General features: G+C 41.0%; 3 protein-coding genes and 4 pseudogenes across 3 annotated transcripts in view; all 7 read left to right on the top strand.

The window, feature by feature from the left end:
* Window positions 1-13,069: 13,069 nt before the first annotated feature.
* On the top strand, window positions 13,070-16,577 carry LOC139405446 (GTPase IMAP family member 7-like). The gene is made up of 2 exons (XM_071147773.1): window positions 13,070-13,091; window positions 15,682-16,577. Exons 1-2 carry the CDS (start codon window positions 13,070-13,072, stop codon window positions 16,575-16,577), a joined length of 918 nt encoding a protein of 305 aa, XP_071003874.1.
* A 12,186-nt stretch (window positions 16,578-28,763) lies between these two features.
* On the top strand, window positions 28,764-34,693 carry LOC139405445 (GTPase IMAP family member 7-like). The gene is made up of 3 exons (XM_071147772.1): window positions 28,764-29,006; window positions 33,588-33,603; window positions 33,738-34,693. Exons 1-3 carry the CDS (start codon window positions 28,764-28,766, stop codon window positions 34,691-34,693), a joined length of 1,215 nt encoding a protein of 404 aa, XP_071003873.1.
* Window positions 34,694-40,221: 5,528 nt separating this feature from the next.
* LOC139405444 (GTPase IMAP family member 4-like) lies at window positions 40,222-41,273 on the top strand (annotated as a pseudogene).
* Window positions 41,274-47,655: 6,382 nt separating this feature from the next.
* Window positions 47,656-48,707, top strand: LOC139405443 (GTPase IMAP family member 4-like; annotated as a pseudogene).
* Window positions 48,708-55,209: 6,502 nt separating this feature from the next.
* On the top strand, window positions 55,210-56,261 carry LOC139405442 (GTPase IMAP family member 4-like; annotated as a pseudogene).
* Window positions 56,262-62,735: 6,474 nt separating this feature from the next.
* On the top strand, window positions 62,736-64,150 carry LOC139405433 (GTPase IMAP family member 7-like; annotated as a pseudogene).
* Window positions 64,151-68,877: 4,727 nt separating this feature from the next.
* The window catches only part of LOC139405432 (GTPase IMAP family member 7-like), an 8,945-nt gene continuing 5,733 nt past the window's right edge, over window positions 68,878-72,089 (top strand). Inside the window, exon 1 of the mRNA XM_071147759.1 lies at window positions 68,878-69,042. The gene's annotated coding sequence lies outside the window, so the exon portion shown is untranslated. The remainder of the gene's footprint in view (window positions 69,043-72,089) is intronic.

Raw genomic sequence — 72,089 nt, 5'->3', positions numbered from 1 at the left:
ACATACAGAACTAGTTCATCATCGTTCCATTGGATAATAATGGACATGTCCACTCTTCCTTCCACCGACGACGAGCCTTACATACATAAAGTGAATGTGGAAGAGGTGAAAAAAGTGTTGTTGTCTATCAACAATGACAAGCCACCGAGGTCTGACAACATAGATGGAATATTACTGAGGATTATAGCGGACGATATTGCCACTCCTATTTGCCATATTTTCAATTTTAGCCTTCTAGAAGGTTTGTGGCCTCAGGCCTGGAGGGAAGCAAAAGTCCTTCCGCTACCTAAGAATAGTAAAGCTCCCTTAAATTGACAACATAATTTCACCAGGCTTATAGGGAAGGACATTCTACAAGCACAGCACTTACACACATGACTGATGATTGGCTGAGAGAAACTGATGATTAAAACATTCCGGTGGATGTTTTGTTAGACTTCGGTGCAGCTTTGACATTATCAATCATAGTCTGCTGCTGGAAAAACATATGGGTTATGGCTTTACACCCACTGTTAACTTTTGCTCCTGATTGGGGCAGCGGTCTAAGGCACTGCATGTCAGTGCATAGAGGTGTCACTGCAGTCCTTGGTTCGAATCCAGGCTGCATCACATCTGTCTGTGATTGGTAGTTTCGTAGGCGGCGCACAATTGGTGTCATCCGGGGTAAGCCATCAAGAATTTGTTCTTAACAGACTTAAATTAAATATATATATATATATATTGTGGATGAAGAGTTACCTGTCTAACAGACAATAGAGGGTGTCTCAATGTCTCAATCTTTCATTTAATTCCTTGAAATGTGGATCCGATACTTTACATCTTGCGATTATATTTTTGTTCAGTGTATATTTTTCACACAAACATACACATATGAACAAAAACTTACAGACACAAACAGTGTCATCTGATCTGCCCAAACCTGCATGCTCACACCTCCATCCCTAGTGCTTCCATTACTGTTTTCCACATGGCCTTAAAATGTACCAATTTGTTTTTCTTGGTCGCCAATGCTATTTCAATATTTAAATAATAAATCATTAGATTTTTCCATTTTTTTTTTTTTTTTTGTTATTGATGGCGGATTGATTTCCAAGTTTTTAGTTAAAAAAAATGTCAAGATGAGAACAGGATAGTCCAGCGAATTGGGCATCTAACTACACACCCATATGCCATGTCTTGAAATATGTAGACAGACTGATTAAAAGTAAGTTTACATTCTAGTACTTCTGAGAACTTTCTTGCTCTGCCCACAACTTTTGTACTTTATAGCATTCTCAGAACGCATTGATTATTGAATCATTGTTAGATTTACACTTAAGACATGACTCTGCCATTGTTCTGAAGAATTTGTGAATATAGTCTCTTGTATAATTCATTCTATACATTAGTTTATACTGGATGAAGTTGACATTTTCGTTGAACTAATAGCCTGAGTGCAACTAATACATCTACTTGTCACTCAGTGCATTTGTGGAATAGGGCTGACTACTGCCCCCTTTGGAGGAATTGCGTGCCCATAGTAAACTGAAAAGAAATCTGTAAAAAATTGCTAATATATGCATATAATAATTATTATTGGATAGAAAACACTCTAAAGCTTCTAAAACCGTTGGAATTATGTCTGTAAGTATAGCAGAACTCACAGGGCAGGCATTCTTCCAAACTAGTTTTGTGGTCATGAAAGTTGGGGCAACTTTGACGTCATCGCCCCCACCCTTCCCAACCAGCTATGGATCTGGGGACACTTTCTATGTCTTCCACTAGATGTCCTCATTCAGTAGAGCGTTTAATCGTTCAAATCCCGCGAGAATTGGCCCTATGGGAGTGAATTGAGTGAGTGCTGCGAGTGCCTGTGCTTATGGCGCGAATTGGTCCCATCCATTCCTTTGTTCCAGCACTCCGGGGGAGAGCTAAGAATGACCGGTTGAATAGAAAATTGTTTCATGTGTTTACAACATCCTAAAGCTTGATTCTGCACTTAGTTTGACCTGTTTAGTCAACATATAATATGTAATTTTGAAGTTTTGATGCGCAACTTTTCGGGACCAGAGGAAATTTTGGGTGCATTTCAGCTGATATTGTTAGCAGATGCTAATACAAAGACACAAGACTTGAAACCAAACGATGTTTTGGGTAAGTATGAACCCTTCCAGTACATTCTGAACGAAGACAGTCAAAGGTAAGGGAATATTTATGCTGAAATTGTGTGTTTCTGTTGACTCCAACATAGCGGAGAAATATTGCTTATGTCTGAGCGCCGTCTCAGAATATTGAATAGTGAGCGATTTCTGTAACGTTAAAAATAAATGTAACAAAGCGATTGCATTAAGAAGCAGTGTATCTTTCTAACTATATGTAGAACATGTATATTTAGTCAAAGTTTATGATGTCTATTTACGTTATCTTGCCGCACTACCTAGATTTCCTGCTGACATTTTTGAGTATTTTCTGAACATGAATTAATGTAAATGGACATTTATGGATATAAATGGCATATTATTGAGAAAAAAAAAAGTACTGTGTAACATGTCCTATTACTGTCATCTGATGAAGATTTTCAAAAGGTTAGTGAATGATTTTTTAATTTTTTAATCCTGCTTTTATAATTTTATATTTTCTGGGACAAAATGGCTGCCTCTTGTCTTGGTTTCGGTGGTGGTCTAATATAAATATGTGGTGTGTTTTCGCCGTAAAACATTTTAAAAATCTGACATGCTGGGTAGATGAACAAGGTGTTTATCTTTCACTTGAGGTATTGGACTTGTTAATGTGTGGAGGTTAAATATTTCTAAGAATATTTTTGCATTCCGTGCGCCACCGTTCCAGCTGAACGTGGGAGGGGTTGTTCCCAAAAGGGATCCCTAACCCGTCATCAGGTTAATGCATTTGAATCAGTCAGTTGCATTATGACAAGGTAGCGGTGGTGTACAGAAACCCTATTTGGTAAAAGACGAAGTCCATAATATGGCAAGAACTACTCAACTAAGAGAAACGACAATCCATCGTTACTTTAAGGCATGAAGGTCAATAAATCTTTGAAAGTTTCTTCAAGTGCATCAAGCGCTATGAAGAAACTGGCTCTTGTGAGGACTGCCACGGGAAATGAAGTCCCAGAGTTACCTCTGCTGCAGAGGATAAGTTCATTAGAATTAACTGCACCTCAGATTGCAGCCCAAATAAATGCTTCACAGAGTTCAAGTAACAGACACATCTCAGAATCAACTGTTCAGAGGAGTCTGCTGGAATCGTGCCTTCATGATTGAATTGCTGCAAAGAAACCACTATTAAAGGACAACAATAAGTAGAAGTGACTTGCTTGGGCCAAAAAACACGAGTAATGGACATTAGACCGGTGGAAATCTGTCCTTTGGTCTGATGAGTCCAACTTTTAGATTTTTGGTTGTGAGATGCAGAGTAGGTGAATGGATGATCTCTGCATGTGTGGTTCCCACCGTGAAGCATGGAGGAAGAGGTGTGATGGTGTTGGGGTGCTTGCTGGTGACATTGTCTGTGATTTATTTAGAATTCAAGGCACCCTTAAATAGGTTGGCTACCACAGCATTCTGCAGCGATACTCCATCCCATTTGGTTTGCACTTAGTGGGACAATCATTTGTTTTTCAACAGGACAATGACCCAACACACCTCCAGGTTGTGTAAGGGCTATTTGACCAATAAAGAGAGTGATGGAGTGCTACATCAGATGTCCTGGCCTCCACAATCACCCGACCTCAACCCAATTGAAATGGTTTGGGATGAGTTGGATTGCAGAGCGAAGGAAAAGCAGCCAACAAGTGCTCAGCATATGTGGGAGCTCCTTCAAGACTGTTGGAAAAGCAATCCTCATGAAGCTGGTTGAGAGAATGCCAAGAGTATGCAAGCTGTCAAGGCAAAAGGTGGCTACTTTTAAGAATCTAAAATCTAAAATATATTTTGATTTGTTTAACACTGTTTTGGTTACTACATGATTACATACAGTTGACGTCTGAAGTTTACAAACAGGTTGGAGTCATTAAAACTCATTTTTCAAACTCTCCACAAATTTCTTGTTAAAAAACTATAGTTTTGGCAAGTCAGTTAGGACATCTACCTTGTGCATGACACAAGTAATTTTTCCAACAACTGTTTACTGACAGATTATTTCACTTATAATTCACTGTATCACAATTCCAGTGGATCAGAAGTTTACATACACTAAGTCGACTGTGACTTTAAACAGCTTGGAAAATTCCAGAAAATTATGTCATGCCTTTAGAAGCTTCGGCTAGGCTAATTGACATCATTTGAGTCAGTTGGAGGTATACCTGTGGATGTATTTCAAGACCTACCTTCAAACTCAGTGTCTCATGGGAAAATCAAAATAACTCAGCCAAGACCTCGGAAAATGATTTGTAGACCTCCACAAGTCTGGTTCATCCTTGGGAGAAAATTCCAAGCGCCTGCAGGTTCCACGTTCATCGGTACAAACAATAGTACGCAAGTATAAACACCATGGGACCACGCAACCGTCAAACCGCTCAGGAAGGAGATGCGTTCTGTCTCTTAGAGATGAACGTACTTTGGTGCGAAAGGTGCAAATCAATCCCAGAACAACAGTAAAGGACCTTGTGAAGATGATGGAGGGAAAAGGTACAAAAGTATCTATATCCACAGTAAAACGAGTCCTATATCGACATAACCTGAAAGGCCGCTCAGCAAGAAAAACAGACTACGGTTTGCAACTGCACATGGGGACAAAGATTGTACTTTTTGGAGAAATGTCCTCTGGTCTGATGAAACAAAAATAGAACTGTTTGGCCATAAGGACCATCGTTATGTTTGAAGGAGAAAGGGGGAGGCTTACAAGTCGAAGAACACCATCACAATCCGTGAAGCACGGGGGTGGCAGCATCATGTTGTGGGTGTGCTTTGCTGCAGAAGGGACTGATGCACTTCACAAAATAGATGGCTTCATGAGGATGGAAAATTATGTGGATATATTGAAGCAACATCTCAAGACATCAGTCAGCAAGTTAAAGTTTGTCGCAATTGGGTCTTCCAAATGGACAATGACCCCAAGCATACTTTCAAAGTTGTGGCAAAATGGCTTAAGGACAACAAAGTCAAGGTATTGGAGTGGCCATCACAAAGCCCTGACCTCAATCCTATAGAAAATGTGTGGGCAGAACTGAAAAAGTGTGTGTGAGCAAGGAGGCCTACAAACCTGACTCAGTTACACCAGCTCTGTCAGGAGGAATGGGCCAAAATTCACCCAACTTATTGTGGGAAGCTTGTGGAAGGATACCCGAAACGTTTGACCCATGTTAAACAATTTAAAGGCAATGCTACCAAATAATAATTGAGTGTATGTAAACTTCTGACCCACTGGGAATGTGATGAAAGAAATACAACCTGAAATAAATCATTCTCTCAACTATTTTTCTGACATTTCACATTCTTAAAATAAGATGGTGATCCTAAGTGACCTAAGACAGGTAATTTTAACTAGGGTTAAATGTCAGGAATTATTAAAAACTGAGTTTAAATGTATTTGGCTATGATATATTTAAACCGACTTCAACTCTATGTGCCATTTCATAGTTTTGATATCTTCAGTATTGTTCTACAATGTTGAAAATAGTAAAAAATAAAGAAAAACCATTGAATGAGTAGATGTGTCAACTTTTGACTGGTTCTGTAGTTACATTTAAAAATGTTGTTTTTATATCTTTTTTTCTGAATTAAACATTGGTCATTTTTCTGTGGTCTACCTTTTGATTCTGGGAAAATAGCCAAAGCGGAGGAGGAGGTTGATAATCAGAATTCAGATTCTGCCTGTCCGGAATAAAAAATGTTTTGCCTCGTCGCATCACTCTTTGGTCGGCTGAGTCCCTCTAGAGGTGACCTTGAACACAACACTAGATGAGAACAGGGAGTTATGTTATTGTAATGTGTCTATTAGAGGTCAACCGATTAATCGGAATGGCCGTTTTAATTAGGGCCGATTTCAAGTTTTCATAACATGATGTCGGTATTTTTGTCCCAATTTTTTTTTTACACCTTTATTTAACTAGGCAAGTCAGTTAAAGAACAAATTCTTATTTACAATGACGGCCTAGGAACGGTGGGTTCTGCATTGTTCAGGGGCTGAACGACAGATTTTTACATTGTCAGCTCGGGGATTCAATCTTGCAACCTTACGGTTAACTAGTCCAACGCGCTAACCACCTGCTTTACATTGCACTCCACAAGGAGCCTCCCTGTTACGCGTATGCAGTAAGAAGCCAAGGTAAGTTGCTAGCTAGCATTAAGCGATGTTACTAGTTTATCTAGCGTGTCCTGCATTGCATATAATCCATGTGGTGGCATTCGTGAAAAAGGACTGTAGTAGCTCCAACGTGTACCTAACCATAAACATCAATGGCTTTCTTAAAATCAGTACACAAGTATATGTTTTTAAACCTGCATATATACGTAGCTAAAATAAATCCAGGTTAGCAGATAATATTAACCAGGTGAAATTGTGTCACTTTTCTTGCGTTCATTGCGCGCAGAGTCAGGGTATATGCAACAGTTTGGGCCACCTGGCTTGTTGCGAACTAATTTGCCAGAATTTTACGTAATTATGACATAACATTGAAGGTTGTGCAATGTAGCAGGAATATTTAGACTTATGGATGCCACCCGTTAGATAAAATACGGAACGGTTCCGTATTTCAGTGAAAGAATAAACGTTTTGTTTTCGAGACGATAGGTTCCGGATTCGACAATATTAATGACCAAAGGCTCGTATTTGTGTGTTATTATGTTATAATGCAGTTTATGATTTGATAGAGCAGTCTGACTGAGCGATGGTAGGCACCAGCAGGCTCGTAAGCATTCATTCAAACAGCAATTTCGTGTATTTTGCCAGCAGCTCTTCACAATGCCTCAAACATTGCGCTGAAGCTATACTGTTACACTGGTAATACTAAAGTGTCTATAAGAACATCCAATTGTCAAAGTTATATGAAACAAATGGTATAGAGAGAAATAGTCCTATAATTGCTATAATAACTACAATCTAAAACTTCTTACCTGGGAATATTGAAGACTCATGTTAAAAGGAACCACCAGCTTTCATATGTTCTCATGTTCTGAGCAAGGAACTTAAAATGTAGTTGTCTTACATAGCACATATTGCACTTTTACTTTCTTCTCCAACACTTTGTTTTTGCATTATTTAAACCAAATTGAACATGTTTCATTATTTATTTGAGGCTAAATTGATTTTATTGATGTATTACATTAAGTTAAAATAAGTGTTCATTCAGTATTGCTGTAAATGTCATTATTACAAATAAATAAATAAAAATCGGCCGATTAATCGGCATCGGCTTTTTTTTGGTCCTCCAATAATCGGTATCGGTATCAGGGTTGAAAAATCATGATCGGTCGACCTTTAGTGTCCATGCTTTGAAGGCCAGTGGTTCTCAACCTTTTCGGTTGCTCTGCCCAGAGTAGCCCTGAAGTACCCCTATGTGATTTCACCAGTAAATCAATGGTGTCATGAGTCTTCTCAAGTACACCCTTTTAATAGGCCCAGGTAGTAACCCTAGCACTCCTATCAGCCCTAGTTGAGAAACAATGTTGTAGGTCTACTGCAGGGACAGAGTCCTGGTAGATAACCACTGGTGTAGGTCTACTGCAGGGACAGAGTCCTGGTTGAGAACCACTGGTGTAGGTCTACTGCAGGGACAGAGTCCTGGTTGAGAACCACTGGTGTAGGTCTACTGCAGGGACAGAGTCCTGGTTGAGAACCACTGGTGTAGGTCTACTGCAGGGACAGAGTCCTGGTTGAGAACCACTGGTGTAGACCTACTGTCGGGACAGAGTCCTGGTGGATATCCACTGGTGTAGGTCTACTGTAGAGACAGAGTCCTGGTTGATATCCACTGGTGTAGACCTACTGTAGGGACAGAGTCCTGGTGGATATCCACTGGTGTAGGTCTACTGTAGAGACAGAGTCCTGGTTGAGAACCACTGGTGTAGGAGGTGGGGCTTAGCACTGAGCAGGACATTTAGCTCCAGCCAACCAAGCCATAGACCGTCCGACAAATGGTACTGGAGCATCAGCTCTCGAACCAACAGGCTCCGAGATGGCTTCTACCCCAATAATTCTGCTAAATAGTTAATAGTTAACACCCCATAATGACAAAGTGAAAACATATTTTTTGAAGAAAAAAAAATCTGGGAAATGAAATACACACATATCTAATTTACATAAGTTATTCTCACCACTGATTCAATACATGTTAGAATCACCTTTGGCAGTGATTAGAGCTGTGAGTCTCTCTGGGTAACTCTAAGAGCTTTACACACCTGGATTGTACAATATTTGCACATTACCATTTTTAACATTCTTCATTCTCTGTTATGTTGGTTGTTGATCGTGATAGATTTAAGCTGATTTTATCACGCCTGCTCCCGCTCTTCCCCCCTGGTGCTCGAGGTTGCCAGGCTTCCTACACACTCCTGCCACCATCATTTATGCACACCTGCCTTCCCTCTTCATGCGCTTCAGCGATATTGGACTCATCTGGACTGTTTATTACCTCCCCTATATGTGTCAGTTCCCTGCTCGGTTCCCCGCTGCTGCATTGTTTGTCATATGTCCGTGTTATCCGTGCGCTGACGCTGTTTCTGTCTTGTTCTATGTCTGTTCCCGAATAAATACCTGCTTCTCCTGTCTGGCATCGGTCCTTACAGATTTAAGCAAAAACTGTAACTAGGCCCCTCAGGAACACTCAATGTTGTCTTGTTTTTAAAAATTAAATGTAAACTTTATTTAACTAGGCAAGTCAGTTAAGAACTCATTGTTATTTACAATGACGGCCTACTGGGGAACAATGGGTTAACTGCCTTGTTCAGGAGCAGAATGATAGATGTTTACCTTGTCAGCTCAGGGATTCAATCCAGCAAACTTTCGGTTACTGGCCCAACGCTCTGACCACTCGGCTACCTGCCGCCCCATAAGCAATACCAGTGTATATTTGCTAAAACATGTTGATCCCTGTACAGGGACAGCAGCCATAAGAAGTTTTTAAGCGATACAAGTGTATAATTATCCTTGTATTTTAGGTTACTGTCCTGCTCAAAGTTGAATTTGTCTCCCAGTGTCTGTTGGAAAGCAGACTGATCCAGCGTTGCCATTAGAATTTTGCCTATGCTAAGCTTTATTCTGTTTATTTTTATCCCCCAAAAACTCCCTAGTCTTTGCCAATGACAAGCATACCCATAACATGATGCAGCCACCTCCATGCTTGAAAATATGAAGAGTGGTACTCAGTGATTTTTTTGAACATTGTTCTGCTTCCTTCTTTCCACTCTGTCATTTCGGCTAGTATCAATGTTGTTGATCTATCCTCAGTTCTCTGCGATCACAGCCATTAAACTCTGTAGAGTTTTTACCCATCTACCAATAGGTGCCCTTCTTTGCGAGCCATTGTAAAGCCTCCCAGGTCTTTGTGGTTTAATCTTTGAAATTCACTGCTCGACCGAAGGACCTTACAGATAATTGTATGTGTTAGATACAGAGATGAGGTAGTCATTCAAAACTCATGATAAACACTATTATTGCACATATAGTCCCTGCAAATTATTTTGTGAATAGTTAAGGAATTCTTTACTCCTGAACTTATTTAGGCTTGCCATAACAAAGGGGTTGAATAGTTACTCAAGACATTTCAGATTTGAATTATTTATTAATTTGTAAACTCACTCACACTACATTAACCCGACCCTTTCCCCCACACACACAATGTTGTTTGTTTTACTCTTAGTATTATCTATCCTGATCCTATCCTACCTATCTTTTCAGGATTGCTTTCATTTTCTCAGAAAACTTGGTTGCGTTTAAAAAAATTCCTCTCTCGGTTTTTGAGATATTTTCATCATTGCAGCATCAAGAGTTTTGTCCTTGTAACCTCTCATTTTGAATTGATCTGTAATGTTTCTCCATTGCTGTCAAAATCTGACTGGTGGCCACAGATTCATTCACCCTGCATAACTGACTGTATGGAAGACCATTCTTGAGGGGAAGGGAATGCATACTATCTGCACATAGCAGGGTATTGAGGTCTGTGGGCTTTGTGTATAAGTCTATGTGTAATGCATCATTCTTTCTTTTTGATGATCCATAAGTCCAGGTAGTTTAGTTCTCATCAGTCTGCATGGTGAATTTGAGGTATTCAGAGCTCTCGTTTAGTAGAGTTTCGAATACATTTAGTTCCTGCTGACTTCCTTCCCAGAGCACATAAACATCATCTATGTATCTCTTCCATAAGAGGGGGTGTGTCTCTGTGTTATAAAGGAGTGCTTCCTCGTATTGTCCCACATACAGGTTTGCATAGTTGGGGGAAAAGGTGGAGCCCACGGCTACACTTTGACTTTGAAGGGAAAAGTCTGACTCAAAGACAAAGTACTTATTGGATAATACCTGTTCAGTAAGTTGTAAGATGCAATCATTGGATGGAGCAAGGGTAGAGTTTCTCTGCTGAAGGAAGTGTTGGAGCGCCTGCAAGCCTACAGGGTGTGGGATGTTAGTGTCTTTGACATAAGATAGTCGATTTCTGCTACAATGGGTCCACCTGGAGGAGAGACTTGTTTGTGTAATTTAGCGACTGTATAGAAAGTTGGTATCGGGAAATTTCACACATAGAAATTCAACTTCTTTTTTGGTGATTTGTCCTGATTCCAAACAGCTTTCCACTGTGGATGAAATATTATGCTGGAATTCCAGGGTCATAATTCAGTTTGCGATAGAAGTCACCTTTAGATAGTTGTCGGCGACATTCATTCACATAGTCACACTTGTTTTGTATACAAATTCCTCCTCCTTTGTCACATTGTTTTATTATAATCGAAGGATCTGACTTTAAATCCTTAAGAGCCATTATCTCATCTCTACTCAGGTTATCATAGGATTTGTGTTTCTGTTTGTCTTTCAGTCACGTTTAAGTAGGTACAAACAAACGTTTTGTTCTAAATGTTGTTCTCTCAGAGTTCTCAGGTACCTCAGCTGGGTTAAAGGCTCCATCTCCTCCTTGCCTCACGGTAGGGCAAGTAAGTCTATTGATTCGCGTGGTAGACCTACACTTGAAGATGGAAGTTTACATACACCTTAGCAAAATACATTTAAACTCAGTTTTTCACAACACCTGACATTTAATCCTAGTAAAAATTCCCTGTCTTAGGTCAGTTAGGATCACCACTTTATTTTAAGAATGTGAAATGTCAGAATAATAGTAGAGAGATTTATTGATTTATATCAGCTTTTATTTCTTTCATCACATTCCCAGTGGGTAGTGGATTTCTTATTCCCCCGACATATGCGCTGAACCCTCTTACGTGCTGGGAGTCTTGTCCTTGACATTGTCCCCGGTGTCCCCGCCCTCTGTTATAGAAAAACCACTCACCGTTGGTGGAGGAGCCAGAGTTAGAGCTGTCTGTGGATACACAGGCATTGAGCATGTTGCTCTACCAAGGGGAGGAGGTAACATGGAGATCCTACTACTACAAAGGGTGGCTTACTGGATATCCTGTCTAAAAACATTGACCCCTAGTGCTCTGAATATTGACTTTGATCTCAGGCCCTTCTTATAAACAATTCTCTCTTAAATGAACAAGCCTTAGAAATTGATATATTCTTTCTACAGTTTATCAGCGTACACCTAATATGTTCCCCCTGTTGATGATGCTTATTATGCATTAAGGTTGAACCAAAAGATTACAAATATGAAATGAAAAACGAAACAATTAAATATGTGAAATTGAATTAAACAGTAATGCATGTTGCACGTAATGATGCTAATATTATGTTGTCATGCCCTGACCTTAGTTATATGTTTTCTGTATTATTTAGGTCAGGTCAGGGTGTGACGAGGGTGGGTATGCTTGTTTGCCCTGTCTAGGATTGTTGTATGTCTAGGGGTGTTTGTTAATCTAGGCATATTGTAGGTCTATGGTGGCCTGAATTGGTTCCCAATTCGAGACAGCTGTTTATTGTTGTCTCTGATTGGGGATCCTATTTAGGTTGCCATTTTCCATTTAGGTTTTGTGGGTTATTGTCTATATGTAGTTGCATGTCAGCACTTGTTGTGTAGCGTCACCTTCGTGTTGTTGTTTTGTTAGTTTGTTTAGTGTTTATTTGTTAATTTAAATAGAATGTATTCATATCCCGCTGCGCCTTGGTCTCCTCGCTTATGACGAGTGTGACATATTTACAATATTAAATTATGTTTCCATATGATAACAATAGCCTAATATATTCAATATGCCACTCAATTAATTATAATTAACGTAATAATTACAACACACTCCTCACTGTTGTCATTGGTTGCTACTAATTGCACTGTTTGTCTACATAACCTGGTTCAAGCATTCATGACATTACCCTGAAGAAGGCACTGTGATGCCGAGACGTTGGTGATTTACCCAATAAATAACTGGGAGTTTATATATGAAGTGTGTGACTGTATTCATTTTTATAGCTTATAGTTTATTCGCCATTAGTCAGCACCTCTACATAAAATACATTTCTCTGGGTGTGCGTCAGCTCATGTATTTTATTTGACTAATAACAGCTTAAATAACATATGATGTGATTTATGAAGACATTTTGAAAAGTTCCATTAAATAAGAAAAACTGTACAGCTATGCATCTTAACTAGATATATAATTATACATGTATTGTTTTGTGTTTACTACAGTTCCTTTGCTAAAGGAGGCAGAGACATCAGGCTTTGGTGAGTAAGACTCCATTCCTTTATGGTCAGAACGATGATCATATAATGAATTAACCACAATTCCCTCTGTTGTCAAACAGTGAATGGTAAAAAACATATATACTAGAGAATACAGTATATGTACACTGTCACCAAGCCAACCAATGTACAGAAATCTACATCACATTATTCTATCATAAATAATACATATTTCAGAGTGTACTATGGAATCATTGGAAATAATGTTGCAAGATAATTTCAGCTTCTGTAGATGGATCATACCAAGGTGAAAGATCCACAACCATAGGTGTTTCATCAGTCAATCCCATGGAGAATGACAATTATGCAGGTAAGATAACAGTTGTGTTGTACAAATAAACCTAGTGATAAAACAGTTAGGCTTTGGTAGTTGATAATGATGTCCCTGTGAATCTAAATCAATGACTTCGGTAGTTGATAATGATGTCCCTGTGAATCTAAATCAATGACTTTGGTAGTTGATAATGATGTCCCTGTGAATCTAAATCAATGACTTTGGTAGTTGATAATGATGTCCCTGTGAATCTAAATCACTGACTTTGGTAGTTGATAATGATGTCCCTGTGAATCTAAATCAATAACTTTGGTAGTTGATAATGATGTCCCTGTGAATCTAAATCAATGACTTTGGTAGTTGATAATGATGTCCCTGTGAATCTAAATCAATGACTTTGGTAGTTGATAATGATGTCCCTGTGAACCTAAATCAATGACTTTGGTAGTTGATAATGATGTCCGTGTGAATCTAAATCACTGACTTTGGTAGTTGATAATGATGTCCCTGTGACTCTAAATCAATGACTTCGGTAGTTGATAATGATGTCCCTGTGAATCTAAATCAATGACTTCGGTAGTTGATAATGATGTCCCTGTGAATCTAAATCAATGACTTTGGTAGCTGACAATGATGTCAAAATCAAATCAAATCAAATGTATTTATATAGCCCTTCGTACATCAGCTGATATCTCAAAGTGCTGTACAGCAACCCAGCCTAAAACCCCAAACAGCAAGCAATGCAGGTGTAGAAGCACGGTGGCTAGGAAAAATTCCCTAGAAAGGCCAAAACCTAGGAAGAAACCTAGAGAGGAACCAGGCTATGTGGGGTGGCCAGTCCTCTTCTGGCTGTGCCGGGTGGAGATTATAACAGAACATGGCCAAGATGTTCAAATGTTCATAAATGACCAGCATGGTCCAATAATAATAAGGCAGAACAGTTGAAACTGGAGCAGCAGCACGGCCAGGTGGACTGGGGACAGCAAGGAGTCATCATGTCAGGTAGTCCTGAGGCATGGTCCTAGGGCTCAGGTCCTCCGAGAGAGAAAGAAAGAGAGAAAGAGAGAATTAGAGAGAGCACACTTAAATTCACACAGGACACCGAATAGGACAGGAGAAGTACTCCAGATATAACAAACTGACCCTAGCCCCCCGACACATAAACTACTGCAACATAAATACTGGAGACTGAGACAGGAGTGGTCAGGAGACACTGTGGCCCCATCCGAGGACACCCCCGGACAGGGCCAAACAGGAAGGATATAACCCCACTCACTTTGCCAAAGCACAGCCCCCACACCACTAGAGGGATATCTTCAACCACCAATTTACCATCCTGAGACAAGGCTGAGTATAGCCCACAAAGATCTCCGCCACGGCACAACCCAAGGGGGGGCGCCAACCCAGACAGGATAATCACATCAGTGACTCAACCCACTCAGGTGACGCACCCCTCCCAGGGACGGTATGAGAGAGCCCCAGTAAGCTAGTGACTCAGCGCCTGTAATAGGGTTAGAGGCAGAGAATCCCAGTGGAAAGAGGGGAACCGGCCAGGCAGAGACAGCAAGGGCAGTTCGTTGCTCCAGAGCCTTTCCGTTCACCTTCCCACTCCTGGGCCAGACTACACTCAATCATATGACCCACTGAAGAGATGAGTCTTCAGTAAAGACTTAAAGGTTGAGACCGAGTTTGCGTCTCTGACATGGGTAGGCAGACCGTTCCATAAAAATGGAGCTCTATAGGAGAAAGCCCTGCCTCCAGCTGTTTGCTTAGAAATTCTAGGGACAATTAGGAGGCCTGCGTCTTGTGACCGTAGCGTACGTGTAGGTATGTACGGCAGGACCAAATCAGAGAGATAGGTAGGCCCATGTAATGCTTTGTAGGTTAGCAGTAAAACCTTGAAATCAGCCCTTGCTTTGACAGGAAGCCAGTGTAGGGAGGCTAGCACTGGAGTAATATGATCCATTTTTTGGGTTCTAGTCAGGATTCTAGCAGCCGTATTTAGCACTAACTGAAGTTTATTTAGTGCTTTATCCGGGTAGCCGGAAAGTAGAGCATTGCAGTAGTCTAACCTAGAAGTATCAAAAGCATGGATTAATTTTTCTGCATCATTTTTGGACAGAAAGTTTCTGATTTTTGCAATGTTACGTAGATGGAAAAAAGCTGTCCTTGAAACAGTCCTGATATGTTCGTCAAAAGAGAGATCAGGGTCCAGAGTAACGCCGAGGTCCTTCACAGTTTTATTTGAGACGACTGTACAACCATTAAGATTAATTGTCAGATTCAACAGAAGATCTCTTTGTTTCTTGGGACCTAGAACAAGCAAAGTTTGCAGCCATCCACTTCCTTATTAGCCTTATTAGCCTTTTCTGAAATTTGAGAGGAATGGAAGATTCGATATAGGCCGATAGTTTTTCATATTTTCTGGGTCAAGGTTTGGCTTTTTCAAGAGAGGCTTTATTACTGTCCGTGTGAATCTAAATCAATGACTTTGGTAGTTGATAATGATGTCTATGTGAATCTAAATCAATGACTTCGGTAGCTGATAATGATGTCTATGTGAATCTAATTTAATGACTTGGGTACCTGATAATGATAAAATGTGTTACCATTTGTACTTCCACAGATTTAGAGCAGCCAGCTGATCTGAGAATAGTTCTGGTTGGGAAGACTGGAGCAGGGAAGAGTGCAACAGGAAACACCATCCTGTGGAAAGATGCCTTTACAGAAGAGGCCTCATTTGTGTCTGTAACTGAAACATGTGAGAAACAGAGTGGAGTGGTGGATGAGAGGAAGATTGATGTCATCGACACCCCGGGACTCTATGACACAACAATGTCTCAAGAAGAGATAAAAAGTGAAATAGAAAAGTCCATCTACATGTCAGTCCCAGGACCTCACGCCTTCCTGCTGGTGATCAGACTGGGGAGGTTCACAGAGGAGGAGAGGAACACTGTGAAGTGGATCCAGGAGAATTTTGGAGAAGAAGCTTCAAAGTACACCATGGTGCTGTTCACTGGGAAAGATCAGTTGAAGGGGAAAACAGTTGAAGAGTGTCTGAAACCTTGTGTTGCACTTACCAGACTGATCCAAAGCTGTTTGGGAAGGTACCATTGTCTCAATAATGATAAGAGGGATGACCGTCTTCAGGTCAAACAGCTGCTGATTAAGATACAAGAGATGGTGGCAATAAATGGAGGAGAGCACTACACCAATGAGATGTACCAGGAGGTTCAGAAAAAATTGAGAGAGGAGGAGGTGAGAAAGAAACAGGAGATGGAGGAGAAGAAGAGGAGAAGGGAGGAGCAGAATCGGGCGGAAGAAAGGGAGAGACAGAAGGTTGAAAGGTGGAGACGGGCTCAAGAAAAGATGAAGAAAATATTAGTTTTATCTGCATTAACAGTTGGGGCTGCAGCAGTTATTACTGCTGAAGCAGCAGTGGCCGTGGTAGCAGGATCAGTTGTAATGTGTGGGGCAGCTGTATGTGGTATGGTATTTTGGGTACAGAAGAGAAGACAGTAAAAAACAGAAGTATGTTTTCTGCCCAGTGACCACAGATGGAAATTAGCTACTGTAAACAGAAGCTGTTACAATACTTATGCTATTAACGTTAAGTATGGTCCTTGATGAATTAATAAACAAATTAATTATAAATAATTACATGTATACTGTAGGAGATTAAAAATAATACAATCAGATCAACCTTTTTGGGGTCATTTAATGAATCTATTTGTGATTCAAAAAGGGTCAACGAGGTGAACTTCTAATGTACATGGAAATATGGTACTATTTCAGTAGACTATTGTGGTTTTAAACCTCTATGTTGTTATGTACTGTATGTATTGTACTCAGCTAAGGCAACTTTAAATATACTTTTAAAAACTTTCAATTTCACCCAATAAAGAAACAGGGTTGATTTAAACAGGGTTGTCGATTTCATCTTAATTCAGCCAGTTCTGTCATACTTTCCAGGTCTATACCCAAACAGTTCGAACTTCTCATTTTAAAAATGAATCTCTCCAGAAATAAGTCTCTCACTGTTGTCGCCTGTTATCGACCCCCTCAGCTCCCAGCTGTGCCCTGGACACCATATGTGAATTGATTGCCTCCCATCTAGCTTCAGAGTTCGTTCTGTTAGGTGACCTAAACTGGGATATGCTTAACACCCTGGCAGTCCTACAATCTAAGCTAGATGCCCTCAATCTCACACACAAAAATCAAGGAACTCACCAGGTACAACCCTAAATCCGTAAACATGGGCACCCTCATAGACATTATCCTGACCAACGTGCCCTCCAAATACACCTCTGCTCTTTTCAAACAGGATCTCAGCGATCACTGCCTCATTGCCTGCATCCGCTATGGGTCCGCGGTCAAACAACCACCCCTCATCACTGTCAAACGCTCCCTAAAACACTTCTGTGAGCAGGCCTTTCTAATCTACCTTGCCCGGGTATCCTGGAAGGATATTGACCTCATCCCGTCAGTCGAGGATAGTCGAGGATGCCTGGTTGTTCTATAAATGTAATTTCCTCACCATCTTTGATAAGCCCATTTCAAAAAATGTAGAACTAAGAACAGATATAGCCCTTGATTCACTCCAGACCTGACTGCCCTTGACCAGCACAAAAACATCCTGTGGTGGACTGCAATAGCATCGAATAGTCCCCGCGATATGCAACTGTTCAGGGAAGTCAGGAACCAAAACACCCAGTCAGCCAGGAAAGCTAAGGCTAGCTTTTTCAAGCAGAAATTTGCATCCTGTAGCTCTAACTATAAAACATTTTGGGACACTGTAAAGTCCATGGAGAACAAGAGCACCTCCTCCCAGCTGCCCACTGCACTGAGGCTAGGTATAACACGGTCACCACCAATAAATCCATGATAATCGAAAAATTCAATAAGCATTTCTCTACTGGCTACTCCAACCCCGGCCAACAGCTACTCGCCCGAGCCTCCCCAGGTTCTCCTTCACCCAAATCCAGATAGCAGATGTTCTGAAAGAGCTGCAAAACCTGGACCCGTACAAATCAGCTGGGCTAGACAATCTTGACCCTCTCTTTCTGAAACTATCCGCCGCCATTGTTGCAACCTCTATTACCAGCCTGTTCAACCTCTCTTTCATATCGTCCGAGATCCCTAAAGATTGCAATATATGCTATAATATATGCTATAATATGCATATAATTGACAGAGTAGGATAGAAAACACTCAAAAGTTTCCAAAATTGTCAAAATATTGTCTGTGAGTATAACATAACTGATTTTGCAGGCGAAAACCTGAGGAAATCCAACCCGGAAGTGACTTCTATTTTGAAAAATCACTGTTCCATTGCCTGCCTTTCGTCTTTTCCTGAGGCTTCCTCAGGGTGTGATCAGTCTTTAGACATAGTTTCAAGCTTTTATTTTGAAAAATTTGCGAGATTTATCAAAACGTGTCAGTGGATACACGGATGTCCCTCCATTAATTGTTGCGCGCGACACTCGTTACTCGACATTTTCTTTCTCTCCAGCATTGAATAGTTTACAGTCCGGTTGAAATATGATCAATTATTGATGTTAAAAACAACCTGAGTATTGATTATTAAAAACATTTGACATGTTTTTACGACCTTTACGGATACTATATGAAATTTTCGTCAAGCCTTGATGACTTGCCTAAGGCTGTGGAATACTGAACATAATGCGCCAAACAAATGGAGGTATTTTGATATTTAAGAAATCTTTATCGAACAAAAGGAACATTTATTGTGTAACTTGGAGTCTCGTGAGTGCAAACATCTGAAGATCATCAAAGGTAAGCGATTCATTTTATTGCTTTTCTGGCTTTCGTGACCATTCTACATGGCTGCTAGGTGTTCTTACTGTTTTGTCTAGTGATCGATAAACTCACAAACGCTTGGATTGCTTTCGCTGTAAAGCATATTTTAAAAATCTGACACGATAGGTGGATTAAAACAAGCTAAACTGTGTTTTGGTATATTTCACTTGTGATTTCATGAACATAAATAATTTGGTGCTCTGCAATTCAGCGGATCCGTGCGTCAAGAAGTTTTAATGACTGCCTCGCCTGGTTGACCAACTCCTTTGTAGACAGAGTTCAGTGTGTCAAATCGGAGGGCATGTTGTCCGGACCTCTGGCAGTCTCCATGGGGGTACCACAGGGTTCAATCCTCGGGCCGACTCTTTTCTCTGTATATATCAACGATATATCAACGATGCCGCTCTTGCTGCGGGCGATTCCCTGATCCACCTCTATGCAGACGACACCATTCTGTATACTTCTGGACCTTCCTTGACACTGTGCTAACTAACCTCCAAACGAGCTTCATTGCCACACAACACTCCTTCTGTGGCCTCCAACTGCTCTTAAACTAGTAAAACCAATGCATGCTTTCAACCGATCGCTGCCCGCACCCGCCTGCCCGACTAGCATCACCACCCTGGATGGTTTTGACCTAGAATATGTGGACAACTATAAATACCTAGGTGTCTGGCTAGACTGTAAACTCTCCTTCCAGACTCATATTAACCATCTCCAATCCAAAATCAAATCTAGAATCTGCTTTTTATTTCGCAACAAAGCCTCCTTCACTCACGTCGCCAAACTTACCCTAGTAAAACTGACTATCCTACCGATCTTCGACTTCGGCAATGTCATCTACAAAATAGCTTCCAATACTAATTTTAGCAAATTGGATGTAGTCTATCACAGTGCCATCCGTTTTGTTACCAAAGCCCCTTATACCACCCACCACTGCGACCTGTATGTTCTAGTCGGCTGGCCCTCGCTATATATTCGTCGTCAGACCCACTGGCTCCAGGTCATCTATAAGTCTAACCTAGGTAAAGCGCCGCCTTATCTCAGTTCACTGGTCACGATGGCAACACCCACCCGTAGCACGCGCTCCAGCAGGTGTATCTCACTGATCATCCCCAAAGCCAACACCTCATTTGGCCGCCGTTCCTTCCAGTTCTCTGCTGCTAGTGACTGGAACGAATTGCAAAATTTGCTGAAGCTGGAGACTTTTATTTCCCTCACCAACTTTAAACATCAGATATCTGAGCAGCTAACCGATCGCTGCAGCTGTACATAGTCCATCTGTAAATGGTCCACCCAATCTACCTACCTCATCCCCATACTGTTTTTATTTACTTTTCTGCTCTTTTGCACACCAGTATCTCTACTTGCACATCATCATCTGCTCATTTATCACTCCAGTATTAATCTCCTAATTGTAATTCTTCGCTACTATGGCCTATTCATTGCCTACCTCATCATGCATTTTGCACACACTGTATATATACTTTCTTGTTTTTCTACTGTGTCGATGTTGTAACTTTAATGTGTTACAGAGTTAATGTTTAAGTTAATTCATTGAGCTGTATCTAAAGATATTTCTTTACAGTTATTTACATGTGTAATTGTATTGGTTTGTATTGAATCACGCTTTTTGACTGCAAGTTCCAGAATGCCTTGCGACAGGAATGAGCGAGATAACCGACAGGAATGAGAGAGATAACCGACAGGAATGAGAGAGATAACCGACAGGAATGAGAGAGATAACCGACAGGAATGAGAGAGATAACCGACAGGAATGAGAGAGATAACCGACAGGAATGAGAGAGATAACGCGCCAATTATGTGCAGGTGCAGGTGATTAAGCTGACTTTCCGATAGCATCTTACCTGCATTGCTCTGTAGTATCTAAGGTTGTTAAATGTAACGTGAACAAGTATTATTACTTAAAGAAGCTTTCATATCAAACCCTGACGTCCCGAGTCATTACTTTGAAGTTAGTTAATCTAAAAGTCATTGACTTGTTTATTGGCTTTGTCACGGGTGCCGTTGGAAGTAGACCAAAGCGCAGCGTGGTAAGCGTACATTTCCTTTTTATTAGGTAAATGTCACCAAGAAAACAACAAACGAAAGAAACAACCGTGAAGCTTACAGGACTAAGTGCCACAAACAAAGTTAACTACCCACACTGAAGGAGGGAAAAGGGCTACCTAAGTATGATTCCCAATCAGAGACAACGATAGACAACTGTCCCTGATTGAGAACCATACCCAGCCAACACATAGAAACACAAATCATAGAAATAAAGGACATAGAATGCCCAACCAAATCACACCCTGACCAAACCAAAAAGAGACATAAAAAAGGCTCTCTAAGGTCAGCGCGTGACAGTACCCCCCCCAGCCGCAAAACCTGAACCTGTAGGGGAGGGTCTGGGTGGGCATTTATCCGCGGTGGTTGCTCTGGTGCGGGACGTAGACCCCGCTCCACCTCTGGCTCACCCCGCTTTGGTGGCGCCTCTGGTGGGAGGACCCTCGCTGCCGAACCCGGACTGGGGACCCTCTCTGTGGGCCCCGGACTGGTGACCGTCGCTGGGGGCTCCGGACTGGAGACCGTCGCTGGGGGCTCCGGACTGGAGGCCGAGGTTGGAGTCTTCGTGACATGACTCCTCACTGGGGACTTCATGCCATGGATCATCACTGGAGGCTTCTTGCCACGGATCATCACTGGAGGCTTCATGCCACGGATCATCACTGGAGGCTTCATGCCACGGATCATCACTGGAGGCTTCATGCCACGGATCATCACTGGAGGCTTCATGCCACGGATCATCACTGGAGGCTTCATGCCACGGATCATCACTGGAGGCTTCTTGCCATGGATCATCACTGGAGGCTTCATGCCACGGATCATCACTGGAGGCTTCTTGCCACGGATCATCACTGGAAGCTTCGTCCTGGGCGCAGGCACAGGACTCACCAAGCTGGGGAGACACACAGGAGGCCTGGTCCTTGAAACAGGCACAGGACTCACTGGGCTGGAGAGACACACAGGAGGCCTGGTGCGTGGGGCGGGCATTGGATACACTGGGCCGTGAAGGTGCACTGGTGGTCTCGAGCGCAGAGCTGGCACAACCCATTCTGGCTGGATGCCCACTTCCACCCGGCAAATGCGGGACGCTGGCACAGAGCACACTGGCCTGTGAATGCGCACCCCATAAAACGGTGCCTGACCAGTCACATGCTCCCCACGGTAAGCACGGGGAGTTGGCTCAGGTCTAAACTCCGACTCCACCAATCTCCCCGTGTGCCCTTCCCTAAACTTTTTGGGGCTGCCCCTTGTGCCTGCTTCGCTGACTTGCCTCCTCATATCGCCGCTGCTCCCCCTTAGCTGCCTCCATCTCCTCCCTCGAACGGCGATACTCCCCGGCCTGTGTTTAGGGTCCCTTTCCATCCAGGATCTCCTCCCATGTCCAGGAGTCCTCTTTACCACGCGTAGTTATGTCAGAACTACAGCATCAATCTATCCACTGGGGTCATTTGAGTTCCAGAGGTATATTAGTGATCATAACCCAAAGTTGCTTTATTCAATTGTTAAAAACTTCCATGACTTTGTCAACCAACTTGTTCTGAACAATTCTAAATCAGTGTTTGGTGTTTCTGTACCAATATGGACATTTTACAAATCATCCCAAAACACCTAATTCCATCCATAGTAATTTGGTAAATAGGACTTTTATTTCTATCTAGGTTTCTCTGGAAACATAATGACAGGTGATGCACCAGAGGGTGGAGGGGGACCTGTATCAGTAATGTTGACCAGATAGACAGATCATCTGCAGAGATATAGTTCCCCATGTACTCACCTCAGATTGTACTTTTCTATACCATGTATCATATGACTGTGAACAAAACCAAAATTACCTGAACTCTAGGGCAACTCTAAAAAGTATTTAGTGAATCCAGCTTTCTTCTTTCTATATACCACCAGAGGGTGGAGGGGGACCTGTATCAGTAATTTCGACCAGATAGACATATCATCTGTATAGATGAAGCACCGTATGTACTCACCTATGATTATAAGTGGTTGTAACTAGGGATGACCATGTATAATACCTAAATGACCTTATATATATGCTTGGTTGCAGTCAAAACAGCTCATATCAGTCTTTCAGTGGTATGAATACTTGATGGAACTGTAATTCAGAGACCACATAGAGCAGTATTGGGGTGTATTCTCCCCCCAAAAATGTAATCTATGGGAAATGTTATATAAATACCAGAATTCCTATAATATCCTCTCCCTCTACTCTCCCTCCCTGGTCTGTGTTCTCCCTCTACCCTTCCTCCCTGGTCTGTGTTCTCCCTCTACCCTCCCTCCCTGGTCTGTGTTCTCCCTCTACCCTTCCTCACCCGGTCTGTGTTCTCCCTCTACCCTCTCTCTACCCTCCCTCCCTGGTCTTTGTTCTCCCTCTACCCTCTCTCTACACTCCCTACCTGGTATGGGTTCTCCCTCTACCCTCTCTCTACACTCCCTCCCTGGTCTGTGTTCTCCCTCTATCCTCCCTCCCTGGTCTGTGTTCTCTCTCTACCCTCCCTCCCTGGTCTGTGTTTTCCCTCTTTCCTCTCTCTACCCTCCCTCCCTGGTCTGTGTTCTCTCTCTAGCCTCTCTCTACCCTCCCTCCCTGGTCTGTGTTCTCTCTCTAGCCTCTCTCTACCCTCACTCCCTGGTCTGTGTTCTCCCTCTACCCTCCCTCCCTGGTCTGTGTTCTCCCTCTAGCCTCCCTCCCTGGTCTGTGTTCTCCCTCTACCCTCCCTCCCTGGTCTGTGTTCTCCCTCTAGCCTCCCTCCCTGGTCTGTGTTCTCCCTCTACCCTCCCTCCCTGGTCTGTGTTCTCTCTCTACCCTCTCTCCCTGGTCTGTGTTCTCCCTCTAGCCTCCCTCCCTGGTCTGTGTTCTCCCTCCACCCTCCCTCCCTGGTCTGTGTTTTCCCTCTAGCCTCCCTCCCTGGTCTGTGTTCTCTCTCTACCCTTCCTCCCTGGTCTGTGTTCTTCCTCTACCCCCCCCCCCTCCCTGGTCTGTGTTCTCCCTCTACCCTCCCTCCCTGGTCTGTGTTCTCCCTCTACCCTCCCTCCCTGGTCTGTGTTCTCCCTCTACCCTCCCTCCCTGGTCTGTGTTCTCACTCTAGCCTCCCTCCCTGGTCTGTGTTCTCCCTCTACCCTCCCTCCCTGGTCTGTGTTCTCTCTCTACCCTCTCTCCCTGGTCTGTGTTCTCCCTCTAGCCTCCCTCCCTGGTCTGTGTTCTCCCTCTACCCTCCCTCCCTGGTCTGTGTTCTCCCTCTAGCCTCCCTCCCTGGTCTGTGTTCTCTCTCTACCCTTCCTCCCTGGTCTGTGTTCTTCCTCCACCCCCCCCCCCCCCTCCCTGGTCTGTGTTCTCTCTCTACCCTCCCTCCCTTGTCTGTGTTCTCCCTCTAGCCTCTCTCTACCCTCCCTCCCTGGTCTGTGTTCTCCCTCTACCTTCCCTCCCTGGTCTGTGTTCTCCCTCTAGCCTCTCTCTACCCTCCCTCCCTGGTCTGTGTTCTCCCTCTAGCCTCTCTCTACCCTCCCTCCCTGGTCTGTGTTCTCCCTATAGTCTCTCTCTACCCTCCCTCCCTGGTCTGTGTTCTCCCTCTAGCCTCTCTACCCTCCCTCCCTGGTCTGTGTTCTCCCTCTAGCCTCTCTCTACCCTCCCTCCCTGGTCTGTGTTCTCCCTCTAGCCTCTCTACCCTCCCTCCCTGGTGTGTGTTCTCCCTCTAGCCTCTCTACCCTCCCTCCCTGGTCTGTGTTCTCCCTCTAGCCTCTCTACCCTCCCTCCCTGGTCTGTGTTCTCCCTCTACCCTCTCTGTACCCCCCTCCCTGGTCTGTGTTCTCCCTCTACCCTTCCTCCCTGGTCTGTGTTCTCCCTCTACCCTCCCTCCCCGGTCTGTGTTCTCTCTCTACCCTCCCTCCCCGGTCTGTGTTCTCTATCTACCCTCCCTCCCTGGTGTGTGTTCTCTATCTACCCTCCCTCCCCGGTCTGTGTTCTCTCTCTACCCTCCCTCCCCGGTCTGTGTTCTCTCTCTACCCTCCCTCCCTGGTCTGTGTTCTCCCTCTAGCCTCTCTCTACCCTCCCTCCCTGGTCTGTGTTCTCCCTCTAGCCTCTCTACCCTCCCTCCCTGGTCTGTGTTCTCCCTCTACCCTCTCTCTACCCCCCTCCCTGGTCTGTGTTCTCTCTCTACCCTCCCTCCCTGGTGTGTGTTCTCCCTCTAGTGTCAGACTTAGTGTTAAACACCACATGATTAACACAGTGAGTACTGTTGTAATGTACTGTACGTCACAACTGTATTTCTACTGTACTTCATTACTGTATTTCTACTGTCCCTCATTACTGTATTTCTACTGTACCTCATTACTGTATTTCTATTGTACCTCATTACTGTATTTCTGCTGTACTTCATTACTGTATTTCTGCTGTACCTCATTACTGTATTTCTGCTGTACTTCATTACTGTATTTCTGCTGTACCTCATTACTGTATTTCTGCTGTATCTCATTACTGTATTTCTACTGTACTTCATTACTGTATTTCTACTGTACTTCATTACTGTATTTCTGCTGTACTTCATTACTGTATTTCTACTGTACTTCATTACTGTATTTCTACTGTACTTCATTACTGTATTTCATTACTGTATTTCTACTGTACTTCATTACTGTATTTCTGCTGTACTTCATTACTGTATTTCTACTGTACTTCATTACTGTATTTCATTACTGTATTTCTACTGTACTTCATTACTGTATTTCTGCTGTACTTCATTACTGTATTTCTACTGTACTTCATTACTGTATTTCTACTGTACTTCATTACTGTATTTCTACTGTACTTCATTACTGTATTTCTACTGTACTTCATTACTGTATTTCTACTGTTCTTGGGACAAGAACGTTACTTTAACAATTACAAAGAGGGATTTTGTATGGTAGACCTAATGAAAGAGATATAGAGGGATTATATATTGTATAATTATAGAAGTCTATTAATTTGATTATCAGTATGTTGTGCTTGTGCTGTATAATGTTTTATGATTTATCAATCTTTGAAGGACATTTGATGGACAACCTTTAGTCGTTAGTGTTAACTAATTGTTGCATATTTGATTTCCCCAGATTTAAACTATGTGAAATCCAGAAAATCCTTTCCTCACATTTCTTTCAAAGAACAAAATCTTTACAACAGATTTATTTCACATTTGAGAGAGCGAGTGAGTGAGAGAGAAATGTGCTTTGTCATCATACCGACAACATCAAAATAGCCTTTCAAGACTGAAGTCAGCAGGACTTTGAGTAGCCAGACTTAGTATCAGCCAGACTTGTTGCTGGGTTACAGGGTTAAACAGGGTTCAACCAGTTTTGAAAAGAGAAAACAGAACGTTCTGCTCCATTGTTACACTCCCATTGTAAAGTGGAAGGGTTCCATTATACTGTATTAGAACGCAACTGTGCTTTAGAACTAGAAGAGACGCCACTATCAACATGAGAAATGATGGTCAACTGTGCTTTAGAACTAGAAGAGACTCCACTATCAACATGAGAAATGATGGTCAACTGTGCTTTAGAACTAGAAGAGACTCCACTATCAACATGAGAAATGATGGTCAACTGTGCTTTAGAACTAGAAGAGACGCCACTATCAACATGAGAAATGATGGTCAACTGTGCTTTAGAACTAGAAGAGACGCCACTATCAACATGAGAAATGATGGTCAACTGTGCTTTAGAACTAGAAGAGACGCCACTATCAACATGAGAAATGATGGTCAACTGTGCTTTAGAACTAGAAGAGACGCCACTATCAACATGAGAAATGATGGTCAACTGTGCTTTAGAACTAGAAGAGACGCCACTATCAACATGAGAAATGATGGTCAACTGTGCTTTAGAACTAGAAGAGACGCCACTATCAACATGAGAAATGATGGTCAACTGTGCTTTAGAACTAGAAGAGACGCCACTATCAACATGAGAAATGATGGTCAACTGTGCTTTAGAACTAGAAGAGACTCCACTATCAACATGAGAAATGATGGTCAACTGTATAGACACACACAGGCTGCGATTCAATCCAATACTATATAGACAGACACAGATGCTGGGATTCAATCCAATACTGTACAGACACACAGATGCTGGGATTCAATCCAATACTGTATAGACAGACACAGATGCTGCGATTCAATCCAATACTGTACAGACAGACACAGATGCTGGGATTCAATCCAATACTGTATAGACACACACAGATGCTGGGATTCAATCCAATACTGTAGGGGGGAGTTGGGATATGAAACAAATGCATTGCAATTCCCACAAGTACACACTACAAGAGTTAAATAGGACAAATATAATACTATAGTCACCATGCTAGTGAGCCTGACCTGAATAATCTCATGTTGTTTTAATCTTATCATCTTGTCAGGTATCTACAGTTTTCTCTTTCCCTGTTAGGAAACATGACCAGACATGTTGATGGCTTCAAAATACATTCCATACAGCTCTGGTAAAAGACCAGATAGGTGTCTAAAGAGAAAGAAGGAAAGATGTGGCACAAATGGCACATCAACTGGTAGCAGGGAGCCTAGTGGTTAGAGCGTTGGGCCAGTAACCGAAAGGTTGCTAGATTGAATCCCTGACCTGACAAGGTAAAAATCTGCCGTTCTGCCCCTGAGCAAGGCAATTAACCCACTGTTCCTAGGCCGTCATTGTAAATAAGAATTTGTTCTTAACTGACTTGCCTAGTTGCATAAAATAATTCCCTTATTGTGCACGATTTGACCAGGACCCGAGTGCACTATAAAGGGAATTATGTACCATTTGGGATGAAACCCACATGAACCTTCTTACAACACAATCCTACTTCTTAAAGGCAAGAGAGAGAAGCATTCAACTTCCCCTGGACATCTGTGAGACGGAGAAGAGAGCTGAAGTACCTTTCGTGGGATGAATTTCAGTCCTCAAACGTAAGATAAAAAAAACATCATGGCAGCTGAGCGTAGTGAGTGTTTAATAACACCTTTATAACGTTTATAACATGTGATTTATGAAAACATTTAGAATAATTCCATTAAATGAGAAAAACTGTACATATATCAATCTGAACCTGATATATAATTAGACATGTATGTATTGTGTTATGTCTACTACAGTTCCTTTATTTGAGCAGAAAGAGCTCCATTCCTTTATGGTCAGAGAATTAATAAACCCCAATTCCCTCTGTTGTCAAACAGTGAATTGTTCAACTTTTTTTTATACTAGAGCAAACAGAATATGCACAGCGTCATCAAGCCAACCAAAGTACAGAAACCCACATCACATTATTCTAAATAATACATATTTCAGAGTGTACTATGGAATCATTGAATTAATGTTGCAAAGATACTAGGACAAAACATTTAATTTCAGGTTCTGTAGATGGAGTACACCCATAGGTGTTTCATCACCCTATCCCGTGGAGAATGACAGCCATGCAGGTAAGATAACAGTTGTTCTGGACAAATAAAACTAGCAATGAAATAGTAAATCTTCACAGTTGCTGTTAGCTGAATATGGTTCCTGTGCGTGCTCAGCCCCCTACTGTACTCCCTGTTCACCCATGACTACGTGGCCATGCACGCCTCCAACTCAATCATTAAGTTTGCAGACGACGCAACAGTAGTGGGCTTTATTACCAATAACGACGAGACAGCCTACAGGGAGGATGTGAGGGCACTCAGAGTGTGGTGTCAGGAAAACAACCTCTCACTCAACGTCAACAAAACAAAGGAGATGATCGTGGACTTCAGGAAACAGCAGAGGAGCACCCACTTATTCACATGCACTGGACAGTAGGAGAAGATGGAAAGTTGTAAGTCCCTCAGCGTACACATCATGGACAAACTGAAATGGTCCACCCACACAGACAGCATGGTGAAGAAGGCGCAACAGCGCCTCTGCAACCTCAGGAGGCTGAAGAAAATTGGCTTGTCACCTAAATCCCTCACAAAGTTTTACAGATGCCCAATCAGGAGCATCCTGTCAGGCTGTATCACCGCCTGGTACGGCAACTGCACCGCCCTCAACCGCAAGGCTCTCCAGAGGGTAGTGCGGTCTGCACCGCGCATCACCGGGGGCAAACTACCTGCCCTCCAGGACACCTACAGCACCCGATGTCATAGGAAGGCTAAAAAGATTGTCGAGGACAACAACCACCCAAGCCACTGACTGTTCACCCCGTTATCATCCAGAAGGCGAGGTCAGTACAGGTGCATCAAAGCTGGGACCGAGAGACTGAAAAACAGCTTCTATCTCAAGGCCATCAGACTGCTAAACAGCCATCACTAACATTGAGAGGCTAATGCCAACATACAGATCCCTACAAATCACTGGCCACTTTAATAAATGGATTTACTAAAGTCACTTTAAATAATGGCACTTTAATAATGTTTACATCTCCTACATTACTCATCTCATATGTACAGTATATACTGTATTTCATACCATCTATTGCATCTTGCCGATGCCGCACGGCCATTGCTCATCCATATATTTATATGTACATATTCTTGTTCAATCGCTTTACATTTGTGTGTATAAGTAGTTGTTGTGAATGTGTTAGATTACTTACTAGAAGCACAAGCATTTTGCTACACTCGCATTAACATCTGTAAACCATGTGTTTGTGACAAATACAATTTGATTTGATATGGCACATTGTAGAGCAGCTCACGAGACAGCTGACGATGCATCTTTTAAAGGTAATTTATGCTTGAGCCAATCTCTGCATTCATCATTAATGTGATCTTTCGTGAACGGGGAAATTTCCTCACAGACCCATTATCTTCTGTCTAGCGCACTGCTCTATAACACACCTTGGATTGAATCCAGGCCGTAGTTCTGTACTGCTACCTGAGATCAGAGCTTTGGATCTCCGATAGGTCGCTGGTTCGAATCCCGGAGTTGACAAGGTGCAGCATCTTTCATTGTGCTTGTGAGCAAGGCACTGGACCCCAATTCCTTCGGGAAAGCCAGAAAAATGGCTGACCATGGCTTTGACAACACTCGCCGCAGACTTCTCAGGGGAGTTGGGATATGCAACAAGCACATTTCCAATTCCCACAAGTACACACAACGATCTTTTGGATCCCTGCTTTTTAAATTTGGCAGCTAATTTCATAGCTGAACCACTTACATATCTGTTCAATCTAACCCTGGAATGTAATGAAATTCCAAAGATCTGGAAATCAGCATTTGTCCTACCACTTTTAAAAGGGGGAGATCCAACTCCTTTAAATAATTATAGGCCAATCTCAAAGCTGTCACCCCTGGTGAAAATACTTGAGTGAACAGCTAAAAGAGTTTTTATTTACTAACTCTATTTTATCAATGTTCCAATCGGGCTTCAGGAAGAAGCATAGCACAAATGGTATCACTGAAGCCCTTGACAAAAAACAGCACTGTGTCTCACTTTTTATTGATCTCTCTAAGGCTTTTGAAACAGTTGATCATGCTATACTAAGGCAGAGATTGTTGAGTAGGTCTTTCGGAGCATGCAGTTGCATGGTTTGCTAACTATCTGTCTGATAGAACTCAGTGCACTCAATGTGATGGGCTTATGTCTGTTAAATTGTCTGTCTTTAATGGTGTGCCCCAAGGCTCTGTACTTGGTTCTCTCTTATTCATGATTTATATAAATGATTTAGACAAAAATGTCCAAAATGCACAACTTCATTTTTATGCTGATACTGTTATTTACTGTTGTGCCTCGTCTCTTACAAAAGCTTTCCAGATCATGCAAACTGCTTTTTATACTGTTCAACATACCTTGTGTCTGAAGCTTATCCTCAATACTGACAAAACTAAACTAATGGTGTTTTCTAAAGCAAATTATAGAACTCTGAACCTTTCACCTATTACTACATGTCAGGGCAAGGAGATTGAGGTTGTAACCTCATATACATTTTAATTGATGACGGCCTCTCTTTTAAATTGCATATTCAACAACTTACAAAAAAATTGAAGCTGAAATTGGTATTTTATTTTAGGAATACGGCATGTTTTTCTTTTGAAGCCAGAAGGAGGCTAGTATCAGCTACATGCCTTTACTAGACTAAGGGGATTTGTTTTTTTATATATGAATGCTTCCGCTCAGCGTTTGAGATCAATTGACATCCTTTACCATGGCACTTTGAGATTTATTTTAGACTGCAAATCCCTTACGCACCACTGCACTTTGTATACCAGGGTTGGCTGGCCTTCTCTAGTCACTCGTAGGCTCAGTCACTGGTATACTTTTATTTGCAAAGCCATTTTGGGTTTACTACCTTTTTATTTGGGCATTTTTATTGTTCAGAAATGTGGTGGGTACTCTCTTCATTCGCTGGACTTTATCCTGCTAACTGTTCCAAAGGTCCGAACTGAATTTGGTAAAAGGGCTTTTATGTACTCTGCACCATCGTCTTGGAACGCCTTACAAAATACTTTTAAACTGGAAGAACTTGTCCCGATTGGTATTTTTAAATCACTGATGAATGATCTTGAGACTGATTCCCTGACCTGTCAATGTTTTTAATTTGCTGTTTTTGATTTGGTTATACTCTTGTGAATTCTACAGTTTTTACTAGATTACGTGTAGTTTTTCATGTTGTTTGTCTGTAATTTTTGCAATGACTTGGTGCTGCCAGGACGCTCTTGAAAAATATATTTTAAATCTCAATGAGTCCTTCCTGGTTAAAAAAAGGTTAAATAAAAATAAATAAAATAACGAGTTATATTGGACAAATATGAAGTGCATTCGGAAAGTATTCTAAAATGGATTAAATTAGGATTTTATGATTTTTTGTGGGGCCACTGTGTTCTTGGGGACAGTCAATGCTGCAGACATTTTTTTGTACCCTTCCCCAGATCTGTGCCTTTACACAATCCTGTCTCGGAGATCTACGGACACTTCATTTGACCTGTTGTAATGGGTGCGTGTCGGTGGCAGGGAAGTCAGGCAGGAAAACAAACTTGGTATTAACGGAGTCGTTTAATAAGTGCTCCAAACTCCAAAAAAATAAAACTCCAAAAGCCAAAATATACAAAAAAAACTTAAATGGGTACAAAACCCATCGCACACCGACACATGACTTGTACAAACATGAGGGGAAGCAGAGGGTTAAATACACAACATGTATTTTATGGGATTGGATCCAGGTGTGAAGGAAGACAAGACAAAACCAATGGAAAATTAAAAATGGATCAATGATGGCTAGAAGGTCGGTGACGTCAACCGCCGAACACCGCCCGAACAAGGAGAGGGACCGACTTCGGCGGAAGTTGTGACAAATGGCTTGGTTTTTGCTCTGACATGCACTGTCGACGCTTATATAGACATTTCAAGGCCACTCTACCATAAAGGCCTGATTGTTAGAGTGCTATAAGGCTGTAACGTAACAAAATGTGGAAAAAGTCAAGGGGTCTGAATACTTTACAAATGCACTGTAATACTATAGTCACCATGCTAGTGAGCCTGACCTGAAATAACCTCATGACTGTTTTATCTATTATCATCATGTTGAGTATCTACAGTTTCTCTTTCCCTGTTAGGAAACATGACTAGACATGTTGTCTTCAAAACAGCATCAAAATACATTCCATACAGCTGGAATGGTAAAAGACCAGATAGGTATCTAAAGAGATAGAAGGAAAGATGTGTCACAAATGGCATCATATTCCCTTTATTGTAGTTCACTATAAAGTGAACAGGGTGCCATTTGGGAAGAAACCCACATGTACCTCCTACAACACATTCCTCCTTCTTAAAGGCAAGAGAGAGAAGCATTCAACTTCACCTGGACTTCTGTGAGACGGAGAAGAGAGCCGAAGGACCTTTCGTGGGATGAACTTAATTCCTCAAACGTAAGATAGAAAAACCAGCATGGCAGACGAACGTGGTGAGTACTTATTACCAGGTTCCTATGGTTATACAGTACTTAATACCAGGTCCCTATGGTTATATAGTATTTAATACCAGCTTCATATGGTTATATAGTACTTAATACCAGGTTCCTATGGTTATATAGTACTTAATACCAGGTTCCTATGGTTATATAGTATTTAATACCAGCTTCATATGGTTATATAGTACTTAATACCAGCTTCATATGGTTATATATTAATACCAGCTTCATATGGTTATATAGTACTTAATACCAGCTTCATATGGTTATATAGTATTTAATACCAGCTTTACAACGTAGGTGTTATATGAAAAGTTACAATAAATAAGAAAAACTGTTATACAATTATACATGTATTGTTTTATGTTTACTACAGTTCCTTTGCTAAAGGAGGCAGAGACATCAGGCTTCGGTGAGTAAGACTCCATTCCTTTATGGTCAGAACGATGGTCATATAATGAATTAACCACAATTCCCTCTGTTGTCAAACAGCAAATGGTGAACCTTATTTTATACTAGAGCATACAGTATATGCACAGCGTCACCAAGACGACCAATGTACAGGAATCCAGATCACATTATTATCTCATGAATAATACATATTTCAGAGTATACTATGTAATCCTTGAATAAATGTTGCAAAGATACTAGGACAAAACATTTCATTTCAGGTTCTGTAGATGGATTCTGCCTACGTGAAAGATCCACACCCATAGCTGTTTCATCACCCTACCCTGTTGAGAATGACAGCCCTGCAGGTAAGATAACAGTATTGGACAAATAAAACTGGTGATGCAATAGCTAGTCTTCACTGTTGCTGTTAGCTAAATATGATTCCTGTGAATCTAGTTGAATGAATTTAGTAACAAACAATGATGAAACTGTATTACAGTTTGTATTTCCACCGATTCAGAGCAGCCAGCTGATCTGAGGATAGTTCTGGTGGGGAAGACTGGAGCAGGGAAGAGTGCAACAGGAAACACCATCCTGTGGAAAGATGCCTTTACAGAAGAGGCCTCTCCTGTGTCTGTAACTGCACAGTGTGAGAAACAGAGTGGAGTGGTCAATGGGAGTAAGATTGATGTCATCGACACCCCAGGACTCTTTGACACAGCCATGTCTCAAGAAGAGATGAAAAGTAAGATAGAAAAGGCCATCTACATGTCAGTCCCAGGACCCCACGCCTTCCTGCTGGTGATCAGACTGGGGAGGTTCACAGAGGAGGAGAGGAACACTGTGAAGTGGATCCAGGAGAACTTTGGAGACGAAGCATCAAAGTACACCATCATTCTGTTCACTGGTAAAGATCAATTGAAGGGGAAAACAGTTGAGGAGTTTCTGAATCCTTGTGTTTCAATTCAGGAACTGATCAAAAGTTGTTGGGGAAGATACCATTGCTTCAATAATGGTCAGAGGGATGACCGTCTTCAGGTCAATGAGCTGCTGAGGAAGATAGAAGAGATGGTGAAGATGAATGGAGGAGAGCACTACACCAATGAGATGTACCAGGAGGCCCAGAGGAAGATCGAAGAGGAGGAGGAGAGGAAGAGACAGGAGATGGAGGAAGAGAGGAGGAGAAGAGAGGATGAGATACGGGAGCAAGAAAGGAGGAGACGGGAAGAAGAAATGAGGAGACGGGAGGAAAAGAGGAGACGGGAAAGAGCAAAAAGAGAAAATATTGCGATAGGTTTAACTTCAGCAGCAGCTGTTGGGGCAGTAGTAGCTGGGACTACAGTACTTGCTGTAGTCCCAGTAGTGGCTGTGGTAGTAGGACCAATTCTGTTGGTTGGGGCAGCTGGTTTTGGTATAGCAGCTGTTGTCATTTGGATAAAGAAGATAAGACGGTAAAAAAAGATGAAAATGAGCTGTAATACTTTCAATATTAATGTTAAACATGGTCCTTGATGAATTTATAAACACATTAGGGGATAAATAATAACATGTATACTTGTAGGTGATTATGAATAAAAAAATCAGATCAACCTTTTTGAGGTAATTTAATTCATCTGTTTGTGATTCAAAAAGGGTTAAAGAGGTGAACTTCTAAACTAAATAGAAATATGGACATTTTGTTAGACAATTGTGTTTTTAATCATCTATGATTTTTTTATATACATGTATTCTACTCGGCTAAGGAAACATTAAATGTATTTTACATTTGTCAAATAAAATCAATTAATTCATTCAATCTTCATGACTTGAAACTGTAGCTATGTAGTAATACCAATATGGCCCCCTTTGAGAAGTGCAACTTGGGAAAAAAGAAAACTACTTAATATTTCACCTAATTTTAACATTCAAAGTGCCTATTAAGTGCCAAATAAAGTAACAGTGTTGACTAAAACAGGGTTGACTGAAACAGGGTTGACTGAAACAGGGTTGACTGAAACAGGGTTGACTGAAACAGGGTTGACTGAAACAGGGTTGACTGAAACAGGGTTGACTAAAACAGGGTTGACTGAAACAGGGTTGACTGAAACAGGGTTGACTAAAACAGGGTTGACGATTTCATCTTAAATCAGCCATGAATCCCTTTGTGACAGGGAGAATGGATGCATAGTGTGCATAGTGTGGATGCATATTTATTTTATATGATCTAATTAGCATAATAATACAAAATCCCCCATTAAAACCTTTCTGCTTAAGGTAGAGATCTGTTTCTCAATACACGTCATCCACAGAGGAAGGTGGCAGAGCTGTTCAGTTGTTCAATTGTTAAAAACTTCCATGACTTTGTCAACCAACTTGTTCTGATCAAAATGCCTATGGTTATAAGTGGTTATAACTAGGTATAACCATGTATAACATTTAAATGACCTTATATAAATGCTTAGTTGCAGTCAGAACAGCTCATAATAGTATGTCAGTGGTATGAACACTCAGTAATACAGAGACCAGCTCCCTCTGAATGTACACATAGTGCTGTATTGGTGGGTATTCTCCGAATAATTGTTATTCTATGGGAAATGTTATATAAATACCACAATTCCTATAATATCCTTTCCCTCTACCGTCCCTACAAACAGAAGATGGCACATCGATGGTATCAACTTCAGATGAGTCCTGTGGGGCTTGTGGGGGTCGTAGAGCAAACCGGACAAAAAAAGAGAGTCTGACCTTTCCACAGAGTTTAGGCCAAACCGTTCCTATGCTACAGACGTTTTAGTGAGAAAACCGATTATTGGGATGTCTCATGGTCTGACAAACACCTCTGTAGCCCGGCCACCTGACACTGCAGATGCAGAAGGGAGATGCGGTGGAATGAAACACATGCATGGCCAAAAAACGTATACAAAAAAACATATCTTCAGCTTAAACTGATTTTAATGGGGATTTTTGAGGGGATTTTTTATATTATGGGACTTAGATTGATGCACCAGTGCGCCAATAGACTCTACAGGGATTTATACACTGAGTGTACAAAACATTAGGAACACCTGCTCTTTCCATGACATAGACTGACCAGGTGAATCCAGGTGAAAGCTATGATCCCTTATTGATGTCACTTGTTAAATCCACTTCAAACAGTGTAGATGAAGGGGAGGAGACAGGTTAAAGAAGGATTGTTAAGTCTTGAGATAATTGAGGCATGGATTGTGTATGTGTGCCATTCATAGGGTGAATGGGCCAGACACAAGATGTAAGTGCCTTTGAACGGGATATGGCAGTAGGTGCCAGGGTCACCAGTTTGTGTCAAAAACTGCAACGCTACTGGCTTCTTCACGTTCAACACTTTCCTGTGGTATCAAGAATGGTCCACCACCCAAAGGACATCCAGCCAACTTGACACAACTGTGGGAAGCATTGGAGTCAACATGGGCCAGCATCCCTGTGGAACGCGTTAGACACCTTGTAGAGTCCATGCACTTGAGGCTGTTTTGAGGGCAAAAGGAGGTGCAACACAATATTAGGAAGGGGTACCTAATGTTTTGGACACTCAGTGTATAATTTAATGTTGACAGAGAATTAAAAGCTTTTGGTGTAAAAATGTTTTCTAATCACAATACTTCAACTATGGCATCATTTTTTCACCACTAACTTATTTGCCTAGAGCTGGATGATTCCTCCAAAGTGGGAATCTTGGGATCTGGATATTCCGCCTAGGTTAGCAAAGTTTACTAGTTCTGACTGGAACGTGAACACTGCAATTCAATGAGAGGTCAGGAGTCAGGGTACTAAAGGTCAAAGAGTCAAAAGTTCGTAATCACTGTCAGTGGTCACTCCTCAGGTGTAGATAGTTAGTATCCAGAGAGACAGTGGTCTCTCTTCATAGATAATATCCAGACAGACAGTGGTCTCTCTTCATAGATAGTTAGTATCCAGACAGACAGTGGTCTCTCCTCATAGATAGTTATTATCCAGACAGACAGTGGTCTCTCCTCATAGATAGATAGTATCCAGACAGACGGTGGTCTCTCCTCATAGATAGCTAGTATCCAGACAGACAGTGGTCTCTCCTCATAGATAGTATCCAGACAGACGGTGGTCTCTCCTCGTAGATAGTTAGTATCCAGACAAACGGTGGTCTCTCCACATAGATAGATATTGTCATGACGTTGCCTTCTTTGGGTACAGCAAGCCCCACCCCCTCTGTCTGCCTCCTACACACAGGCTGCTGTGGTCAGAGAGAGGTCGTAAATTCCTGAGGAGATGATCTCCTCATGGCCACAATATGGAGACAGAATGAGTTTTCACAGAGAACAAAGGAATTTCTTCCACCTCACAGAACTTAAGGTCTGAACAACATTTATGTTCCGGAGAAGGTATAAAAGATCGATGAAGAACTGAAGGAAACTCCAATTCCCTTTTTAGTTTAACTAAATCAGAGGACCGCCCATAAGCCCAGTTAGGGTCGGGCATCCTGGGACAGGCCCTTTTCTGCAACTCCCGAATTAAACCCCAACTTTGAGAATGTCTCAACAGACCATGTTTTCTCTCAATCACGAGAGGACAAAGGATGCAGACCAGCTTACCTCGATAACGAGAGGGCCAAGGTTTGAGACCAGACTGCTGAATCTTTTAACCATACCACGTGGTTAAACTCTTAGACTATCGATACCGACAGAATAAGAACAAGTCTTTGATATTAATTACTAGTCTACAGCTAGGAATTCGGTATCATTGAACGCGAAGAACAACAACCACCGAAACACCTATCCATAACGACATGAATGAATGTCACTCTGAGCTAACCACTCTAACCATGATAGAGAGAGAGAGAGAGAGGACGGAAACTCTCCAACAGAAACTAACTTTTCAGCAGAGATCCCGACACACTGAGCGTAAATATATATATTGATTGCAATTGTTCCCGAATGAGTGAGCGTTCATGTGCAAAGGATTAGCATTTCAATTGTTATAATTATCAACTGTGTGTTGTCTTTTCTCAGTCGACCCCCACTTCCCTTTTGTACACCAAGCCTCCATGCTGGTTTAGCCCACTAGGGCACATCCCCCTATCATTTCTTGTAACCATATTTCCTTTGTTTGTTTGTGCAGTTCTGTGATTGTTTAGTTAGTTAATAAATACATGATTTAATTAAGACAATTGATGTATGGATGACTCATAGTGAAGACTGGGTTCGTGCAGATTTACGACGTTTGGAATGAGACTAATGTGAGGTAAAGTAAATAATTAATTTGAAGACTAATTGATCAGATATAAAATATCTGAAAAGTTATATTAGGAAAATTATATCTTTATAATCTGAATATTTTCCTTGGTGCCCCAACTTTCTAGTTAATTACAGTTACATGATTAATCAGTTTAATCCCTTAATAATAAATACAGAGAATCTTTGTTAAAAACTAAGACTTCAGTTAAGGATAGTAAAGACACGACAGTATTATCCGCTGTCATCTTGGAAATGAACCTCTTTGTGATGTTAATGCTTATACTGTCGAGTTTCTCTGAATACATAGATGTGTAGAGGGTAACCACTGAGCAGGACATAACAATTACATCAGAAGACCTAGACAACTAATACCCTGAGTGCCAGTCTTTGTGCTATCATTACAACTCCTTGTCACTCATTGTCATGGCTTGATAGTGATCAATGGAGTTGGAAAGACCACAAACAGATCTGGGACCAGGCTAGACAAATATATAGTGAAAAATGTACCTTTATTTCCCCAGAAGGAGGCATGTATGTGTCCAACACATTTCATTTTACCCAGAGTTGTGGCTAATCCAAGGTTGAGTTGTCAGAGGAGGTTGATAATAGTGACACCCAATCAGATTTCAGCCTCTGTCTGTCCTGAGGTGAATTATTTGTCTCAGTGGCTAGAAATGACTATAAGGTGCAGCACATAGCTACAGCTCTCACGGTCACAACTTGGGACAATTAACAGATACACGCAACTTCACTAAAAGTGACTATTCAACTTAACTACCTTTCTAATGAAATACTCAACAATCTATTGCACAGTATTTTAAAAAATTATAATAAACATTTTATTGAGTTGTTGTTTGTTGACATTTATGCATATATTATCAAACGATTCAGATGTCAACAATCACATTTTTCTATATGTTTGTATTTATACATGTTTTTCACTTTTATCTGAGACATTTATCTTGAACTGGTCCATCTGGTCCCAAACAAGAAGCAGAATGTCAACTGTAGAATGATACGCACGTTTAGAATGTCAACTGTAGAATGATACGCACGTTTAGAATGTCAACTGTAGTATGATACGCACGTTTAGAATGTCAACTGTAGTATGATACGCACGTTTAGAATGTCAACTGTAGAATGATACGCACGTTTAGAATGTCAACTGTAGAATGATACGCACGTTTAGAATGTCAACTGTAGAATGATACGCACGTTTAGAATGTCAACTGTAGAATGATACGCACGTTTAGAATGTCAACTGTAGAATGATACGCACGTTTAGAATGTCAACTGTAGAATGATACGCACGTTTAGAATGTCAACTGTAGAATGATACGCACGTTTAGAATGTCAACTGTAGAATGATACGCACGTTTAGAATGTCAACTGTAGAATGATACGCACGTTTAGAATGTCAACTGTAGAATGATACGCACGTTTAGAATGTCAACTGTAGAATGATACGCACGTTTAGAATGTCAACTGTAGAATGATACGCACGTTTAGAATGTCAACTGTAGAATGATACGCACGTTTAGAATGTCATTTGACCTCCCCCATGTGAGTACATTATGTTTTCCTGATGCTGGTTACCTTGTTAGGGAATGTACGTTGTTTTACCACAGTTACAACACATATCAGTGCTCTTTTTATAGTTCACATTGTTTTAAAGTGAAAAGGTTGAGAAGAAATTCTGATTTAGTTTATCTGGACTTTGTTTTTTGTAATAAGGTTGTTGATTGGCCGATTGTAGCAGAGATGGAACGAGGAAGAGGAGGGACTCTGAAGATTCTGTTCCTGTTGACACTCTGTCTGCAAGCCTTCACTGGTCAATACCAAGGTCCAGTACACACACACACACACACACACACACACACACACACACACACACACACACACACACACACACACACACACACACACACTTCACTTGTCAATACCAAGGTCCAGCACACACAGGGAGGGGTTGAAAGTAGACTTCTCCCCTGAGTCTGACTGTTCACTGTGAGAAACAGAGTGGAGTGGTGGATGGGAGGAAGATTGATGTCATCGACACCCCGGGGCTCTATGACACAACAATGCCCAAAGAAGAGATGAAAAGTGAGATAGAAAAGGCCATCTACATGTCAGTCCCAGGACCCCACGCCTTCCTGCTGGTGATCAGACTGGGGAGGTTCACAGAGGAGGAGAGGAACACTGTGAAGTGGATCCAGGAGAACTTTGGAGAAGAAGCATCAAAGTACACCATCATTCTGTTCACTGGTAAAGATCATTTGAAGGGGAAAGCAGTTGAGGAATGTCTGAATCCTTGTGTTTCAATTCAGGAACTGATCAAAAGTTGTTGGGGAAGATACCATTGTCTCAATAATGGTCAGAGGGATGACCGTCTTCAGGTCAATGTGCTGCTGAGGAAGATAGAAGAGATGGTGAAGATGAATGGAGGAGAGCACTACACCAATGAGATGTACCAGGAGGCCCAGAGGAAGATCGAAGAGGAGGAGGAGAGGAAGAGACAGGAGATGGAGGAAGAGAGGAGGAGAAGAGAGGATGAGATACGGGAGCAAGAAAGGAGGAGATGGGAAGAAGAAATGAGGAGACGGGAGGAAAAGAGGAGACGGGAAAGAGCAAAAAGAGAAAATATTGCGATAGGTTTAACTTCAGCAGCAGCTGTTGGGGCAGTAGTAGCTGGGACTACAGTACTTGCTGTAGTCCCAGTAGTGGCTGTGGTAGTAGGACCAATTCTGTTGGTTGGGGCAGCTGGTTTTGGTATAGCAGCTCTTGTCACTTGGATAAAGAAGATAAGACGGTAAAAAAAGACGGAAATGAGCTGTAATACTTTCAATATTAATGTTAAACATGGTCCTTGATGAATTTATAAACACATTAGGGGATAAATAATAACATGTATACTGTAGGTGATTCAAAATAATACAATCAGATCAAACTTTTTGGGGTCATTTAATTCATCTGTTTGTGATTCAAAAAGGGTTCAAGAGGTGAACTTCTAATGTACATGGAAATATGGACATTTTGTTAGACAATTGTGTTTTTAATCATCTGTGATTTTTTTATATACATGTATTCTACTCGGCTAAGGAAACAACTTCTTGACCATACTTGAGACGCAGACGTCTCAAGTATGCCCCTGGAAATGCAAATGCGCTACGCTAAATGCTAAATGTACTCGTTACAACTCAATCTTTGATCAAAATTCACAAGCAGGGTATTGAATTAAAGCCACACTCGTTGTGAACCTAGCCAGCAAGTCAGATTTTTAAAATGCTTTTCGGCGAAAGCATCAGAAGCTATTATCTGATAGCATGCACCCCCCAAAATGCCAGCACGACACGTAAACAACAGATTTTGCGGTAGCCGGCGCTACCCAAAACGCAGAAATAAAATATAAAACATTCATTACCTTTGACGAGCTTCTTTCTTGGCACTCCTATATGCCCCATAAACATCACTATTGGGTCTTTTTTTCGTTTAAATCGGTCCATATATACCCAAAATAGCTTTGTATGGAAGCTGTGTCATTCAGAAAAAATCATTGTTTTTAAACGCTGCGTAATTTTTTAAAATTAAAAAAGTCGACGATAAACTTTCACAAAACACTTCGAAATCCTTTTGTAATCCAACTTTAGGTATTAGTAAACGTTTATAATCTATCAAAATGATTACAGGGCGATGTCTTTTCAATAGGTCTTCACTTGATAGGCAGTTCGATATTAAATTCTGTTCTCTTTTAACAACTCGTGGAAGTGACTTATGGAAATTATTTTTAGCTTTCAGAGAGCAGTTTTTCTTGCGTTTTTCAATGAAACACACAATCTGTTATAGTCACAGCCGTGATTTAACCAGTTTTATAAACTTCAGAGTGTTTTCTATCCACACATACTAATCATATGCATATACTATATTCCTGGCATGAGTAGCAGGACGCTGAAAAGTTGCGCGATTTTTAACAGAATTTTCGAAAAAGGAGGGGGTAGAAGTAAGAGGTTAAATATATTTTACATTTGTCAAATAAAATCAATTAATTCATTCAATCTTCATGACTTGAAACTGTAGCTATGTAGTAATACCAATATGGCCCCCTTTGAGAAGTGCAACTTGGGAAAAAAGAAAACTACTTAATATTTCACCTAATTTTAACATTCAAAGTGCCTATTAAGTGCCAAATAAAGTAACAGTGTTGACTAAAACAGGGTTGACTAAAACAGGGTTGACTAAAACAGGGTTGACTGAAACAGGGTTGACTGAAACAGGGTTGACTGAAACAGGGTTGACTGAAACAGGGTTGACTAAAACAGGGTTGACGATTTCATCTTAAATCAGCCATGAATCCCTTTGTGACAGGGAGAATGGATGCATAGTGTGCATAGTGTGGATGCATATTTATTTTATATGATCTAATTAGCATAATAATACAAAATCCCCCATTAAAACCTTTCTGCTTAAGGTAGAGATCTGTTTCTCAATACACGTCATCCACAGAGGAAGGTGGCAGAGCTGTTCAGTTGTTCAATTGTTAAAAACTTCCATGACTTTGTCAACCAACTTGTTCTGATCAAAATGCCTATGGTTATAAGTGGTTATAACTAGGTATAACCATGTATAACATTTAAATGACCTTATATAAATGCTTAGTTGCAGTCAGAACAGCTCATAATAGTATGTCAGTGGTATGAACATTCAGTAATACAGAGACCAGCTCCCTCTGAATGTACACATAGTGCTGTATTGGTGGGTATTCTCCGAATAATTGTTATTCTATGGGAAATGTTATATAAATACCACAATTCCTATAATATCCTTTCCCTCTACCGTCCCTACAAACAGAAGATGGCACATCGATGGTATCAACTTCAGATGAGTCCTGTGGGGCTTGTGGGGGTCGTAGAGCAAACCGGACAAAAAAAGAGAGTCTGACCTTTCCACAGAGTTTAGGCCAAACCGTTCCTATGCTACAGACGTTTTAGTGAGAAAACCGATTATTGGGATGTCTCATGGTCTGACAAACACCTCTGTAGCCCGGCCACCTGACACTGCAGATGCAGAAGGGAGATGCGGTGGAATGAAACACATGCATGGCCAAAAAACGTATACAAAAAAACATATCTTCAGCTTAAACTGATTTTAATGGGGATTTTTGAGGGGATTTTTTATATTATGGGACTTAGATTGATGCACCAGTGCGCCAATAGACTCTACAGGGATTTATACACTGAGTGTACAAAACATTAGGAACACCTGCTCTTTCCATGACATAGACTGACCAGGTGAATCCAGGTGAAAGCTATGATCCCTTATTGATGTCACTTGTTAAATCCACTTCAAACAGTGTAGATGAAGGGGAGGAGACAGGTTAAAGAAGGATTGTTAAGTCTTGAGATAATTGAGGCATGGATTGTGTATGTGTGCCATTCATAGGGTGAATGGGCCAGACACAAGATGTAAGTGCCTTTGAACGGGATATGGCAGTAGGTGCCAGGGTCACCAGTTTGTGTCAAAAACTGCAACGCTACTGGCTTCTTCACGTTCAACACTTTCCTGTGGTATCAAGAATGGTCCACCACCCAAAGGACATCCAGCCAACTTGACACAACTGTGGGAAGCATTGGAGTCAACATGGGCCAGCATCCCTGTGGAACGCGTTAGACACCTTGTAGAGTCCATGCACTTGAGGCTGTTTTGAGGGCAAAAGGAGGTGCAACACAATATTAGGAAGGGGTACCTAATGTTTTGGACACTCAGTGTATAATTTAATGTTGACAGAGAATTAAAAGCTTTTGGTGTAAAAATGTTTTCTAATCACAATACTTCAACTATGGCATCATTTTTTCACCACTAACTTATTTGCCTAGAGCTGGATGATTCCTCCAAAGTGGGAATCTTGGGATCTGGATATTCCGCCTAGGTTAGCAAAGTTTACTAGTTCTGACTGGAACGTGAACACTGCAATTCAATGAGAGGTCAGGAGTCAGGGTACTAAAGGTCAAAGAGTCAAAAGTTCGTAATCACTGTCAGTGGTCACTCCTCAGGTGTAGATAGTTAGTATCCAGAGAGACAGTGGTCTCTCTTCATAGATAATATCCAGACAGACAGTGGTCTCTCTTCATAGATAGTTAGTATCCAGACAGACAGTGGTCTCTCCTCATAGATAGTTATTATCCAGACAGACAGTGGTCTCTCCTCATAGATAGATAGTATCCAGACAGACGGTGGTCTCTCCTCATAGATAGCTAGTATCCAGACAGACAGTGGTCTCTCCTCATAGATAGTATCCAGACAGACGGTGGTCTCTCCTCGTAGATAGTTAGTATCCAGACAAACGGTGGTCTCTCCACATAGATAGATATTGTCATGACGTTGCCTTCTTTGGGTACAGCAAGCCCCACCCCCTCTGTCTGCCTCCTACACACAGGCTGCTGTGGTCAGAGAGAGGTCGTAAATTCCTGAGGAGATGATCTCCTCATGGCCACAATATGGAGACAGAATGAGTTTTCACAGAGAACAAAGGAATTTCTTCCACCTCACAGAACTTAAGGTCTGAACAACATTTATGTTCCGGAGAAGGTATAAAAGATCGATGAAGAACTGAAGGAAACTCCAATTCCCTTTTTAGTTTAACTAAATCAGAGGACCGCCCATAAGCCCAGTTAGGGTCGGGCATCCTGGGACAGGCCCTTTTCTGCAACTCCCGAATTAAACCCCAACTTTGAGAATGTCTCAACAGACCATGTTTTCTCTCAATCACGAGAGGACAAAGGATGCAGACCAGCTTACCTCGATAACGAGAGGGCCAAGGTTTGAGACCAGACTGCTGAATCTTTTAACCATACCACGTGGTTAAACTCTTAGACTATCGATACCGACAGAATAAGAACAAGTCTTTGATATTAATTACTAGTCTACAGCTAGGAATTCGGTATCATTGAACGCGAAGAACAACAACCACCGAAACACCTATCCATAACGACATGAATGAATGTCACTCTGAGCTAACCACTCTAACCATGATAGAGAGAGAGAGAGAGAGGACGGAAACTCTCCAACAGAAACTAACTTTTCAGCAGAGATCCCGACACACTGAGCGTAAATATATATATTGATTGCAATTGTTCCCGAATGAGTGAGCGTTCATGTGCAAAGGATTAGCATTTCAATTGTTATAATTATCAACTGTGTGTTGTCTTTTCTCAGTCGACCCCCACTTCCCTTTTGTACACCAAGCCTCCATGCTGGTTTAGCCCACTAGGGCACATCCCCCTATCATTTCTTGTAACCATATTTCCTTTGTTTGTTTGTGCAGTTCTGTGATTGTTTAGTTAGTTAATAAATACATGATTTAATTAAGACAATTGATGTATGGATGACTCATAGTGAAGACTGGGTTCGTGCAGATTTACGACGTTTGGAATGAGACTAATGTGAGGTAAAGTAAATAATTAATTTGAAGACTAATTGATCAGATATAAAATATCTGAAAAGTTATATTAGGAAAATTATATCTTTATAATCTGAATATTTTCCTTGGTGCCCCAACTTTCTAGTTAATTACAGTTACATGATTAATCAGTTTAATCCCTTAATAATAAATACAGAGAATCTTTGTTAAAAACTAAGACTTCAGTTAAGGATAGTAAAGACACGACAGTATTATCCGCTGTCATCTTGGAAATGAACCTCTTTGTGATGTTAATGCTTATACTGTCGAGTTTCTCTGAATACATAGATGTGTAGAGGGTAACCACTGAGCAGGACATAACAATTACATCAGAAGACCTAGACAACTAATACCCTGAGTGCCAGTCTTTGTGCTATCATTACAACTCCTTGTCACTCATTGTCATGGCTTGATAGTGATCAATGGAGTTGGAAAGACCACAAACAGATCTGGGACCAGGCTAGACAAATATATAGTGAAAAATGTACCTTTATTTCCCCAGAAGGAGGCATGTATGTGTCCAACACATTTCATTTTACCCAGAGTTGTGGCTAATCCAAGGTTGAGTTGTCAGAGGAGGTTGATAATAGTGACACCCAATCAGATTTCAGCCTCTGTCTGTCCTGAGGTGAATTATTTGTCTCAGTGGCTAGAAATGACTATAAGGTGCAGCACATAGCTACAGCTCTCACGGTCACAACTTGGGACAATTAACAGATACACGCAACTTCACTAAAAGTGACTATTCAACTTAACTACCTTTCTAATGAAATACTCAACAATCTATTGCACAGTATTTTAAAAAATTATAATAAACATTTTATTGAGTTGTTGTTTGTTGACATTTATGCATATATTATCAAACGATTCAGATGTCAACAATCACATTTTTCTATATGTTTGTATTTATACATGTTTTTCACTTTTATCTGAGACATTTATCTTGAACTGGTCCATCTGGTCCCAAACAAGAAGCAGAATGTCAACTGTAGAATGATACGCACGTTTAGAATGTCAACTGTAGAATGATACGCACGTTTAGAATGTCAACTGTAGTATGATACGCACGTTTAGAATGTCAACTGTAGTATGATACGCACGTTTAGAATGTCAACTGTAGAATGATACGCACGTTTAGAATGTCAACTGTAGAATGATACGCACGTTTAGAATGTCAACTGTAGAATGATACGCACGTTTAGAATGTCAACTGTAGAATGATACGCACGTTTAGAATGTCAACTGTAGAATGATACGCACGTTTAGAATGTCAACTGTAGAATGATACGCACGTTTAGAATGTCAACTGTAGAATGATACGCACGTTTAGAATGTCAACTGTAGAATGATACGCACGTTTAGAATGTCAACTGTAGAATGATACGCACGTTTAGAATGTCAACTGTAGAATGATACGCACGTTTAGAATGTCAACTGTAGAATGATACGCACGTTTAGAATGTCAACTGTAGAATGATACGCACGTTTAGAATGTCAACTGTAGAATGATACGCACGTTTAGAATGTCATTTGACCTCCCCCATGTGAGTACATTATGTTTTCCTGATGCTGGTTACCTTGTTAGGGAATGTACGTTGTTTTACCACAGTTACAACACATATCAGTGCTCTTTTTATAGTTCACATTGTTTTAAAGTGAAAAGGTTGAGAAGAAATTCTGATTTAGTTTATCTGGACTTTGTTTTTTGTAATAAGGTTGTTGATTGGCCGATTGTAGCAGAGATGGAACGAGGAAGAGGAGGGACTCTGAAGATTCTGTTCCTGTTGACACTCTGTCTGCAAGCCTTCACTGGTCAATACCAAGGTCCAGTACACACACACACACACACACACACACACACACACACACACACACACACACACACACACACACACACACACACACACACTTCACTTGTCAATACCAAGGTCCAGCACACACAGGGAGGGGTTGAAAGTAGACTTCTCCCCTGAGTCTGACTGTTCACTGTGAGAAACAGAGTGGAGTGGTGGATGGGAGGAAGATTGATGTCATCGACACCCCGGGGCTCTATGACACAACAATGCCCAAAGAAGAGATGAAAAGTGAGATAGAAAAGGCCATCTACATGTCAGTCCCAGGACCCCACGCCTTCCTGCTGGTGATCAGACTGGGGAGGTTCACAGAGGAGGAGAGGAACACTGTGAAGTGGATCCAGGAGAACTTTGGAGAAGAAGCATCAAAGTACACCATCATTCTGTTCACTGGTAAAGATCATTTGAAGGGGAAAGCAGTTGAGGAATGTCTGAATCCTTGTGTTTCAATTCAGGAACTGATCAAAAGTTGTTGGGGAAGATACCATTGTCTCAATAATGGTCAGAGGGATGACCGTCTTTAGGTCAATGTGCTGCTGAGGAAGATAGAAGAGATGGTGAAGATGAATGGAGGAGAGCACTACACCAATGAGATGTACCAGGAGGCCCAGAGGAAGATCGAAGAGGAGGAGGAGAGGAAGAGACAGGAGATGGAGGAAGAGAGGAGGAGAAGAGAGGATGAGATACGGGAGCAAGAAAGGAGGAGATGGGAAGAAGAAATGAGGAGACGGGAGGAAAAGAGGAGACGGGAAAGAGCAAAAAGAGAAAATATTGCGATAGGTTTAACTTCAGCAGCAGCTGTTGGGGCAGTAGTAGCTGGGACTACAGTACTTGCTGTAGTCCCAGTAGTGGCTGTGGTAGTAGGACCAATTCTGTTGGTTGGGGCAGCTGGTTTTGGTATAGCAGCTCTTGTCACTTGGATAAAGAAGATAAGACGGTAAAAAAAGACGGAAATGAGCTGTAATACTTTCAATATTAATGTTAAACATGGTCCTTGATGAATTTATAAACACATTAGGGGATAAATAATAACATGTATACTGTAGGTGATTCAAAATAATACAATCAGATCAAACTTTTTGGGGTCATTTAATTCATCTGTTTGTGATTCAAAAAGGGTTCAAGAGGTGAACTTCTAATGTACATGGAAATATGGACATTTTGTTAGACAATTGTGTTTTTAATCATCTGTGATTTTTTTATATACATGTATTCTACTCGGCTAAGGAAACAACTTCTTGACCATACTTGAGACGCAGACGTCTCAAGTATGCCCCTGGAAATGCAAATGCGCTACGCTAAATGCTAAATGTACTCGTTACAACTCAATCTTTGATCAAAATTCACAAGCAGGGTATTGAATTAAAGCCACACTCGTTGTGAACCTAGCCAGCAAGTCAGATTTTTAAAATGCTTTTCGGCGAAAGCATCAGAAGCTATTATCTGATAGCATGCACCCCCCAAAATGCCAGCACGACACGTAAACAACAGATTTTGCGGTAGCCGGCGCTACCCAAAACGCAGAAATAAAATATAAAACATTCATTACCTTTGACGAGCTTCTTTCTTGGCACTCCTATATGCCCCATAAACATCACTATTGGGTCTTTTTTTCGTTTAAATCGGTCCATATATACCCAAAATAGCTTTGTATGGAAGCTGTGTCATTCAGAAAAAATCATTGTTTTTAAACGCTGCGTAATTTTTTAAAATTAAAAAAGTCGACGATAAACTTTCACAAAACACTTCGAAATCCTTTTGTAATCCAACTTTAGGTATTAGTAAACGTTTATAATCTATCAAAATGATTACAGGGCGATGTCTTTTCAATAGGTCTTCACTTGATAGGCAGTTCGATATTAAATTCTGTTCTCTTTTAACAACTCGTGGAAGTGACTTATGGAAATTATTTTTAGCTTTCAGAGAGCAGTTTTTCTTGCGTTTTTCAATGAAACACACAATCTGTTATAGTCACAGCCGTGATTTAACCAGTTTTATAAACTTCAGAGTGTTTTCTATCCACACATACTAATCATATGCATATACTATATTCCTGGCATGAGTAGCAGGACGCTGAAAAGTTGCGCGATTTTTAACAGAATTTTCGAAAAAGGAGGGGGTAGAAGTAAGAGGTTAAATATATTTTACATTTGTCAAATAAAATCAATTAATTCATTCAATCTTCATGACTTGAAACTGTAGCTATGTAGTAATACCAATATGGCCCCCTTTGAGAAGTGCAACTTGGGAAAAAAGAAAACTACTTAATATTTCACCTAATTTTAACATTCAAAGTGCCTATTAAGTGCCAAATAAAGTAACAGTGTTGACTAAAACAGGGTTGACTGAAACAGGGTTGACTAAAACAGGGTTGACTGAAACAGGGTTGACTGAAACAGGGTTGACTGAAACAGGGTTGACTAAAACAGGGTTGACTGAAACAGGGTTGACTGAAACAGGGTTGACTAAAACAGGGTTGACTAAAACAGGGTTGACTGAAACAGGGTTGACTGAAACAGGGTTGACTGAAACAGGGTTGACTGAAACAGGGTTGACTAAAACAGGGTTGACGATTTCATCTTAAATCAGCCATGAATCCCTTTGTGACAGGGAGAATGGATGCATAGTGTGCATAGTGTGGATGCATATTTATTTTATATGATCTAATTAGCATAATAATACAAAATCCCCCATTAAAACCTTTCTGCTTAAGGTAGAGATCTGTTTCTCAATACACGTCATCCACAGAGGAAGGTGGCAGAGCTGTTCAGTTGTTCAATTGTTAAAAACTTCCATGACTTTGTCAACCAACTTGTTCTGATCAAAATGCCTATGGTTATAAGTGGTTATAACTAGGTATAACCATGTATAACATTTAAATGACCTTATATAAATGCTTAGTTGCAGTCAGAACAGCTCATAATAGTATGTCAGTGGTATGAACACTCAGTAATACAGAGACCAGCTCCCTCTGAATGTACACATAGTGCTGTATTGGTGGGTATTCTCCGAATAATTGTTATTCTATGGGAAATGTTATATAAATACCACAATTCCTATAATATCCTTTCCCTCTACCGTCCCTACAAACAGAAGATGGCACATCGATGGTATCAACTTCAGATGAGTCCTGTGGGGCTTGTGGGGGTCGTAGAGCAAACCGGACAAAAAAAGAGAGTCTGACCTTTCCACAGAGTTTAGGCCAAACCGTTCCTATGCTACAGACGTTTTAGTGAGAAAACCGATTATTGGGATGTCTCATGGTCTGACAAACACCTCTGTAGCCCGGCCACCTGACACTGCAGATGCAGAAGGGAGATGCGGTGGAATGAAACACATGCATGGCCAAAAAACGTATACAAAAAAACATATCTTCAGCTTAAACTGATTTTAATGGGGATTTTTGAGGGGATTTTTTATATTATGGGACTTAGATTGATGCACCAGTGCGCCAATAGACTCTACAGGGATTTATACACTGAGTGTACAAAACATTAGGAACACCTGCTCTTTCCATGACATAGACTGACCAGGTGAATCCAGGTGAAAGCTATGATCCCTTATTGATGTCACTTGTTAAATCCACTTCAAACAGTGTAGATGAAGGGGAGGAGACAGGTTAAAGAAGGATTGTTAAGTCTTGAGATAATTGAGGCATGGATTGTGTATGTGTGCCATTCATAGGGTGAATGGGCCAGACACAAGATGTAAGTGCCTTTGAACGGGATATGGCAGTAGGTGCCAGGGTCACCAGTTTGTGTCAAAAACTGCAACGCTACTGGCTTCTTCACGTTCAACACTTTCCTGTGGTATCAAGAATGGTCCACCACCCAAAGGACATCCAGCCAACTTGACACAACTGTGGGAAGCATTGGAGTCAACATGGGCCAGCATCCCTGTGGAACGCGTTAGACACCTTGTAGAGTCCATGCACTTGAGGCTGTTTTGAGGGCAAAAGGAGGTGCAACACAATATTAGGAAGGGGTACCTAATGTTTTGGACACTCAGTGTATAATTTAATGTTGACAGAGAATTAAAAGCTTTTGGTGTAAAAATGTTTTCTAATCACAATACTTCAACTATGGCATCATTTTTTCACCACTAACTTATTTGCCTAGAGCTGGATGATTCCTCCAAAGTGGGAATCTTGGGATCTGGATATTCCGCCTAGGTTAGCAAAGTTTACTAGTTCTGACTGGAACGTGAACACTGCAATTCAATGAGAGGTCAGGAGTCAGGGTACTAAAGGTCAAAGAGTCAAAAGTTCGTAATCACTGTCAGTGGTCACTCCTCAGGTGTAGATAGTTAGTATCCAGAGAGACAGTGGTCTCTCTTCATAGATAATATCCAGACAGACAGTGGTCTCTCTTCATAGATAGTTAGTATCCAGACAGACAGTGGTCTCTCCTCATAGATAGTTATTATCCAGACAGACAGTGGTCTCTCCTCATAGATAGATAGTATCCAGACAGACGGTGGTCTCTCCTCATAGATAGCTAGTATCCAGACAGACAGTGGTCTCTCCTCATAGATAGTATCCAGACAGACGGTGGTCTCTCCTCGTAGATAGTTAGTATCCAGACAAACGGTGGTCTCTCCACATAGATAGATATTGTCATGACGTTGCCTTCTTTGGGTACAGCAAGCCCCACCCCCTCTGTCTGCCTCCTACACACAGGCTGCTGTGGTCAGAGAGAGGTCGTAAATTCCTGAGGAGATGATCTCCTCATGGCCACAATATGGAGACAGAATGAGTTTTCACAGAGAACAAAGGAATTTCTTCCACCTCACAGAACTTAAGGTCTGAACAACATTTATGTTCCGGAGAAGGTATAAAAGATCGATGAAGAACTGAAGGAAACTCCAATTCCCTTTTTAGTTTAACTAAATCAGAGGACCGCCCATAAGCCCAGTTAGGGTCGGGCATCCTGGGACAGGCCCTTTTCTGCAACTCCCGAATTAAACCCCAACTTTGAGAATGTCTCAACAGACCATGTTTTCTCTCAATCACGAGAGGACAAAGGATGCAGACCAGCTTACCTCGATAACGAGAGGGCCAAGGTTTGAGACCAGACTGCTGAATCTTTTAACCATACCACGTGGTTAAACTCTTAGACTATCGATACCGACAGAATAAGAACAAGTCTTTGATATTAATTACTAGTCTACAGCTAGGAATTCGGTATCATTGAACGCGAAGAACAACAACCACCGAAACACCTATCCATAACGACATGAATGAATGTCACTCTGAGCTAACCACTCTAACCATGATAGAGAGAGAGAGAGAGAGGACGGAAACTCTCCAACAGAAACTAACTTTTCAGCAGAGATCCCGACACACTGAGCGTAAATATATATATTGATTGCAATTGTTCCCGAATGAGTGAGCGTTCATGTGCAAAGGATTAGCATTTCAATTGTTATAATTATCAACTGTGTGTTGTCTTTTCTCAGTCGACCCCCACTTCCCTTTTGTACACCAAGCCTCCATGCTGGTTTAGCCCACTAGGGCACATCCCCCTATCATTTCTTGTAACCATATTTCCTTTGTTTGTTTGTGCAGTTCTGTGATTGTTTAGTTAGTTAATAAATACATGATTTAATTAAGACAATTGATGTATGGATGACTCATAGTGAAGACTGGGTTCGTGCAGATTTACGACGTTTGGAATGAGACTAATGTGAGGTAAAGTAAATAATTAATTTGAAGACTAATTGATCAGATATAAAATATCTGAAAAGTTATATTAGGAAAATTATATCTTTATAATCTGAATATTTTCCTTGGTGCCCCAACTTTCTAGTTAATTACAGTTACATGATTAATCAGTTTAATCCCTTAATAATAAATACAGAGAATCTTTGTTAAAAACTAAGACTTCAGTTAAGGATAGTAAAGACACGACAGTATTATCCGCTGTCATCTTGGAAATGAACCTCTTTGTGATGTTAATGCTTATACTGTCGAGTTTCTCTGAATACATAGATGTGTAGAGGGTAACCACTGAGCAGGACATAACAATTACATCAGAAGACCTAGACAACTAATACCCTGAGTGCCAGTCTTTGTGCTATCATTACAACTCCTTGTCACTCATTGTCATGGCTTGATAGTGATCAATGGAGTTGGAAAGACCACAAACAGATCTGGGACCAGGCTAGACAAATATATAGTGAAAAATGTACCTTTATTTCCCCAGAAGGAGGCATGTATGTGTCCAACACATTTCATTTTACCCAGAGTTGTGGCTAATCCAAGGTTGAGTTGTCAGAGGAGGTTGATAATAGTGACACCCAATCAGATTTCAGCCTCTGTCTGTCCTGAGGTGAATTATTTGTCTCAGTGGCTAGAAATGACTATAAGGTGCAGCACATAGCTACAGCTCTCACGGTCACAACTTGGGACAATTAACAGATACACGCAACTTCACTAAAAGTGACTATTCAACTTAACTACCTTTCTAATGAAATACTCAACAATCTATTGCACAGTATTTTAAAAAATTATAATAAACATTTTATTGAGTTGTTGTTTGTTGACATTTATGCATATATTATCAAACGATTCAGATGTCAACAATCACATTTTTCTATATGTTTGTATTTATACATGTTTTTCACTTTTATCTGAGACATTTATCTTGAACTGGTCCATCTGGTCCCAAACAAGAAGCAGAATGTCAACTGTAGAATGATACGCACGTTTAGAATGTCAACTGTAGAATGATACGCACGTTTAGAATGTCAACTGTAGTATGATACGCACGTTTAGAATGTCAACTGTAGTATGATACGCACGTTTAGAATGTCAACTGTAGAATGATACGCACGTTTAGAATGTCAACTGTAGAATGATACGCACGTTTAGAATGTCAACTGTAGAATGATACGCACGTTTAGAATGTCAACTGTAGAATGATACGCACGTTTAGAATGTCAACTGTAGAATGATACGCACGTTTAGAATGTCAACTGTAGAATGATACGCACGTTTAGAATGTCAACTGTAGAATGATACGCACGTTTAGAATGTCAACTGTAGAATGATACGCACGTTTAGAATGTCAACTGTAGAATGATACGCACGTTTAGAATGTCAACTGTAGAATGATACGCACGTTTAGAATGTCAACTGTAGAATGATACGCACGTTTAGAATGTCAACTGTAGAATGATACGCACGTTTAGAATGTCAACTGTAGAATGATACGCACGTTTAGAATGTCATTTGACCTCCCCCATGTGAGTACATTATGTTTTCCTGATGCTGGTTACCTTGTTAGGGAATGTACGTTGTTTTACCACAGTTACAACACATATCAGTGCTCTTTTTATAGTTCACATTGTTTTAAAGTGAAAAGGTTGAGAAGAAATTCTGATTTAGTTTATCTGGACTTTGTTTTTTGTAATAAGGTTGTTGATTGGCCGATTGTAGCAGAGATGGAACGAGGAAGAGGAGGGACTCTGAAGATTCTGTTCCTGTTGACACTCTGTCTGCAAGCCTTCACTGGTCAATACCAAGGTCCAGTACACACACACACACACACACACACACACACACACACACACACACACACACACACACACACACACACACACACACACACTTCACTTGTCAATACCAAGGTCCAGCACACACAGGGAGGGGTTGAAAGTAGACTTCTCCCCTGAGTCTGACTGTTCACTGTGAGAAACAGAGTGGAGTGGTGGATGGGAGGAAGATTGATGTCATCGACACCCCGGGGCTCTATGACACAACAATGCCCAAAGAAGAGATGAAAAGTGAGATAGAAAAGGCCATCTACATGTCAGTCCCAGGACCCCACGCCTTCCTGCTGGTGATCAGACTGGGGAGGTTCACAGAGGAGGAGAGGAACACTGTGAAGTGGATCCAGGAGAACTTTGGAGAAGAAGCATCAAAGTACACCATCATTCTGTTCACTGGTAAAGATCATTTGAAGGGGAAAGCAGTTGAGGAATGTCTGAATCCTTGTGTTTCAATTCAGGAACTGATCAAAAGTTGTTGGGGAAGATACCATTGTCTCAATAATGGTCAGAGGGATGACCGTCTTCAGGTCAATGTGCTGCTGAGGAAGATAGAAGAGATGGTGAAGATGAATGGAGGAGAGCACTACACCAATGAGATGTACCAGGAGGCCCAGAGGAAGATCGAAGAGGAGGAGGAGAGGAAGAGACAGGAGATGGAGGAAGAGAGGAGGAGAAGAGAGGATGAGATACGGGAGCAAGAAAGGAGGAGATGGGAAGAAGAAATGAGGAGACGGGAGGAAAAGAGGAGACGGGAAAGAGCAAAAAGAGAAAATATTGCGATAGGTTTAACTTCAGCAGCAGCTGTTGGGGCAGTAGTAGCTGGGACTACAGTACTTGCTGTAGTCCCAGTAGTGGCTGTGGTAGTAGGACCAATTCTGTTGGTTGGGGCAGCTGGTTTTGGTATAGCAGCTCTTGTCACTTGGATAAAGAAGATAAGACGGTAAAAAAAGACGGAAATGAGCTGTAATACTTTCAATATTAATGTTAAACATGGTCCTTGATGAATTTATAAACACATTAGGGGATAAATAATAACATGTATACTGTAGGTGATTCAAAATAATACAATCAGATCAAACTTTTTGGGGTCATTTAATTCATCTGTTTGTGATTCAAAAAGGGTTCAAGAGGTGAACTTCTAATGTACATGGAAATATGGACATTTTGTTAGACAATTGTGTTTTTAATCATCTGTGATTTTTTTATATACATGTATTCTACTCGGCTAAGGAAACAACTTCTTGACCATACTTGAGACGCAGACGTCTCAAGTATGCCCCTGGAAATGCAAATGCGCTACGCTAAATGCTAAATGTACTCGTTACAACTCAATCTTTGATCAAAATTCACAAGCAGGGTATTGAATTAAAGCCACACTCGTTGTGAACCTAGCCAGCAAGTCAGATTTTTAAAATGCTTTTCGGCGAAAGCATCAGAAGCTATTATCTGATAGCATGCACCCCCCAAAATGCCAGCACGACACGTAAACAACAGATTTTGCGGTAGCCGGCGCTACCCAAAACGCAGAAATAAAATATAAAACATTCATTACCTTTGACGAGCTTCTTTCTTGGCACTCCTATATGCCCCATAAACATCACTATTGGGTCTTTTTTTCGTTTAAATCGGTCCATATATACCCAAAATAGCTTTGTATGGAAGCTGTGTCATTCAGAAAAAATCATTGTTTTTAAACGCTGCGTAATTTTTTAAAATTAAAAAAGTCGACGATAAACTTTCACAAAACACTTCGAAATCCTTTTGTAATCCAACTTTAGGTATTAGTAAACGTTTATAATCTATCAAAATGATTACAGGGCGATGTCTTTTCAATAGGTCTTCACTTGATAGGCAGTTCGATATTAAATTCTGTTCTCTTTTAACAACTCGTGGAAGTGACTTATGGAAATTATTTTTAGCTTTCAGAGAGCAGTTTTTCTTGCGTTTTTCAATGAAACACACAATCTGTTATAGTCACAGCCGTGATTTAACCAGTTTTATAAACTTCAGAGTGTTTTCTATCCACACATACTAATCATATGCATATACTATATTCCTGGCATGAGTAGCAGGACGCTGAAAAGTTGCGCGATTTTTAACAGAATTTTCGAAAAAGGAGGGGGTAGAAGTAAGAGGTTAAATATATTTTACATTTGTCAAATAAAATCAATTAATTCATTCAATCTTCATGACTTGAAACTGTAGCTATGTAGTAATACCAATATGGCCCCCTTTGAGAAGTGCAACTTGGGAAAAAAGAAAACTACTTAATATTTCACCTAATTTTAACATTCAAAGTGCCTATTAAGTGCCAAATAAAGTAACAGTGTTGACTAAAACAGGGTTGACTAAAACAGGGTTGACTGAAACAGGGTTGACTGAAACAGGGTTGACTGAAACAGGGTTGACTGAAACAGGGTTGACTGAAACAGGGTTGACTAAAACAGGGTTGACTGAAACAGGGTTGACTGAAACAGGGTTGACTGAAACAGGGTTGACTAAAACAGGGTTGACGATTTCATCTTAAATCAGCCATGAATCCCTTTGTGACAGGGAGAATGGATGCATAGTGTGCATAGTGTGGATGCATATTTATTTTATATGATCTAATTAGCATAATAATACAAAATCCCCCATTAAAACCTTTCTGCTTAAGGTAGAGATCTGTTTCTCAATACACGTCATCCACAGAGGAAGGTGGCAGAGCTGTTCAGTTGTTCAATTGTTAAAAACTTCCATGACTTTGTCAACCAACTTGTTCTGATCAAAATGCCTATGGTTATAAGTGGTTATAACTAGGTATAACCATGTATAACATTTAAATGACCTTATATAAATGCTTAGTTGCAGTCAGAACAGCTCATAATAGTATGTCAGTGGTATGAACATTCAGTAATACAGAGACCAGCTCCCTCTGAATGTACACATAGTGCTGTATTGGTGGGTATTCTCCGAATAATTGTTATTCTATGGGAAATGTTATATAAATACCACAATTCCTATAATATCCTTTCCCTCTACCGTCCCTACAAACAGAAGATGGCACATCGATGGTATCAACTTCAGATGAGTCCTGTGGGGCTTGTGGGGGTCGTAGAGCAAACCGGACAAAAAAAGAGAGTCTGACCTTTCCACAGAGTTTAGGCCAAACCGTTCCTATGCTACAGACGTTTTAGTGAGAAAACCGATTATTGGGATGTCTCATGGTCTGACAAACACCTCTGTAGCCCGGCCACCTGACACTGCAGATGCAGAAGGGAGATGCGGTGGAATGAAACACATGCATGGCCAAAAAACGTATACAAAAAAACATATCTTCAGCTTAAACTGATTTTAATGGGGATTTTTGAGGGGATTTTTTATATTATGGGACTTAGATTGATGCACCAGTGCGCCAATAGACTCTACAGGGATTTATACACTGAGTGTACAAAACATTAGGAACACCTGCTCTTTCCATGACATAGACTGACCAGGTGAATCCAGGTGAAAGCTATGATCCCTTATTGATGTCACTTGTTAAATCCACTTCAAACAGTGTAGATGAAGGGGAGGAGACAGGTTAAAGAAGGATTGTTAAGTCTTGAGATAATTGAGGCATGGATTGTGTATGTGTGCCATTCATAGGGTGAATGGGCCAGACACAAGATGTAAGTGCCTTTGAACGGGATATGGCAGTAGGTGCCAGGGTCACCAGTTTGTGTCAAAAACTGCAACGCTACTGGCTTCTTCACGTTCAACACTTTCCTGTGGTATCAAGAATGGTCCACCACCCAAAGGACATCCAGCCAACTTGACACAACTGTGGGAAGCATTGGAGTCAACATGGGCCAGCATCCCTGTGGAACGCGTTAGACACCTTGTAGAGTCCATGCACTTGAGGCTGTTTTGAGGGCAAAAGGAGGTGCAACACAATATTAGGAAGGGGTACCTAATGTTTTGGACACTCAGTGTATAATTTAATGTTGACAGAGAATTAAAAGCTTTTGGTGTAAAAATGTTTTCTAATCACAATACTTCAACTATGGCATCATTTTTTCACCACTAACTTATTTGCCTAGAGCTGGATGATTCCTCCAAAGTGGGAATCTTGGGATCTGGATATTCCGCCTAGGTTAGCAAAGTTTACTAGTTCTGACTGGAACGTGAACACTGCAATTCAATGAGAGGTCAGGAGTCAGGGTACTAAAGGTCAAAGAGTCAAAAGTTCGTAATCACTGTCAGTGGTCACTCCTCAGGTGTAGATAGTTAGTATCCAGAGAGACAGTGGTCTCTCTTCATAGATAATATCCAGACAGACAGTGGTCTCTCTTCATAGATAGTTAGTATCCAGACAGACAGTGGTCTCTCCTCATAGATAGTTATTATCCAGACAGACAGTGGTCTCTCCTCATAGATAGATAGTATCCAGACAGACGGTGGTCTCTCCTCATAGATAGCTAGTATCCAGACAGACAGTGGTCTCTCCTCATAGATAGTATCCAGACAGACGGTGGTCTCTCCTCGTAGATAGTTAGTATCCAGACAAACGGTGGTCTCTCCACATAGATAGATATTGTCATGACGTTGCCTTCTTTGGGTACAGCAAGCCCCACCCCCTCTGTCTGCCTCCTACACACAGGCTGCTGTGGTCAGAGAGAGGTCGTAAATTCCTGAGGAGATGATCTCCTCATGGCCACAATATGGAGACAGAATGAGTTTTCACAGAGAACAAAGGAATTTCTTCCACCTCACAGAACTTAAGGTCTGAACAACATTCATGTTCCGGAGAAGGTATAAAAGATCGATGAAGAACTGAAGGAAACTCCAATTCCCTTTTTAGTTTAACTAAATCAGAGGACCGCCCATAAGCCCAGTTAGGGTCGGGCATCCTGGGACAGGCCCTATTCTGCAACTCCCGAATTAAACCCCAACTTTGAGAATGTCTCAACAGACCATGTTTTCTCTCAATCACGAGAGGACAAAGGATGCAGACCAGCTTACCTCGATAACGAGAGGGCCAAGGTTTGAGACCAGACTGCTGAATCTTTTAACCATACCACGTGGTTAAACTCTTAGACTATCGATACCGACAGAATAAGAACAAGTCTTTGATATTAATTACTAGTCTACAGCTAGGAATTCGGTATCATTGAACGCGAAGAACAACAACCACCGAAACACCTATCCATAACGACATGAATGAATGTCACTCTGAGCTAACCACTCTAACCATGATAGAGAGAGAGAGAGAGAGGACGGAAACTCTCCAACAGAAACTAACTTTTCAGCAGAGATCCCGACACACTGAGCGTAAATATATATATTGATTGCAATTGTTCCCGAATGAGTGAGCGTTCATGTGCAAAGGATTAGCATTTCAATTGTTATAATTATCAACTGTGTGTTGTCTTTTCTCAGTCGACCCCCACTTCCCTTTTGTACACCAAGCCTCCATGCTGGTTTAGCCCACTAGGGCACATCCCCCTATCATTTCTTGTAACCATATTTCCTTTGTTTGTTTGTGCAGTTCTGTGATTGTTTAGTTAGTTAATAAATACATGATTTAATTAAGACAATTGATGTATGGATGACTCATAGTGAAGACTGGGTTCGTGCAGATTTACGACGTTTGGAATGAGACTAATGTGAGGTAAAGTAAATAATTAATTTGAAGACTAATTGATCAGATATAAAATATCTGAAAAGTTATATTAGGAAAATTATATCTTTATAATCTGAATATTTTCCTTGGTGCCCCAACTTCCTAGTTAATTACAGTTACATGATTAATCAGTTTAATCCCTTAATAATAAATACAGAGAATCTTTGTTAAAAACTAAGACTTCAGTTAAGGATAGTAAAGACACGACAGTATTATCCGCTGTCATCTTGGAAATGAACCTCTTTGTGATGTTAATGCTTATACTGTCGAGTTTCTCTGAATACATAGATGTGTAGAGGGTAACCACTGAGCAGGACATAACAATTACATCAGAAGACCTAGACAACTAATACCCTGAGTGCCAGTCTTTGTGCTATCATTACAACTCCTTGTCACTCATTGTCATGGCTTGATAGTGATCAATGGAGTTGGAAAGACCACAAACAGATCTGGGACCAGGCTAGACAAATATATAGTGAAAAATGTACCTTTATTTCCCCAGAAGGAGGCATGTATGTGTCCAACACATTTCATTTTACCCAGAGTTGTGGCTAATCCAAGGTTGAGTTGTCAGAGGAGGTTGATAATAGTGACACCCAATCAGATTTCAGCCTCTGTCTGTCCTGAGGTGAATTATTTGTCTCAGTGGCTAGAAATGACTATAAGGTGCAGCACATAGCTACAGCTCTCACGGTCACAACTTGGGACAATTAACAGATACACGCAACTTCACTAAAAGTGACTATTCAACTTAACTACCTTTCTAATGAAATACTCAACAATCTATTGCACAGTATTTTAAAAAATTATAATAAACATTTTATTGAGTTGTTGTTTGTTGACATTTATGCATATATTATCAAACGATTCAGATGTCAACAATCACATTTTTCTATATGTTTGTATTTATACATGTTTTTCACTTTTATCTGAGACATTTATCTTGAACTGGTCCATCTGGTCCCAAACAAGAAGCAGAATGTCAACTGTAGAATGATACGCACGTTTAGAATGTCAACTGTAGAATGATACGCACGTTTAGAATGTCAACTGTAGTATGATACGCACGTTTAGAATGTCAACTGTAGTATGATACGCACGTTTAGAATGTCAACTGTAGAATGATACGCACGTTTAGAATGTCAACTGTAGAATGATACGCACGTTTAGAATGTCAACTGTAGAATGATACGCACGTTTAGAATGTCAACTGTAGAATGATACGCACGTTTAGAATGTCAACTGTAGAATGATACGCACGTTTAGAATGTCAACTGTAGAATGATACGCACGTTTAGAATGTCAACTGTAGAATGATACGCACGTTTAGAATGTCAACTGTAGAATGATACGCACGTTTAGAATGTCAACTGTAGAATGATACGCACGTTTAGAATGTCAACTGTAGAATGATACGCACGTTTAGAATGTCAACTGTAGAATGATACGCACGTTTAGAATGTCAACTGTAGAATGATACGCACGTTTAGAATGTCAACTGTAGAATGATACGCACGTTTAGAATGTCAACTGTAGAATGATACGCACGTTTAGAATGTCATTTGACCTCCCCCATGTGAGTACATTATGTTTTCCTGATGCTGGTTACCTTGTTAGGGAATGTACGTTGTTTTACCACAGTTACAACACATATCAGTGCTCTTTTTATAGTTCACATTGTTTTAAAGTGAAAAGGTTGAGAAGAAATTCTGATTTAGTTTATCTGGACTTTGTTTTTTGTAATAAGGTTGTTGATTGGCCGATTGTAGCAGAGATGGAACGAGGAAGAGGAGGGACTCTGAAGATTCTGTTCCTGTTGACACTGTCTGCAAGCCTTCACTGGTCAATACCAAGGTCCAGTATACACACACACACACACACACACACACACACACACACACACACACACACACACACACACACACACACACACACACACACACACACACTTCACTTGTCAATACCAAGGTCCAGCACACACAGGGAGGGGTTGAAAGTAGACTTCTCCCCTGAGTCTGACTGTTCACTGTGAGAAACAGAGTGGAGTGGTGGATGGGAGGAAGATTGATGTCATCGACACCCCGGGGCTCTATGACACAACAATGTCTAAAGAAGAGATGAAAAGTGAGATAGAAAAGGCCATCTACATGTCAGTCCCAGGACCCCACGCCTTCCTGCTGGTGATCAGACTGGGGAGGTTCACAGAGGAGGAGAGGAACACTGTGAAGTGGATCCAGGAGAACTTTGGAGAAGAAGCATCAAAGTACACCATCATTCTGTTCACTGGTAAAGATCATTTGAAGGGGAAAGCAGTTGAGGAATGTCTGAATCCTTGTGTTTCAATTCAGGAACTGATCAAAAGTTGTTGGGGAAGATACCATTGTCTCAATAATGGTCAGAGGGATGACCGTCTTCAGGTCAATGTGCTGCTGAGGAAGATAGAAGAGATGGTGAAGATGAATGGAGGAGAGCACTACACCAATGAGATGTACCAGGAGGCCCAGAGGAAGATCGAAGAGGAGGAGGAGAGGAAGAGACAGGAGATGGAGGAAGAGAGGAGGAGAAGAGAGGATGAGATACGGGAGCAAGAAAGGAGGAGACGGGAAGAAGAAATGAGGAGACGGGAGGAAAAGAGGAGACGGGAAAGAGCAAAAAGAGAAAATATTGCGATAGGTTGAAGATGCCTCAATGTACACCATCTTACTGTTCACTCATGGAGATCAACTGAAGGGCAAAACAGTCAAAGGGTTTCTTGCTCAGAGCAAAGCGCTACGGAGACTCATCAATATGTGTGGGGGCAGATATCACTCTCTGATTAATGACAAGAGAGAAGACAACACTCAGGTTAGAGAGCTGCTGGAGAAGATCGAGGAGATGGTGGAGGAGGACAATGGAGGAGAACACTACACCAGTGCTGACTATGAAGAGGCTCAGAGAAAGATCAGAGAGGAGAATATGTTTTACTGTAAACTGGCAGCGTACGGCAGTCTAGCCACAGCAGGACTAGGTATGGTGTTTGCTTCACCAGTATTGGTGGCAGCAGGTGTAGCTGGGTTTGAATGCACTAAGGAGATGCTAGGCTTTTAAAACACCGGGGGTACGTTCAGTTGGTCTTAACGTTTCGCTACGTATGGCAATGGTACTTACTGAATGATATAACAGTTCTTTCAAAACCATTTGCAATGTTATATATATATGCTAGCCGGGTGGCAGGGTGGCCCTAGCAGGGTGGGAACGTGGAACATCTTAACAAAACACTCCTGCTGCACTGTACACAATTCCCCTCTCATGACCCATAGTTACAACGTTCCTCAACTCAAATCATGACCGTTTATTTTAGTGGAGGTGTATGTATTTAGTGGGATATATAGTATATATTAAATGGTAGTGTATGTATTTAGTGGGGATATATTTAGTATATAATAAATGGTAGTGTATGTATTTAGTGGGGATATATTTAGTTTATAATAAATGGTAGTGTATGTATTTAGTGGGGATATATTTAGTATATAATAAATGGTAGTGTATGTATCTAGTGGGGACACATAGCATATATGAAGTGGTAGTGTATGTATTTAGTGGGGATTCATAGCATATATGAAATGGTAGTGTATGTTCTTGTGGGGTGTATGCATTATGGGTTGTGGGTACTGGCTGCATAGGGATATAAAACACAACTGTTGTTATGAATAGTCCTGTTTCCAGTTGTTTTTACACATCCTGATACAGTCCTAGAAATATATTTTCCAGATTGCAGATTGCATAGACAAGTAAAGTATCTGTATATCTGTTCCATCCTGTGTAAATGAAAGACAGAGAGCTCTGTAATAACAGAAATCAAACCTGTATGATTTAGACTTCAGAGAAAGCAGGATACCACAGGAAGTTACCACGTTTTTATATAGAGATTCTAATGCAAAACACTCATAATCCTGAATATCTTTGGGGGCTGATCCTCCCGTCAGGATCAGCCCCTAGTCGTGGACGGAGGTTGTGTTGAGCCTGCTGGCGGCTGCCTGCCATTTTGCAGGAAGCCTAGTTGAGCAAGACATTTCTTCATTTTGTCTTGAATAATTCTATAATAATGATAATAATGTATTTTAAAAATCATAATTTAGCAGTTAGCCATCCTTAACCCTCCTCAGAAGAAACACAGTGCTATTAATCACAGACCACTTTGTGTCGAAGTTCAACAAGGACTCTTTCCTCCTCACCAGTTTCATGATCAAAGATGTGGTCAAGAGCTTCACATACAGTATATTGTTTGGTCATTGTGCTGCCACAGAATGAATTGTGAGCAAGGCCTCAAAAAATCTTATATACCAGAGCAGAAAAGTTCTATATATTATTGAATTTTGCAATTGTTTGTGAACATGTCATAACGTCATAACGTGTCACATGTCATAACGTGTTATGATGCTGGGTGTCAAGTAAACTGTCACCAAATAATTTATCAAGAAAACGCAAGCTATATGCTTGCCATTGTGAGATCAGTGAGTTACAGTATGTTATTGTACTGTGCTGTGAAGACCAGTTGTTCTCCAGCTTTAAGTGTTACTCTACCACCATCTCCAGGGGCCCCCCAAAAGGAAAACAGTTAAAGTCCTGCATTTCAACACATTTTGGGCAAAGAGAAAACACATTTCAAATCAAATCAAATGTATTTGTCACATACACATGTTTAGCAGGTGTTAATGTGAGTGTAGCGAAATGCTTGTTCTTCTAGTTCCGACCATGCAGTAATATCTAACAAGTAATCTAACAATTTCACAACAACTACCTAATACACACAAGTGTAAAGGAATGATTAAGAATATGTACATATAAATATATGGATGAGTGATGGCCGAACGGAATAGGCAAGATGCAGTAGATGGTATAAAGTACAGTATATACATACGAGATGAGTAATATAGGGTATGTAAACATTATATAAAGTGGCATTGTTTAAAGTGATTAGTGACACATTTATTACATCCATTTTTTAATTAATAAAGTGGCTAGAGATTTGAGTCAGTATGTTGGCAGCAGTCACTCAATGTTAGTGATGGCTGTTTAACAGTCTGAATCCTTGAGATAGAAGCTGTTTTTCAGTCTCTCAGTCCCAGCATTGATGCACCTGTACTGACCTCGCCTTCTGGATGTTAGTGGGGTGAACAGGCAGTGGCTCGGGTGGTTGTTGTCCTTGATGATCTTTTTGGCCTTCCTGTGACATTGGGTGGTGTAGGTGTCCTGGAGGGCAGGTAGTTTGCCCCCGGTGATGCGCTGTTGCGCCTTCTTCACCATGCTGTCTGTGTGGGTGGGCCATTTCAGTTTGTCCGTGATGTGTACGCTGAGGAACTTAAAACTTTCCACTTTCACTGCTGTCCCATCAATGTGTATGGGGGGATGCTCCCTCTGCTGTTTCCTGAAGTCCACGATCATCTCCTTTGTTTTGTTGACGTTGAGTTTGAGGTTATTTTCCTGACACCACACTCTGAGGGCCCTCACCTCCTCCCTGTAGGCCGTCTCGTTGTTGTTGGTAATCAAGCCTACCACTGTAGTGTCATCTGCAAATTTGATGATTATTTTGGACGCGTGCATGGCCACGCAGTCAGGGGTGAACAGGGAGTATAGGAGAGGGCTGAGAACGCACCCTTGTGGCCCTCAGTGTTGAGGATCAGCCGGGTGGAGATGTTGTTTCCTACCCTCACCACCTGGGGGCGTCCAATCAGGAAGTCCAGAACCCAGTTGCAGAGGGCTTGGTCGAGACCCAGGGTCTCGAGCTTAATGACGAGTTTGGAGGGTACTGTGGTGTTAAATGATGAGCTGTAGTCAATGAACAGCATTCATACATAGGTATTCCTCTTGTCAAGATGGGTTAGGGCAGTGTGCAGTGTGATTGCGATTGCATCGTCTGTGGACCTATTGGGGCGGTGAGCAAATTGGAGTGGGTCTAGGTTGTCAGGTAGGGTGGAGGTGATATGGTCCTTGACTAGTCTCTCAAAGCATTTCATGATGACGGAAGTGACTGCTACGGGGCGGTAGTCGTTTAGCTCAGTTACCATAGCTTTCTTGTGAACAGGAACAATGGTGGCCCTTTTGAAGCATGTGGGAACAGCAGACTGGGATATGGATTGATTGAATATGTCTGTAAACTCACCAGCCAGCTGGTCTGCGCATGCTCTGAGGACACGGCTAGGGTTGCCGTCTGGGCCAGCAGCCTTGCGATGGTTAACAAGTATAAATATTTTACTCACGTTGGTTGCGGTGGAGAGCCCGCAGGTTTTGGTAGCGGACCATGTCGGTGGCACTGTATTGTCCTCAAAGCCAGCAAAGAAGTTGTTTAGTTTGTCTGGGAGCAAGAGATCGGGGTCAGCGACGGGGCTGGTTTTCTTTTTGTAATCCGTGATTGACTGTAGACCCTGCCACATACCTCTTGTGTCTGAGCCGTTGAATTCCAACTCTACTTGCAGCTATTGTAATGCTAAACGTTAAACATTTTGTCATGATGCTGAGAAAAAACAGTCATGTTTTTTCATCTTAATCTTAAGTAAGTGTCATAACCAGCCATAAAATAACTACAGTGGTAGGTTCTGTGGGTTTTGACTCTTATGTAGGTGTCATAACCAACCATAAAATAACTACAGTGGTAGGTTCTGTGGGTTTTGACTCTTATGTAGGTGTCATAACCAACCATAAAATAACTACAGTGGTAGGTTCTGTGGGTTTTGACTCTTATGTAGGTGTCATAACCAGCCATAAAATAACTACAGTGGTAGGTTCTGTAGGTTTTGAATCTTATGTAGGTGTCATAACCAGCCATAAAATAACTACAGTGGTAGGTTCTGTGGGTTTTGACTCTTATGTAGGTGTCATAACCAGCCATATAATAACTACAGTGGTAGGTTCTGTGGGTTTTGACTCTTATGTAGGCGTCATAACCAACCATAAAATAACTACAGTGGTAGGTTCTGTGGGTTTTGACTCTTATGTAGGTGTCATAACCAGCCATAAAATAATGTAAGATATGTCACAATAGGTCTAAATATATGTGTCATGACAGTGTTATGACCATATTATGACAGGTTATGACTGTGTCATAACATGTTATGATGCTGGGTGTAAAGTATGGTGTTACCATTTTAAGTGTTTCTATAATCCTCTATGTGAAAAATGAATGGTAGAAAAACGATTGGAACCATTTCCCTGTTTGACAGCTGGGTTTTATGGGTATTGTGACTCATACTGTGGTACTCTATGGAGTTGGAAAGAGAACAAACTGATCTGGGACCAGGCTAGACACATATAACATTACATTTGAAAATGTAGTTTTATTTGTTATTTAATTTGTAACCTTTTTATCCCAGAAGGAGACTAAGTCTATGTCTTTCATTTTACCCAAAGATGTGGCCTATTGTAACGGCCGTCGTCGGTGGAAGAAGGTGAAATGCACCAAGGTGCAGCGTCGTAAGTGGTCATGATATTTAATATAATCAAAACTGAACACTAAACAAAATAACAACTAGGAAGAACGAACAAACGAAACAGTCCTGTCTAGTGATGACACACAAAACAGAAAATAAACACCCACGAAACACAGGTGGAACAAGGCTACCTAAGTATGATTCTCAATCAGAGACAACTAACGACACCTGCCTCTGATTGAGAACCATACTAGGCCGAACACAAAAACCAACATAGAAAAACAAACAGACTGCCCACCCCAACTCACGCCCTGACCATACTAAATAAATACACAACAAAGGAATTAAGGTCAGAACGTGACACCTATCTTCTGATTCTGGCAAGCATCCAAGGTTAAAAAGCGACACCCAATCAGTATTTAGATCCTATCTGTCCTGAGTAGAATAATGTTTGCCTAGCAACACTCTCTCATTGGCTAGAAATGACTAGTTTCTGGGAAAATGAAACTTAACAGAATGTACCGTGAGACACGTTGGGTGCTTTAGTGTCGCATGAGTTTTAGACCATTCTATTGGTCCTTAAGGTCCTGGCTATGCAAAACCAGCAGGCCCACTGCTTCAGCTCTCTCTGTGACAACAGCAGACAACAATATACAGATCTGTGCAACACTAAAAGTGAGTATTCAACTTAACTACCTTACTAATTAAATGTTGTACAACAATCTACTCTACAGTACTTGAATAACTGTAGTACAATATTAAGAAGACATTTTATTGATACCAGGTCTGTTAACATTTATGCATAAATAGTCATATGATTACATCACTTAACATCAAAATGTCAAAACAATATAATAATGTAGCTGTTAACAATCACATTCTGCTATACAGTATGTTTGTATTTCTACACGTCTTAATATTGTAGAACAGTGAAAGAGGAAACATGGTTAGACTTTTACCTGAAACATTTACCTTGTTTAGTGCAGAGATAGTGTAGTATACTGTACCTTGTTTAGTGCAGAGATAGTGTAGTATACTGTACCTTGTTTAGTGCAGAGATAGTGCAGTATACTGTATCTTGTTTAGTGCAGAGATAGTGCAGTATACTGTATCTTGTTTAGTGCAGAGATAGTGCAGTATACTGTATCTTGTTTAGTGCAGAGATAGTGTAGTATACTGTACCTTGTTTAGTGCAGAGATAGTGTAGTACACTGTACCTTGTTTAGTGCAGAGATAGTGCAGTATACTGTATCTTGTTTAGTGTAGAGATAGTGCAGTATACTGTACCTTGTTTAGTGCAGAGATAGTGTAGTATACTGTACCTTGTTTAGTGCAGAGATAGTGCAGTATACTGTACCTTGATTAGTGCAGAGATAGTGTAGTATACTGTACATTGATTAGTGCAGAGATAGTGCAGTATACTGTACATTGATTAGTGCAGAGATAGTGCAGTATACTGTACATTGATTAGTGCAGAGATAGTGCAGTATACTGTACATTGATTAGTGCAGAGATAGTGCAGTATACTCTACATTGATTAGTGCAGAGATAGTGCAGTATACTGTACATTGTTTAGTACAGAGATAGTGTAGTATACTGTACATTGATTAGTGCAGAGATAGTGCAGTATACTGTACCTTGTTTAGTGCAGAGATAGTGTAGTATACTGTACATTGATTAGTGCAGAGATAGTGTAGTATACTGTACCTTGTTTAGTGCAGAGATAGTGTAGTATACTTACCCTGTTTAGTGCAGAGATAGTGTAGTATACTGTACCTTGATTAGTGCAGAGATAGTGCAGTATACTGGACCTTGTTTAGTGCAGAGATAGTGTAGTATACTGTACCTTGATTAGTGCAGAGATAGTGCAGTATACTCTACATTGATTAGTGCAGAGATAGTGCAGTATACTCTACATTGATTAGTGCAGAGATAGTGCAGTATACTGTACATTGTTTAGTACAGAGATAGTGTAGTATACTGTACATTGATTAGTGCAGAGATAGTGCAGTATACTGTACATTGATTAGTGCAGAGATAGTGCAGTATACTGTACATTGATTAGTGCAGAGATAGTGCAGTATACTGTACCTTGTTTAGTGCAGAGATAGTGTAGTATACTGTACATTGATTAGTGCAGAGATAGTGTAGTATACTGTACCTTGTTTAGTGCAGAGATAGTGTAGTATACTTACCCTGTTTAGTGCAGAGATAGTGTAGTATACTGTACCTTGATTAGTGCAGAGATAGTGCAGTATACTGGACCTTGTTTAGTGCAGAGATAGTGTAGTATACTGTACCTTGATTAGTGCAGAGATAGTGCAGTATACTGGACCTTGTTTAGTGTAGAAATAGTGCAGTATACTGTACCTTGTTTAGTGCAGAGAAAGTGCAGTATACTTACCTTGTTTAGTGCAGAGATAGTGTAGTATACTGTACCTTGATTAGTGCAGAGATAGTGCAGTATGCTGGACCTTGTTTAGTGTAGAGATAGTGTAGTATACTGTACCTTGATTAGTGCAGAGATTGTGTAGTATACTGTACCTTGATTAGTGCAGAGATAGTGCAGTATACTGTACCTTGTTTAGTGCAGAGATAGTGTAGTATACTGTACCTTGTTTAGTGCAGAGATAGTGTAGTATACTGTACCTTGTTTAGTGCAGAGATAGTGTAGTATACTGTACCTTGTTTAGTGCAGAGATAGTGTAGTATACTGTACCTTGATTAGTGCAGAGATAGTGTAGTATACTGTACATTGATTAGTGCAGAGATAGTGCAGTATACTGGACCTTGTTTAGTGCAGAGATAGTGTAGTATACTATACATTGATTAGTGCAGAGATAGTGCAGTATACTGTACCTTGTTTAGTGCAGAGATAGTGTAGTGTACTGTACCTTGATTAGTGCAGAGATAGTGTAGTATACTGTACATTGATTAGTGCAGAGATAGTGCCGTATACTGGACCTTGTTTAGTGCAGAGATAGTGTAGTATACTGTACATTGATTAGTGCAGAGATAGTGCAGTATACTGTACCTTGTTTAGTGCAGAGATAGTGTAGTATACTGTACCTTGTTTAGTGCAGAGATAGTGCAGTATACTGTACCTTGTTTAGTGTAGAGATAGTGTAGTATAGTGTATCTTGTTTAGTGCCGAGATAGTGCAGTATACTGTACCTTGTTTAGTGCAGAGATAGTGTAGTATACTGTACCTTGTTTAGTGCAGAGATAGTGCAGTATACTGTGTCTCGTTCAATATTGGGTCAACACCCATCTTATAGCAGGTTGTTGCTGTGAGGGACACACCTGCAGGTTTTTGTCAGTACTGACTAAGGTCACGTTCCACTGCTTAGAGGTTGCATGCATCAACCATTGATTGACTGATAGATTGCTAAAACACATGATGTGGTTAGCTGATATGTAAAATACCTATCCAGGTGTTGTAAGATCTGGCGTCAGCAACATCTGAACAGAGGAACAGAGGAACACTATGCTTTGTGTTCAGACTCCTCCTGATTTACACATTTAGCACTGTTTTCCGTTATACTGATTCCACTTAATTATTGTTTAAACTCTTCCTGTCTGTCTACACAGTAGATGTGATGTTTAATGGTAATGGGAACACAACCTCTAACTGGTCTATCTGGTCTTAACAGCAGCAGGCAGGCAATGGTAGAATAATAACCATGTTTAGAATGTCATTTGACACGCCCTATATGAGTACA

Source organism: Oncorhynchus clarkii, unplaced genomic scaffold (assembly GCF_045791955.1).
Source record: "Oncorhynchus clarkii lewisi isolate Uvic-CL-2024 unplaced genomic scaffold, UVic_Ocla_1.0 unplaced_contig_2377_pilon_pilon, whole genome shotgun sequence".
Classification (NCBI taxonomy): domain Eukaryota; kingdom Metazoa; phylum Chordata; class Actinopteri; order Salmoniformes; family Salmonidae; genus Oncorhynchus; species Oncorhynchus clarkii.
This window is presented reverse-complemented; position numbering and strand designations above follow the sequence as displayed.

What these genes read in the sequence shown, in the direction of transcription:
- LOC139405446 (XM_071147773.1), top strand. Translation starts at nt 13,070, where the DNA reads ATGGAGAATGACAATTATGCAG. An exon ending in GGAGAATGACAATTATGCAG is followed by an intron (nt 13,092 to 15,681) that starts GTAAGATAACAG and finishes GTACTTCCACAG; the next exon opens with ATTTAGAGCAGCCAGCTGAT.
- LOC139405445 (XM_071147772.1), top strand. Translation starts at nt 28,764, where the DNA reads ATGGAAAGTTGTAAGTCCCTCAGCGTACACATCATGGACAAACTGAAA.